This window comes from Schistocerca cancellata, chromosome 12, assembly GCF_023864275.1.
Source record: "Schistocerca cancellata isolate TAMUIC-IGC-003103 chromosome 12, iqSchCanc2.1, whole genome shotgun sequence".
NCBI lineage: Eukaryota > Metazoa > Arthropoda > Insecta > Orthoptera > Acrididae > Schistocerca > Schistocerca cancellata.
The window spans coordinates 26,837,176-26,909,264 of record NC_064637.1 but is presented as its reverse complement, the minus strand read 5'-3'; the positions used below and the strand labels follow the sequence as shown (position 1 = coordinate 26,909,264).

The following is a 72,089-nucleotide window of genomic DNA, read 5'->3' as shown; positions in this document are numbered from 1 at the left end:
CACACAGCCCTCCTCGATCTCAGCCTGAACGGAAGAAGAAACATAAGTCCCGGGACAAAGAGCCTCTGGTGTCACCGGAGGTCCCTTCCCCGACTTCACAACCGGATTCTGACCTGTCGTTCATGGATGTCGCCCCCTCCTTGTCGGTGACGAGTGGGGACCCGGCGGTATGACTGGATTTAAAGTGTTCAACCCCCATTTAAACCATCGTTCTGTGGTTCTCCAATGGAATTGTAATGGATACTATCGCCGCCTTCCGGAATTGAAATCCCTTCTTTCGTCCTACTCTGCAGCTTGTGTGGTTCTCCAGGAATCTCATTTTACTGATGCTCACTCACCGACCCTCCGTGGGTTCCGTGTTTTCTGTCGAAATCGGGTCGGACCTCTGCGGGCTTATGGTGGCGTTTGTACATTGGTCCGTACAGACATTGCTAGCACGTGGATTCCTCTTCAAACTACATTGGAAGCGGTTGCTGTTAGGGTCCACTTCGACTCTGCAATCACAGTTTGCAATCTTTATCTCCCTCCTGACAGGACTCTTACACCTGCTACCTTAACCGCCCTTCTTCAGCAACTTCCTCCTCCTTGGGGATTTTAATGCTCATCATCCTTTGTGGGGCAGTGCCTTTCCATCTAGACAAGGTCTTCTTATAGACCAATTTATTGCAGACCACGACCTGTGCCTTCTTAATGATGGCTCCCCTACTCATTTCAGTGCCGGTCATGGTACCTTTTCTGCCATTGATCTTCCTCTTTCTTCTCCCTCTCTCCTCCCTTCATTACACTGGTCGCCACACGACGACCTTTGTGATAGTGACCATTTCCCGTTGATTATCACGCTCCCTTCCCGCTACCCGATGGACAGGTTGCCTCGTTGGTCTTTCCAACGCGCCGATTGGCCTCTATACACTGCACAGGTCGCGTTTTCTCCCTCTTTGTTGGGTTGTATTGATGACGTCCTACGTGACGTGTCTGACGCGATTGTTCGCGCTGCTAGCCTTGCTGTCCCGCGCTCATCTGGACCATTTCGTCGCCGGCAAGTCCCGTGGTGGAGTACGGCTATTGCCATTGCCATCCGTGATCGCCGTCGAGCTTTGCAACACTTTAAGAGGCACCCATCCGTAGCCAGCCTTACTACCTTTAAACGCCTTCGCGCTAAAGCCCGTTATTTAATCAAACAGAGCAAGCGGATATGTTGGGAACGATTCGTTTCTTCCATAGGTTCTACTGTCCTTCTGTCACGGGTATGGGCTACACTTCGCTCTCTCCAAGGTTGGCATCGGCAGTCCACCCTCGCAGGCCTTCACCTCCCGGATGGCATTTGTATGGACCCATTAGTTCTTGCAGAACATCTAGCGACCCATTTTGCAGTGGCATCAGCGTCAGCCTCCTATCCAGCTGCTTTCCTTAATCAAAAACAGCGGGCTGAAGCTTCCACCTTATGTTTCACCCCTTGTGAGTCAGAATCTTACAACGAACCTATCACTGAATGGGAATTTCTTTCTGCTCTATCATCTTCTAATGATACGACCCCTTGCCCAGATGCCATTCATAACCAACTGCTTCAACATCTCAGTGCTCCACAACAGCAACATCTTCTTCGGGTGTTTAACCGTATCTGGCTCCAGGGTGACTTCCCTTCTCAGTGAAGGGATAGCATTGTGGTTCCTGTCCTTAAGCCTGTCTCCGGCCATCCTGATTTAGGTTTTCCGTGATTTCCCTAAATCGTTTCAGGCAAATGCCGGGATGGTTCCTTTGAAAGGGCACGGCCGATTTCCTTCCCAATCCTTCCCTCACCCGAGCTTGCGCTCCGTCTCTAATGACCTCGTTGTCGACGGGACATTAAACACTAACCACCACCACCCCTCCTTAAGCCTGGTAAGAACCCCCTATCTGTTGACAGCTATCGGCCAATTAGTTTGACCAATGTTGTTTGTAAGTTACTTGAACAGATGGTAGCTCGTCGGCTCAATTGGGTCCTCGAATCTCGGGATCTATTGTCCCCTTACCAGTGTGGCTTTCGAGAGGTTCAAATTGGTTCAAATGGCTCTGAGCACTATGGGACTCAACTTCTGAGGTTATTAGTCCCCTAGAACTAGTTAAACCTAGCTAACCTAAGGACATCACACACATCCATGCCCGAGGCAGGATTCGAACCTGCTACCGTAGCGGCCTCGCGGTTCCAGACTGCAGCGCCTATAACCGCACGGCCACTTTGGCCGGCCTTTCGAGACGGACGGTCTCCAATCGATCATTTACTCCGCTTGGAATCCGCACTCCGGCAGGCTTTTTCCCAGCGCCGCCATTTGGTTGCAGTGTTTTTTGACCTTCGCAAGGCCTATGACACGGCCTGGCGCCATCACATCTTACTTACCCTTCATCAGTGGGGTCTTCAGGGCCCACTCCCGATTTTTATCCGCCAGTTCCTGATCCATCGGTCATTCAGAGTCCGAGTTGGTACTGCTTTTAGTTCTCCACGGACCCAGGAGACGGGCATCCAACAGGGTTCTGTCTTGAGTGTCCTTCTTTTCCTCATTGCTATCGATGGACTTGTGGCCTCTGTCGGTCCCTTGGTCGCCCCTGCCCTGTATGTGGATGATTTCTGCATTTGGGTTAGTTCCTCCTCGATGGCATCTGCAGAACGGCAGCTCCAGGTAGCTATATGGCGTGCCTCTGCATGGACCCTCTCACACGGGTTTCAATTCTCTCCTTTAAAATCGCGAGTGGTCCACTTCTGTCGCCGTACTACGATCCACCCTGATCCAGAGCTCTATCTCGCACAAAGATTGCCTGTGGTCCCACAGTTTCGTTTCTTGGGTCTTCTTTTCGACAACAAGCTCGCTTGGCTGCCCCAAATCAGACTCCTGAAGGTAGGATGTTTCCGTAAACTCAATGTCCTTTGCTTCCTTTCCCACTCCTCTTGGGGTGCAGACTGTTCCCTCCTCCTCCGTCTTTATCGTGCTCTAGTTCTGTCTCGCTTGGACTATGGTTGTTAAGTTTATGGTTCAGCTGCTCCTTCCACACTACACGTGCTGGATCCAGTCCACCATCGTGGTATCCGTTTGGCCACCGGTGCCTTCCCTACTAGCCCTGTTGATAGTCTCCTGGTTGAAGATGGGATTCCCCCCCTTTCTGTTCGGCGGTCCCAGCTTCTGGTGTCTTATGCACTCACTGTCCGTTCCTCTCCCACTCATCCTTCCTATTCTATCCTGTTCCCAGACCATGGACGTCACCCACCCGACTCCCGCCCTCGGGCGGGTTTACCGGTTGGGCTGCGCCTTGCGTCTCTTTGTCGTGATTTGCAGCTTCCTTCTTTGTCCTGTCTTTCTCGCCCCCTCCCCTCTACCCCTCCTTGGTTAGTTCCTCGACCTCGAATTCGGATGGATCTCCGCCGAGGTCCGAAAGATTCCATCCCCCCGGTGGTGTTCCGTTCCTTTTTCCGCCAAATTTTATGGGAGTTTCGGGATGCTGTTGTTTTTTACACTGATGGCTCTAAATCTGCTAATCATGTTGGGTATGCCTTCATGTCCTCTGTTGGAACGGAAAGTTATCTGCTGCCACCTACATGTGGGGTGTTTACTGCTGAATTGATGGCAATTTCCCAGGCCCTTACCTTTATTAATCAGTCCCAACACAACCGCGTTTTGTTATGTACGGACTCGATGAGTGGCCTTCTTGCTATTGACCGGTGTTTTTTGCGCCATTCCTTGGTCTCTGCCATCCATGACCATCTCGCTGATATTCACCGTGCTGCTTGTTCCATTGACTTCCTTTGGGTCCCTGGCCATGTGGGTATCCCGGGTAATGAGCTCGCTGATCGTTTGGCTGGGGGAGCAGTTACTTACCCCCCGTTTTCTGTAACCCCTCCTGCAGCGGATTTACGGCTTCACATCAAATCCCGATTCGCACAGTCATGGCCAATTCTTGGGAGGCTACTCCCCTGTCTAATAAACTTCGTGCAGTTAAGGTGACACCAGGCCCGTGGAGTTCTTCCTTTCGCCTCTCCCGAAAAGACTCGACCACACTGTGTCGTCTCCGCATTGGCCATACCAGACTGACCCATGGTTTTATTTTGCGTGATTAGCCACCCCCACTATGTGGTTGTGGAGCCTTCCAGTCAGTAGCCCACATTTTGGTTGACTGCCCCCTTCTTTTGGCTCTGCGTGCTAAGTACAGACTCCCCCGCACTTTACCTTTGATGTTGGCTGACGATTCCCGGATGGTCTCTCGGATTCTCGGTTTCCTCCGGTAAAGTGGTTTTTATTCTCAGTTTTAAGGTTTTTAATCTCTCTCTGGTGTTGGGGCAGGGCGGTGAGTGTTTGGGTGTCTCCCACTGTAAGCAGTGTTCGGAGATTCCTGATTCCCCTCCCTGACCGAAATCCTCTTTTCTTCCCCTTTTACTCTGTTTTTACCCTCTTTTTTTTAAGGCTTGGTTAGTCTTTCTATTCCCATACGTACTTTCTACATTCTAGCAGTTGTACCTTTTACGTCACAGGTGGTCTTGCCTATGCTGCTTCAGCATAGTGTTGGGTTCGTTCTCTTGCCGACTTCCCTCGTTTTGTTTTTTACCAATGACAACATGACTGCCCTTTTACGTTTTTACCTTTTTCCGTTTTATTTTTCTGACTTTACTGAGATGTCCCATTAGCGGAATGGAGCCTATTTGAAACAAGGGACTGATGACCTTGCTGTTTGGTCCCTTAAACCTCAAACAACCAACCAACCAACTAACCAATTTCCAGCCCCACACTAATACAGAAGTCAGACAGACGCTCCTAACGTTCTAAAGAGAAACGCCTGAAAAACTTTCAGCAACAAATACCTTCTGGAGTCGTGCGCTGGAAGGAAATGACACAAAAATTCACAATATTTCTTACGTAACTAGCGGGATACTTGGGTACTGGAGTAGTGGTAGTTAGTGTAAGAAAAACATGAAACTAACGAAAATTATTATTATTATTATTTCTTTTTTTTTATTTGCAAAAATTGTGAGAAATCACAATGGCACTTTTATTTATGCACTGAACAAGTTATTTCGGGTTCTTTTCGGAATGTGAAGTTACCTCTTAAGGATAGGATTCGCTAATGAAATTTCTATACAAAGTTTAAGATTGTCATTGACTTGGCAGAATGGCTGAGAGCCACGCCTACTCAACTTGAATAATTATCTGTTAGAATGTTGCTAGGTACGGTCGAGGCTGTCACGTGTGAAATGCAGTGAAGTGTACCATTGTGGAGGAAATATGGGGCTCGCAAGAGCTGTAGCGCACAATACCGTAAGCTGCGATGACTGCTGTCTGCGCCACTCGCTGCTGACAAACAAGATAACTCTCGTTCTGTCTGGATTGACCTTCGCCAATCAAACTCTCCCTACGCCTTGATGAAGTCAAGGACTCCTATTCGCCCCTAGTCTAACCATTGGCGTGGTACACCGGTCAGATAACCAGTCCACCTCGATGCCACTCAAAAATTCGCTCGCAGGCGTTTAACTATAACTCTGTCCTTTCACACCGCACAATAAGTGTCGCAGCCAACACAGTGAACGACGCTTAATCGCAAGGACTCGATATAGAGTCGCACTCCGATTCGCTCTCGACAGAGGTGCTCTCCCAGTGAAGTACTGAGGAGAGACTTTTTCTGCGCTCCAAGGGCGACAACGGAACGGCCCCTCTCCACGCCAGATGTGAAGGGGTATATCTTTCAGTCTCTTCCATTACTCCTTCAGCTCAAGACATCAGGAATATCGTCTGCCAATCAGCATTGCTCTTCTAAAACGGGAGAATGACGTTTCGTTTAAGCCGACCAATCCAGAAATCTGTAGCATCGGCGTTTGGCGTTTGCTGTCTCCCTGTGAAAACCTCTGAAACTGTGTGCTATGTTTTTAAAGAATGCGTATGCTGGGTGCTTGCACACAATGCAGCGGAATTTGCTTTTAAGCCGAATGCGGGGTCGTTCTCCCTTTGACTCGGGCAAATGCTGTCTGCTCTACGGGCGGTCGCTGGCTGATGTAGATAGGTTGACTCATCCTCTGAAGGGACCGGCCCCCTGGCGTGCGGTTTGCCTCTCCCGAATTAAAAGCTTTTGTGACCATTGTGTCTTGAATTTGTGTGTGTACGCCAGCCTCGAGCATTTCAACCTCGGTGCGCACTCGCGATTTACCTGTTATTTGCATATCGTTTATATGAATTCATACAACAATGACTTTATCTTATCGAGTTTGGATTCGAATGAAGCGTCTTGATGTGCGGAATGATTGTGAGGGCGGGAGACCACTACGTCTTACAGTGATAGTAATCGATGACATGCTGAGAGCTGCGAACCACCTGCATCCTTTCATGCTCAATGTGTTCCCCGATGGCAACGTCATCTTTCAGCAGTATAACTGTCCGCGTCTCGGCTCCAGAACCGCGCTACAGTGTTTTGAGGAGCATTATAGTGAACTCACGTTTGATGTCTCAGTGACCAAATCCCCTGATGTAAATCCCATGGAACCCATCTGGGTTGTTCTCTGCCTCGTGATGACTGGGCGTTGTGTGATGTCTTTAGGTTAGTTAGGTTTAAGTAGTTCTAAGTTCTAGGGGACTGATGACCATAGCTGTTAAGTCCCATGGTGCTCAGAGGCATTTTGAACCATCTGGGTTGCTATCTGGTGCCATCACCGTGTACGCAAATCAGCGGCCTGTCATTTACGCGAATTGCGTACACATCTAATGTCACATACCTCCACAAAGCTACCAACAAACTGTCGGATCCTTGACACGCAGAATCAGTGATGTATTTCGTTCCAAACATGGACGAACAAGTTATTATGCAGGTGGTCATAATGTTTTGGCTCATCAGTTTACGCTCACTGCGACCCATAAAAAATTGCTCACTCTGCACCGTACCCCTTCAACACAACTGAAAATATTTATTACCGAGTGAGATGGTGCAGCACGGGCACAGCCGACTTCCTTCCCCATTCTTCCCTAACCCGATGACACAGATACTTTGTCCCCCGCCCCACATCAGCAACCAACATATTTATTCAGTCACATATAGATAACTCTGTATTTAATATGGTATGAAGAGACAGTGTCCATGATAATGGCTTACCTTCTCGAAATTTGTTTTCTGGAAGATGAGGAAGTACAAATAATTCAAATCAAATGTGTGTGAAATCTTATGGGACTTAACTGCTAAGGTCAACAGTCCGTAAGCTTACACACTACTTAATCTAAATTATCCTAAGGACCAACACACACCCATGCCCGAGGAAGGACTCGAATCTCCGCCGGGACCAGCCACACATACAAATAATTACTGCAGACGTGTCAAAATTTGCAGAGGGAAGTAGTAAAACACTAGACTCACAATGTCAGTACTCTAGCATCTTTCAGCCATCTAGTTTTCAGTCTTCTAGATGTTAAAAGAGTGTAGGCTACATGTGCAAAAGTATGGCGGTATCCTGACAGTCACAGATTTCATATAATCAATTACTCACTGCGTCCCACTGCTCAGTGTGGCCCAGTCTCCCCTAGGCATAAATGTTTTTGGTGATTGGCAGCCGAGTTTTGGGCATTTAAAAGGCATTAAATGGTCGTTGCTCGACCTAATCCTGCCGATAGCGCACAGAAATTAACAGGTATAAGGCTCACATGACCCTAAAAGAACCAAGTGCTTACCTTCTCGTAGGGTAAATGTTCGTCACAAATAGTGCAACTGTATTTGGGGTAAGATGACACACTTTGCTTTGAAAATGTAGAGGGAACAATGTAATAGTTATTGAAACGAACTGTTGCATGTCCAGTATTTGCTACCGACCACTGTGAAAACTTTCTGAGCCAAATTATCTCATTCAGTGTGCTTTGTCATGATTAGTGGGTCTTACAGAATTGCGATCTCATTCTCACGGTTTGTCCCCATCTACATCACGTACACCACATCTGCACCTTCAGGGTGACAGTTACTGAGCTACATGAAACAAAGTCTTCGTAACTTCTGAACGGTTTGCGTTAGGACGTTCAAACTGCACAGTTGGCCGCGGGGCATGATGGGAATTAATATACGCCTTGTTGTTTGGTTTAGCGACGAAGCCCACTTCCATTTGGATGGGTTCGTCAGTAGGTAAAACTGGTGCGCTATCGAGAAGTCTCTTCGCACTCAACGTATGTCTGTGTGGTGTGCAGTGCCCAGTCAAGGAATAATCGGTGAGATATTCCTCGATGGGTGACTGCCGACTGGTACCTGAAGGTTTTTGAAGATGGTTTCATTCCCATTAACCAAAAAGACCCTGATTTCGACACGTTGTGGTTCATGCAAGACGGAGCTCGACCCCATCGAAGCAGGATAGCGTCTAATGTCCTGGAGAGGCACTTTGGGGACCGTATTCTGGCTCTGGAGTATCCAGAGGCCACTAGTATGGGCCGCCATATTCTCCAGATCTGAACACGTGCGTCTCCTTTTTGTGGGGCTGTATCAAAGACAAGGTGTACAGCAATAACCCCAAAACCACTGCCGAGCTGAAACAGCCATTCACGAGGTCATTGACAGCATCGATGTTCCGACACTTCAGTGGGTCACGCAGAATTTCACTATCCGTCTGCGCCACATGATCGCCAATGATGGCAGGCATATCGCACATGTCATAACGTAGATCCGGATATTTGTAGTGAGGTTTACATGTTGAATAGAGTGTGTGCACGACGTAGTTTGTAATTAATTTACCTTTTTTTCATATTGTTCAATATTTGTTACCCCATACATCTACATCTATATACTGCAAACCACCATGAGGTGCATGGGAGACGCTACGTCCCACTGTACCAGTTATTAGTGTTTCTCCCCATTCCATTCATGTATGGAGTGCGGGAAGAATGATTGTTTGAAGCCTCTATGCGTACAGTAATTACTCAAATCTTGTTCTCGCGACCCCTATGTCAGCGAAACGTAGGGGACTGTAGTATATTCCTAGAGTCATCATTTAAAGCCGTTTCTTGAAACTTCGCTAATAGACACTCTCGGGGTAGCTTATGTCTATCTTCGAGAGTCTTCCAGTTCAGTTCCTCCATTATCTCTGTGACACTCTCCTATGCATTAAACAAACCTGTGACCTTTCGTGTTGGCCGTACACGTTCAGTATCTCCTCTTAACCACGTTTGGTACCAGTCCTGCACACTTGAGTAATTTTCGCTGGCTGTTCGCATAAGTGATATGTAAGCAATCTCCTTTGTGGACTGACTGCATTTCCCCATTATTCTACCAATAACTTTTCGTGCTGCCCTTCTCTGTACGTGTTCAATATCTCCTCTTAGCCTTGTTTGGTACCAGTCCTACACACTTGAGCAATATTCGCAGGCTGGTCGCACAAGTGATGTGTAAGCAATCTCCTTTGTAGACTGACTGCATTTCCACAGTATTCTACCAATAAACCGATGTCTACCATCTGCATCACCCATGACTGAGCCTATGTGATCATACCAGTTCATGTCCGTACAAAGTGTTACACCCAGGTATTTGTGTTGTAAGTAGGCTGTTTATGTTTTCTTATTGGCAACGTTACGTAGCGCTCTGTATGAAAATCACTGGCTGTGCTGTGTGCAGTCTGTGGCTAGTTTGCATTGTTGTCTGCCATTGTAGTGGGCAGCTGGATGTGAACAGTGCGTAGCGTTGCGCAGTTGGAAGTGAGCCGCCAGCAGTGGTGGATGTGGGCAGAGAAATGGCGGAGTTTTGGAATTTGTAAAACTGCTATGTATATTATGATTTTTCAACACTATTAAGGTAAATACATTGTTTGTTCTGTATTAAAATCTTTCATTTGCTAACTATGCCTATCAGTAGTTAGTGCCTTCTGTAGTTTGAATCTTTCATTTAGCTGGCAGTAGTGGCGCTCGCTGTATTGCAGTAGTTCGAGTAACGAAGATTTTTGTGAGGTAAGTGATTTGTGAAAGGTATAGGTTAATGGTAGTCAGGGCCATTCTTTTGTAGGGATTATTCAAAGTCAGATTGCGTTGCGCTAAAAATATTGTGTGTCAGTTTAAGGAAAGTCATGTATAATTGTTCTAAGGGGATGTTTCAGTGTGAGTTGTCCGATACCAACAGTGAGTCTCTAGTATTATAGTCATAGGATATTACGATTTTGTTTTGTGAGGTGCATAATTTTGCGTTTCTGAACATTTAAAGTTACTTTCCAGCCTCTGCAACACATTGAAATCCTATCAATCTGAATATTCATGCAGCTTCTTTCAGATAGCACTTTGTTATACAAAACTGTATCATATGCAAAAAGCCTCATTTTGTCTGCAAGGTCATTAATGTACAACAGGAACAGCAAGGGTCCCAACACTTTCCCCTGAGGAAAACCTGAGGCTTCTACATTTGACGACAACTCTAAATCCCTTCTGAATAACACAAGCATTGCACTATCGCATTTAGCAGCTGATATTGGGCAAGTGACTTTCAAATAAAACGTCTTCTCTTTACGAGTATATACATAACGGATTCACAACTGCAAAGACATTTCATGTATTTCATAACGGCTTAGTCACTGCAGTGCATGTCCGAAGGAACATTGAATCTTAATTCGGAATAACACAGGTGTTGCCCATATCGGGCAGACTACTAGTTCCAAAACTGCTGAGTAATTGGCTATTGCATTAAAGGTAAGATGACTGAATGCAACTGATACATATGTATTCTCGTTGCATAATTTCGGACTGGAGACAATTTCTCTAGAGCTCTCGCAGCCTCTGGGAAATGTTGAGAAAATAGTCTCATGGTTTTATATTTTCCAGGCCATCTCTTCTCCCACATTCGCGATAAATTGGAAGCCTATTTTCAGGGTGTAGTCGATTCTCTAAAAAGAGTTTATGCGTCGTTTACAATGACAACGGCATTCGTGATTTCCGGCACTACATTTGCATTGTTACCCACAAGGTTGAGTTTGTGACTTGATCAAAGAAACTGTGAGGATCGATAATATTTCTTTCTCAAAATGGCCTGTACGCTGCTCTCTCTGCCAGCCATTATAGAACAGCCATCGAAGACAAATCCTACACAATCTCCTGTGATGCGCAGTAACCGTTCCCCAATGAAGTAGACGCTCCGTTCTTTGAAATGACCTGGGTATCACAGATCTTGAGTCGAATCGCGACCAGAACGAAACTTGTTGCACCATTCCACAATGGTACTTTTCGACAGACCTGCTTCCTCATAGACATTCTTCATTCTCTGACTGATGTCTACCGTTGTTTGTCCTTCGGCAGTGAAGAAAAGAATAACAGCACGTAGTTCCTGTTTGGACGCATTTGGTGATAACGTCGTCATAGTTGACGTTTTGGCATTTACTACACGCACGTCGGAAAGACACGAGTGTCACACCAGTCTCTCGCCTGCATGTCGGTGCTTATATACCCGCATTAGAGTTGCGCTACGTTGCATATACGCTGCAGTAAAGCCTTCAAACGGAAACTTTTTGATCGGTCCTTGGATAATGATAATTTTCCGTAGATGTTGGATATTTTGCGTTCTTGTTGATGCTGGCTAACTACAATACAGCACATACTCTGAACATTACAGACAAGAAATCAATGTGAGCCCTTAGTAGGCCGATCACTGCGTTATCGTTTTAACTTGAGGCGCCACTTGATAAACAAATGTCGATTGTGAATGATGTGGATTGCTGAGTGTTCTCTTTTGCCTTTGACACGTTTCCTAATTACTGATAAAAACCCTTTGTCGTGAGACTACTTTTAAAAACCACATACCCGATAGGAATACGTATATCAAGAATGGTCCAGAGCCACGCGAATCATGTGTAAATATTGATTTGTATGTGAATAAACAAAGGGTTTAGCAGAAGATTACAACTTTAATACGCAGATCTGTAACAAAGAAAGAAAACGTAATATTCACGGTTCTTTTGGGTGCACGGTTAGCTATCGGTATGACAAACTGTCTGCTAAATACTTCAGGCTGCAGCGCTAAGTCCATCAAGTTCGAATGTCGGGTAATTTTCAAGAATGATTGCGTATCGAAGTTGGGGTGTGCAATCGATACATATCGAACGTGCGATCGTAAATCGATCATGCAACTCTGGTGGCGGACGTTATGAGTATGTTGGGAGTGTCTCCCGACAGTACGCACTTGGCTGTTTTGACGTTTACTGACCGGAAGTTGGTTTCACGTGACGAGGCATCCTATTCGAAGACGCCATTCATGTTGATGTTTGCCTTGTGCTCCATTTAACTGCTTTCGTTGTTTGTTGCTGCTTCTTGTTATTTCGTTGCTGCTGTTCCATTTTGTTATTGTTTCTTGTTATTGTTTAGTTTGTTTTAGTAAACATGAGTGATTCCCAAGAAACGCTCTATAAGTGTGAGGAATGCAGTTCAGAGTTTAAAATGCGAAAGAACCTCTACGCCCATATGAGGAAAGTTCATGAACTTGATATCCATGTGTCTAAAAAAGGAAAAGGCAGTGAATTGTGTCCCCAGTGCGGAATTGCATTTATGAGATGCAGTTCATTAAAACGTCATCAAATAACTGTGCATGGCATGAAGTCGGAGGAAAACAGTCGGAAATGCCGCATTATTTGCCCACAGTGCTCTCTCTCGTTTCTCACCTATGACACACTGAGAACACATATTCAAGAGAACCATGACGTTAGTTTTGAGTGCCAGGAGATAGAATTTGGTTGTCTTGCAGGTTTGTTTTTTATATTTATTGTGTTAGTCACGTTTTAGTAAATTTTGTTGATCCCAAGTACATAACTTAAAAATACTGCCTTAACATTGTTTTCAGACTTTGAAGAGTGGAAAATTTCTTACGAAAAAGTAAACCATGTTCGTTATGTAATGAATTGTTCGGAGCAGGAGCGACTAGAAAAACGTTTTCGATATTACCACTGCCATCGCTCTTTCAATTTCAATTCTAAAGGAACAGGTGCCAGGTGTGTCAAAAGTATGGGCACGAATAAAATAGGCAGTACTTGTCCATCCAACATGCAAGTGACAATAACAGAGGACAAATGCTGCTTAAAATTTTTTCCAAAACATATGGGACACACCCAAGATGTTGGAAGAACATTTCTGCATAGGAACGAGAGGGCAGAATTGGCAGGTAAAATGGATTATGTTACACTTATGTACATGAAATTATCAAATTTATTTGTGTGAACAGACGTAGGGTCTATCAATGTGCTTCATTTTTATTTCCTTTTTTTTTTCTTTTTTCAGGACGGCTGTCACAGGGTGTTCCTGTTGGACGAGTTTTACAAGATGTCCGAAGTGCACCAATCGCTGCAAGTGTGGAGAGAATCCATCTCCTTGAGAAAAAAGATTTGCATAATATAAAAAGGGATTTTGATATTGGTTATGCAACGAAGAAGCATGAAAATGATGCAGTGAGTGTGAAATTGTGGGTTGAAGAAATGAAGAGACAAAGTGACAACCCAGTACTGTATTTCAAGCAGCAAAAACAAGTGGATCCTAATTTTCAAGATGAAGACTTCATTCTTATTATAATGACAGACTTTCAGGCCGAACAACTTCTAAAGTATGGAGAAGATAAAATATGTGTGGATGGCACTCATGGCATGACTGCATATGATTTTCAACTTTTTACTATTGTTGTTGTTGATAGATATGGTGCTGGAATGCCAGTTGCATTTTGTTTTTCAAATAGGGGAGACATGTGCTTACTGTCTTTTTATTTCAAATGTGTGAGAGAAAGGGTGGGCACTGTAAAGACCAATGTGTTTATGTCTGACGATGCACCAGCATTTTATAATGCATGGTCAGCAGTAATGGGACCTGTGCCAAACCAGTTGCTGTGTTCTTGGCATATACAACGGAACTGGTCTCAGAATTTAAGGAGAATTTCTGGGGGTAGTGAGAAAAAATCAGCAGTGTTTAGTTCACTAAAGCGACTTCAGACGGAACTGGATATAGATGTTTTTAGTTGTAGTCTGGAGAAAGTGGTGGAAGACCTAATAAATGATCCGGATACTGCAGAATTTGGCAGGTACTTTCTTAAGATGTACTGTCAGCGAGTGGAAAAGTGGGCGTATTGTTTTAGGCACCGATTGGGCATCAATACAAACAATTACTTGGAGTCCCTACATAAAGTTATTAAATACAGCTATCTAGAAGGGAAAAAGTGCAGAAGGCTGGATAAGTCATTAAATGCTTTGTTATGTTTAGTGAGAGACAAAGTATATGAGGGCTTAGTGAAGCTCTCAAAACGTAAACAGTGCTCTAGGGCGTCAAGAGTGAAAGCAAGCCACAACGATAGCTCAGCTATAACAAATGGGATGATTTTATGCAGGGGTGAAGGGTTGTGGGAAGTGCTTTCTTCCACTGGTTGTGAAGTGTATGTTGTTGTAAAAAATTCAGAACTGACATGCGAAAGAAAATGTTCACTTAAGTGTAACACCTGCAACATATGTGTGCATTCGTATAAATGCAGCTGTTTAGACAACATTTTAAATTTTAACATATGTAAGCATATACATGCATGTGCCAAATCATTGTCTGGTGCTGTCCAGGAGAGTGAACAGTGTTCCTTGCCCTCTAGTGCAGACAATGAATATGTATCAGCATTGCTTTCTGGCAATTCAGAAAAATCTGCTGACACATTTGAACAGGATGTGATGTCTCACTGTGAAACTATAGTTGCACTCAGCAAAGGAACACAGTGTGGACAGGAGACTAAGGCCAAAGTATTGAAGGATCTGAAGAAGATCATTGGCAATCTTAATAAAGATTTTTCTTTCTCACAAGAAAACACAGTAAATGTGAATGCCAAGATTGAATCTCAGGCTAGATTTTTTTCCACAAAGCAGAGAAGGATTTTGTGAGGGGTGATTAAGTTTATAAAAAAAATATATATATATATTAGGAAAAAAGTAGTTTGCCACTCACTGTAAAGGTGACATGTTGAGTTGCAGACAGACACAATGTAAAGAATGTTACACATTTAGTTTTTGGCCAAAGCCTTCTCCAGAAAACAAAACACAAACAGATTAACACTAGCAAGCACACATGACCAATATCTCCCACTGCAGATAGTGGAGATGTGTGCAGGGAGTGTGCTTGCGTGTGTAAATCTTTTTGTGTTTTCTTTTCTGAAGAAGTCTTTGGCTAAAAGCTAAATGTGTAACAGTCTTTACATTGTGCCTGTTTGCAACTCAACATGTCACCTTTACAGTGAATAGCAAACTATCCTTTTCCTAATATTGTTAATGCACATAAAGGTGGTCTTGTACATTATGGCAATTTGTGTGTGTGTGTGTGTGTGTGTGTGTGTGTGAGAGAGAGAGAGAGAGAGAGAGAGAGATTCCATGTAGTTGAAGGTGAATAAAAATTTAAATTTACTTGTGCATTTTTTGAGTTTTGTTAATCATGGTATACTAAAATAATGCTGTCCCACCATCTTGGCTCATTCAAACTGTATTCTATAATTAAGTGATATCTAATTGTGTAAATAAAACTGAATTGCACAATGAAACGTTATAATTGGTCTGTATCAGTGTTTGGTCAAGGATTTGAGTTAACAAAGAAAGTAATTGAATTTGTCATGATTTTACTACTGTGTTTGAGCACAAAAATCAAGGATTTAGTGTCACACTACAGCAAGTCTTAGTTTCTATGTAAAAGAAAACTGGCTGAAATTCTCAAAAGTGCTTAAATGTCATGTCTGTTATGACAAAATACTTTACCACACACAGAGTTTGCCTGTGTTGCGACATTTTTTGGTCTTCTGTGGATAGCTATAATCAAATTTGGTTTTGATGGTCTGAAATAACTCTTTAAATGCATTAATCACAGCCATTTCTTGTAGTCCCACCTGTGAGTCTACTGCAGATTGCGCTGTTTGAAAAGAGTTTAATGTTTCCTTGTTAATGATCCTTTTTGTGAATACATAATTAGAATGCTAGGAAACAGCTGGTTGAGTATTAGTTCTCTTTGTATAAAGTCCCATGACTAGTGCTCTGTTGCCAGACGTCATTGGGTCAACTAAAGTCATCTCATAGTCCCACGTATTTAGATTTGGGATAACAGTGTCAAGGCAGGCATCACCTCTGGTTGGTAAGTGACATGCTACAAATAGTCCATAAATTGTTAATAGATTCATAAATTTTCCTCCTTAGAACTCTCCTTGCAAAAGCGTACATTGAAATGAACACCCAGTGCAATTTCTGATTTCAAGTGCATAAAATAGCACAGCCAAGATTCTATTTAGATGAGAAAATTTTCAAAGTTGCCATCTGGGGAATGGTATACTAGACAACAATTATTATAATAAGATTTAATAAGTCCAAAGCAGCCAACTCAAAATCTAGGTCCACACAGTAGCTTTTTAAATCAATTTCTTTAACACTAGATTTTCTGTTGGTATATTTAGATACACCACCGAAGGAAGCAGGTGTTCTGCACCATGCACTTATTGAATTTAGGCATTCAATTCAGTTATACTACCCTGCTTCTTGCGCTGATAACCAATGTTTACACACACAGTAAAATTGGCTTCACTTCTATAAAAAGTGATAACACATTAAGTTTAGTTCTAAGATACAGGCATTATGGGAGTAACATTCTGAGCAGTATGTGACCCGTTTACACTTAATTCTTCTTTCTGTTTGTCACAGAAAAGATTATTTCACAGGAATATTGGCGGGAATAAAAAAAAACGATACATCACAATATTTTTGGGCCATGTTGCATCAACAGGACTGGAACTATACTATGGCTACTTAAAAGCCGCTTTTCGTCGTCCAAAATATTAAAAATACTTCATATTCGCCGGTTTGGTCCCCCTACATGTGAATGCGAAATAAACCGGGGTAGCAGACTTATGAGCAGAATAGCCTTGTGTTAACCTTTTAACCACATTTATTTTCCATATTTTACGCACATTTCGTTACAACAACTAAGATCCACAGAAAGAAAGGGGAAAAAAAACTGACACTAATCGGCAGAATATTTCGGCGAATCTGTACGCACATATATCAATTACGTAAATTTCAGTATGGGCCTACTGCGGAACGTTTACACTATTCTGTTTATTGAACATGAAGGACTAAAACATAAGATGGAAATTACTTCGTGCTTAACTAATTCCTTCAGTATTCACGTGTGCAACTCAGTGATCTCCATACACTGATGCAACTGCACTGCACGAAAACCGTCCTCGCAGCAAAGTGTTTACTGAAGGGACAGTCACGTGACTTCCGGCATCCAAACGTCAAAACAGCCAAGTGCGTACTGTCGGGAGACACTCCCTGAGTATGTTTACGATGCTCACTACAGCAACGACATAAGAAGAGCGTTACAAAAATACTTGTAATTGCAAAGGAGACGACTTAGCTTACTCCTTGTCGGCGTTTTCATCATGTGAAAGTCCATTACGGTGCTCTGGATGGATAATTTGGAAGAGTCGAACCGTGTATTCTTCCTGATACTCGTTCGTTTCCCGTACTGTCCGCAATGAAATTGTCACAGTATCTCAGCATTGAAACTGTTCTTACGAAATTTTACACGCTTCGCATGACCACAGTCTACACAGTCCCTTCTTCCCTCGTCTGGTAGTACTCCATATTCGCGACAAAAAGTCAAACAATTTTCTACGCTGGATAAACATGGAATTGGATTTTTCCATCTGAGAGAATCCGCCGAAGAAACGTCAAGAACACCAGACATCCCACTCACTAAAGACATAAATCGTCTGGGATACCCTAGCAACTCACAAGTAATTCGCGGAGGTGTGTAATTTAGAGCAACTAAGGTAACGACGGAAACAGATGAAAATTACGATCATATATAATTGATCACAGCGCCCGCCACAAGAGTCGCATGATCGATTTACGATCGCACGTTCGATGTGTATCTTTTGGAGACCGCAACTTCGATAGGAATCATTCTTGGAAACGACCGAATGTCGAGTCTTCGATCTTCATAAATATTTTCATATCAATGGCTGGAAGCATCTGGGGGATTATTTCTGTAAACATACAGGTTGACAGGGGGCTAGTGGAATCGACGTTACTATTTACAAAACAATACACTGCTCCAGTTTAAATATTTTATTTTTAGCTCATGTCAAAATTCTGTACGACTGATGAGCAAATTTCACTCACGAGATTGTTTTCGCGCCACGTACCATTTACTCTCTGTTTTCCCGCGACGAGTAACTGCTCTTTGAACGGCGTACGTATACAAGCAGTCGTGCCTTGGCCGCACTTGTCTTGTTTGGTCTGTCTTCGACAGTTACATACGAGGCGGATTCGGAGCGAGTTCTATAACAGAAGCTTTTATTTTCGGTTTCCAGCGTCCAGCAGAAGGTTCTCTTGGCGATAAGGTAAGAGATAATCAACTTTTGTAGCGCAGAATGAGACTGAGGCGTAATCAGTAGCGATTGTTCTCATAGACAGTTACGAAAATGTGTGATGTCTGTGTTCTTCGAAGATGTTACGGTGGTTGTGTTGTTATTGGACGTGTCAACATATATGAAAAACATACGTGGTCGAATTGCATGCAGTTTCTCGTGCTCTGCAGCTTCAGAGATACTCATTTCCTTCACGATCATCCCATAGGCAAAATACCTACGGTATTGAAATGCTGTTTCTTCCGGTTGTCAGTGGCTTGGAATAGATGACAAACTAGCTGCGGGTGTTGTTAATGTCACTGCTCCATAGTTTTACGCACATAATGTACTGTCTGACAAGCTAATGGTCGTAACTTGCAAACATTCTGTTAATGGTGCTAACTGCCTTGTACGTTTAGCACCGCTCAACTGGTGCAATAGTTCCGTGAAGCGTTTTCTCTAGAATGAGTTTACTCAGTCCTGGCATCATGTGCAGTACATGCAAATTATTCGTTAGCAGGGTGTGTAAAAGTTTCATGTGTTCATTTTTGACAGCGCATATGAACGCGCAAGCTCGCGCATGCGAACACGTACACACGCTCGCATGTGTGTGTGTGTGTGTGTGTGTGTGTGTGTGTGTGTGTGTGTGTGTGTGTGTTTCTCAAGATCGAAATATATTAATTTTGCTCTCTCACACCCGACCCCTTTTCAGGGTGTAAGATTAGTTTCAACTCCAATTAAATAAAAAATTCGGATACCACTGTTGCAAATTTGAACTCACATATGTAACGCAGGTTCCATCAGTTAGGTAGTTTCGCGCCATAATATAATAAATAGTAGTTGTCTTATGTTTAGTGATCATTTCTGAGACTCTAAATGTTAATGTGTGGTTGCAATTGTCTGGTTGTAGATTACATCGTGAAAATTATTGACCTACAAATTCTGCTTTACTTCCATCCAAACTGCCTGATCTGTCTGCTCTGTTTAGTCATTTTGATTTAGTGACCGCTTTTTCTCAGCAGTTGTTCACTGATCCATACAACCATCCGGCACAGGTATTCAAATACTCCCAATCTCTGCCGAAAGCGCGATAGAATCTTTCAATATATATACAGCAGAGTTGATATCTCGGCAATAAGTGCAGATCGCGCCTGTAGCTCACAGTTACAACACAATGCAAACAGTCCCTCTGCAATATTTGTTGATCATAACCGTTATCTTTCGTGTGACCTGATGAACGTAGAAGAACTTGTTCTTAATAATTGTAAACTGCAGGTTATCAGAAACCTTAGGTGCTCCTGTATTTACAGCAAACGCGGCAGGGCATGTGAAAAACCGGCAAGAAAATCGAAATCGCAGAAAAGAATGAGGCGGCGTAAGAAGCAGCGGTCTTTCAGGTACGAATACGTCATCTTGGAAGTATAGTCGAAGAACATTCGCCGTTATGTAACTTTCTGCAACTGTAAAATCTAGTTTACTTTGCAAGGAATAATTGTCTGAAACAGGGTTGCGGCGACTGTCCCAGCTGCTCGGTGGGCTCCAACCACTTCTGAGGAGACGGCTGTGCGACGCCTCGGTGCGTGAAGTTCGCCGCCTTCGGTGCGTGACCTTCGTTTGATAGTCGAACATTTGCGTCGTGTAGGTCAATGTGAAATACCCACACTATTGCGTCTTTGTGCTACAACAGTCACCGTGGGGCGAAACGTCTCTACACCATATATGTGTATGCATTCCAAATCACAAAGTTCCTGTGTTCATACGTGAACATCATATACTCGTTTTCTGCTCAACTAAGAGAACCCAGAAGGCAGTACCAGAATCTACGCAGATTTTGAGCAGTCTGTCAGGATCATTTAATATGAGTAACGTCGGGATCACTAAACACGATCATCGTCCTGCTGAGAAAGGGAAAATTTGTGACGGGGATTAATTAACCTTAAACGGCAGCATTTCAGAACGGAAGTGAGATGTATTTATCAACTTAATCCACTAATACACTACTGGCCATTAAAATTGCTACACCACGAAGATGACGTGTTACAGACACAAAATTTAACCGAAACGAAGAAGATGCAGTGATATGAAAATGATTAGCTTTACACAGCATTCACACACGGTTGGCGCCGATGGCGACACCTGCAACGTGCTGACATGAGGAAAGTTTCCAACCGATTTCTCATACACAAACAGCAGTTGACCGGCGTTGCCTGGTGAAACGTTGTTGTGATGCTTCGTGTAAGGAGGAGAAATGTGTACCATCACGTTTCCGACTTTGATAAAGGTCGGATTGTAGCCTATCCCGATTGCGGTTTCTCCTATCGCGACATTGCTGCTCGCGTTGGTAGAGATCCAATGATTGTTAGCAGAATATGAAATCGACGGGTTCAGGAGGGTAATACGGAACGCCGTGCTGGATCTCAACGGCCTCGTATCACTAGCAGTCGAGATGACAGGCATCTTATCCGCACGGCTGCAACGGATCGTGCAGCAACGTCTCGATCCCTGAGTCAACAGATGGGGACGTTTGCAAGACGACAACCATCTGCACGAGCAGTTCGACGACGTTTGCAGCAGCGTGGACTATGAGCTCGGAGACCGTGGCTGCGGTTACCCTTGACGCTGCATCAGAGACAGGAGCGCATGCGATGGTGTATTCGACGACGAACCTGGATGCACGAATGGCAAAGCGTCATTTTTTCGGATGAATCCAGGTTCTGTTTAGAGCATCATGATGGTCGCATCCGTGTTTGGCGACATCGCGGTGAACGCACATTGGAAGCGTGTATTCGTCATCGCCATTCTGGCGTATCACCCGGCGTGATGGTATGGGGTGCCATTGGTTACACGTCTCGGTCACCTCTTGTTCGCATTGACGGGACTTTGAACAGTGGATATTACATTTCAGATGTGTTACGACCCGTGGCTCTACCGTTCATTCGATCCCTGCGAAACCCTACATTACAGCAGGATAATGCTCGACCGCGTATCGCAGGTCCTGTACGGGCCTTTCTGGATACAGAAAATGTTCAACTGCTGCCCTGACCAGCACATTCTCTAGATCTCTCATGAATTGAAAACGTCTGGTCAATGGTGGCCGAGCAACTGGTTCGTCACAATACGCCAGTCACTACTCTTGATGAACTGTGGTATCGTGTTGAAGCTCCATGGGCAGCTGTAGCTGTACACGCCATCCAAGCTCTGTTTGACTCAATGCCCAGGCGTTTCAAGGCCGTTATTACGGCCAGAGGTGGTTGTTCTGGGTACTGATTTCTCAGGATCTATGCACCCAAATTTCGTGAAAATGTAATCACATGTCAGTTGCAGTATAATATATTTGTCCAATGAATACCCGTTTATCATCTGCATTTCTACTTGGTGTAGCAATTTTAATGGCCAGTAGTGTATAATTCAGTAATGATATTCCAACAGAATTTCTGAGGTGATCAAACCTACATCAGCCAAAGTCATAAACTATCTTTTTCTGTTCTGTGCAGCTACTCCTCTTTACTCAAGTCTGCGTAATCAATCAATACATGACCGAAATTACAGAATTACTGTATCACAAACTTCAAATCGCTAAACACACCGACGGAAAAAAAAATCGCAACCAAGATGGAGTTGTGTGACATAAACGATTGTCGGTAGGCGTGTTTCTATATCTGAAAAATGACATCTACTCCAATTCCATGCCAGTCGTCTAAGAGTGGCGATAATAACGCCACAGTGAGAGAGCAAATTAGCTTTTCTTTAAATACGAGCTGTAACGGTCGTGAGCGTTTGTAACGTTTGAGACTGGACGCGATGAGTTGATGTTAGTCGAGACTGACTTTAAGGCAACAAAGATGCCATTATCAACACCTCACGTCACTGAATTTGAACTAGGTTGTGTAATTGGGCTTTGAGAAGTTGGATGTTACTTCTACGACACTGCAGAAATACTTGGCCGGAATGTAGGCACTGCGCACGACTGCTAACAGCGTTGATGACGAGAATGTAAGCCGGCCGCTGTGGCCGAGCGGCTCTAGGCGCCTCAGTCTGGAACCGGGCGACCGCTACCGTCGCAGGTTCGAATCCTGCCTCGGGCATGCATGTGTGTGATGTCCTTAGGTTAGTTAGGTTTAAGTAGATCTAAGTTCTAGGGGACTGATGACCTCAGATGTTAAGTTCCATAGTGCTCACAGGTATCTGAACCTTTTTTTTTTTTTTTTTCCTCTCAATGAAAATGTAAGGTGCCAATGCGACCGTGCTCCAGTCGGCCACGTGGCACTACCGAGAACGAAGACCATCGTGTTCAGTGTATGGTTTCGGTGCGTCATGCTGCATCCGCAGCAGCAATCTGAGCACCAGTTGGCACCTCAGTGACGCAACGAACTGTTACAAAGAGGTTACTTTCAGGACAGGTCCGAGCCAGACGCGCTGTGTAGTTTATTCCACTGACCCCAAACCACCGCCATTTTCGACTTCAGTGGTGTCAACCGAGAGCTCATTGGAGGCCAGAGTGGAGGTGTATTGTGTTCGTCAAGGAAAGCCGGTTCTGCCTCGGTGCAAGTGACGGCCGTGTGTTGGACAGAAGGGAGCCAGTTGAGTCCTGCAACCGAGCCATTTACGTGCTACACGCACTGGACCTTCACCTGGCGCTATGATCTTGGCTGCGATTTCGTACGACAGCAGGAACACTTTCGTGGTTATCTAACGCACTCTGACAACAAATCTGCATGCCAGTCTGATGATTCGACCTGTTGTACTGCCAGTCTTGAACAGCATTGCAGGTATTTTCCAATAGGATAACGCTCGCCAGCATACCGTTATTGTAAACCGAGGTGGTCGTCTACATGTTGCCTTGGCCTGCTCAATCACCAGATCAGTCTGTAATGACACCATCGGACAACAATTTCAGCGTTACCTGCAAATAGCATTAATTGTCTCTGTACTGACCGACAAAGTGCAACAGGCATGGATAGAAATCTACCTCACAAACTGACATCCGGCACCTGCACAAAATACTGCAGGTGAGTGTGCAGTTTTGCATGCAATATTCTGGCGCATATACTGGTTGTTAATGTACTAGCATTTCACATTTGCAATGGCTCATCTCGCACTTACATTACCCCAGCTTCGGTACACCGCTCACGCTTTGTCAAACTTCGTTCGCAGTTCACTAATACGATCTTCATTTATACAGATGGCTCTAAGACCGATGACGGTGTCGGGTGTTCTTTTATTCTCGGGGCACACAGTTTCAAATACCGGCTCCGTGGCCATTATTCTGTCTTCACAGCTCAGCTATTTGCCCTCTACCAGGCTGTTCTTTACATCTGCCACCGCCGACATTCTGCTTATGTCATCTGCTCCGATTCCCTGAGCGCCATCCAGAGCCTCAGTGATCCGTATCCGATTCACCCTTTCGTGCACCGGATCCGACGCTCTCTTCGGCAGCTGGCGCACGACGGTTCTCCGGTTACCTTTATGTGGGTTGCCGGCCGTGTCGGTATCCCTGGGAACGAAGCTGCAGATGCCGCGGCCGAAGCTGCGGTCCTCCAGCCTCGGACAGCTTCTTGTTGTGTGCCTTCATCAGATTTTAGCAGAGTCATTTGTCAGCGCATTTTATCGCTGTGGCCGATTGGTCTACATTCACTGAAAACAAGCTTCGGGCCTCGAAGCCTCTCCCCGCGGCTCGGACGACCTCTTCACGCCCTTCTCGGCGGGAGGAGGTCGTTTTTGCCCGGTTACGGATCGGACACTGCCGGTTCAGCCACCGCCACCTGCTGACGGCTGCGCCGGCGCCGTTCTGCCCGTGTGGGCAACTGCTGACGGTTAGACACATTTTAACGTCCTGTCCGAATTTTAATAGACTGCGCATTGATCTTGGCCTGTCACGTACTCCAGATGACATTTTAGCGGATGAACCAGGAGCAGCTGCTCGCGTTCTTCATTTTATCCACTTGACAAACCTGTCTAAGGACATTTGATTATGCTATTTTCTTTTAATCCCTTGCCTGTTAATGTGCCTTTTATAGTGTTGTCCTTTTTAGCTGCTGTTTTAACATTGTGCCTCGCAGTGCATTCATAACTTAGTCTGGGCTCTAATGACCACTGTAGTTGTGCGCCCTAAAATCACAAAAAAACCTTACATTACCATGTGAGCTTGCAAATCACTTACATATGTTATGAAGACAAATGTATTCCCGAAATTTCATTACTCTACATAAATTATTTTTTGGTGTTGCATTTTTTTTTCGTCAGTGTGTTTTCAGTAGCCTGATGTAGTAGCCTGATGTACCTAAGCACTACATTGCAACACTGTCCGACACAAATTCCGAATTACATATCATGTTTATAGGAACAACAGTTCAGTGACATAAATATCATTAAGCCAGTATGGAATAAATCGAATATAAGGAACCTGGCACCTTAGCGTTACAAGTCTTTTAATGTCATCACTCATTTTATGCTGCTGAAAACGCTTTCCAAAACTTGGGAAAACCACCATAAAACATCACTGTATAGATATCTGCACTATTAAAAATACTGATAGCAAGGAGTTGTGCTTTGTCAGACTCCTTTGTCCAGCATAACGATGTGTCTCAGGGTTCCATCCTGAGCGTCGTTCTTTTTGCTGACACCGTTAAGGGGGGTAGGACGTCAAACGGTCCGACTTGGAGCAGGAGAGGCACCACAGGACATTTCAATTTCCACTGTCTCTACTTCTACAAATAAATTTATTAAACTTTGTCAGCATGACCAGGAAGGATTCAGAATTCACACTCTTAGCAGTGGATGTTCGAAAACATAACGAAATAATTTTTTTACTTGCGAAATTTCATCATTTGTTGCTATAGGTACACTTTTCTTCATAAGTAAGAGAGATTCTTCGATGAATTTTGCACAGCATGCAAACAATACTTAAAGGTGTATGAAACTCTAGAATTTTCCAAATATATTAAAAACTATGGTAAAATTTGAGGTAATTAACTATAAAATTTGTGTTTTTTCTAAACATGATGTTTAAAATACAACGGCTCATTCGTTTTTTCATAAATTTAATAAATGCTAGAGTTTCATACACCTGCAAGTATGGTATATATGCTGTGGAAAATTCATCGAAGAATCTCTCTAACTCATGAAGAAAAGTGTACCTATAGCAACAAATGCAGCCATTAGTAAGTGTAAAAAATGATGAAATTTCACAAGTAAAAAAAAAAATTTGTTATGTTTTCGAACTTCCACTGCAATGAGTGTGAATCTTGAATCCTTCCTGGTGATGCTGAGAAAGTCTTACGAATTTATTTGTAAAAGTATAGACACTGGAAATTAAAATGTTCTGTGATGCCTTTCCTGCTCCAAGTCGGCCCGTTTGACGTCCTACCCCCCTTAATTCTATAATGGCATCTCCGGCTTCCTTTTCGTTGAAAATTTTGCCATTTATTGGATTTCTCCACGGACCTGTCTCATTGAGCGGTGTCTTCAGCGCTGTCTCGATCGTCTTTACTCATGGAGCATCGACAATGGCTTTCGTTTTTCCACATACAAAACCGTTTGTATAAATTTTTGGGGGCGCAATTGGTTTCTTCCACTCTCTTCAGATCTTGGGCCTGTTGATCTTCCGTTCGTTGAAACTACGAAATGAATGGGACTCATTCTCGATAGGACACTTTCTTGGTCCTCCCACATGCCTTACCTGGCAGCCCACTGTATGCAGTCCCTCAACGTCCTTCGTGTCCTCAGTGGTATTTCCTGGGGAGCAGATTGAGCCACCCTCCCCCCTTTGGACTGGTCCCTTATCCGCTCGAAACTAGAGTATGGGTGTTTTGTTCATGCATCTGCAGGTCCGTCCTTCTTATGTCCTCTCAATACTGCCCACAATCGTGGAGTGCGCTTGGCCATGGTCACCTTTTACACATCTAAATCTACATTTATACTCCGCAAGCCACCCAACGGTGTGTGGCGGTGGGCGCTTTACGTGCCACTGTCATTACGTCCCTTTCCCGTTCCAGTCGCGTATGGTTCGCGGGAAGAACGACTGCCGGAAAGCCTCCGTGCGCGCTCCAATCTCTCTGATTTCACATTCGTGATCTCCTCGGGAGGTATAAGTAGGGGGAAGCAATATATTCCATACCTAATCCAGAAACGCACCCTCTCGAAACCTGGACAGCAAGCTACACCGCGATGCAGAGCCTCTCTCTTGCAGAGTCTGCCACTCGAGTTTGCTAAACATCTCCGTAACGCTATAACGCTTACCAAATAACCCTGTGACGAAACGCGCCGCTCTTCTTTGGATCTTTTGCACCTCCTCCGTCAACCCGATCCGGTACGGATCCCACACTGATGAGCAATACTCAAGTATAGGTCGAACGAGTGTTTTGTAAGCCACCTGCTTTGTTGATGGACTACATTTCCGAAGGACTCTCCCAATGAATCCCAACCTGGTACCCGTCTTACCAACAATTAATTTTATATGATCATTCCACTTCAAATCGTTCCGCACGCATACTCCCAGATATTTTACAGAAGTAACTGCTACCAGTGTTTGTTCCGCTATCGTATAATCATACAATAAAGGATCCTTCTTTCTATGTATTCGAAATACATTACATTTGTCTATGTTAAAGGTCAGTTGCCACTCCCTGCACCAAGTGCCTATCTGCTGCAGATCTTCCTACATTTCGCTACAATTTCCTAATGCTGCAAGTTCTCTGTATACTACAGCATCATCCGCGAAAAGCCGCATGGAACTTCCGACACTATCTACTAGGTCATTTATATACATTGTGAAAAGCAATGGTCCCATCACACTCCGCTGTGGCACGCCAGAGGTTACTTTAACGCCTGTAGACGTCTCTCCATTGAGAACAACAAGCTGTGTTCTGTTTGCTAAAAACTCTTCAATCCGGCCACACAGCTGATCTGATATTCCGTAGGCTCTTACTTTGTTTATCAGGCTACAGTGCGGAACTGTATCGAACGCCTTCCGGAAGTCAAGGAAAATAGCATCTACCTGGGAGCCTGTATCTAATATTTTCTGGGTCTCATGAACAAACAAAGCGAGTTGGGTCTCACACGATCGCTGTTTCCGGAATCCATGTTGATTCCTACAGAGTAGATTCTGGGTTTCCAGAAACGACATGATACGCGAGCAAAAAACATGTTCTAAAATTATACAACAGATCGACGTCAGAGATATACGTCTATAGTTTTGCGCATCTGCTAGACGACCCTTCTTGAAGACCGGGACTACCTGTGCTCTTTTCCAATCATTTGGAACCTTCCGTTCCTCTAGAGACTTGCGGTGCACGGCTGTTAGAAGGGGGCAAGTTCTTTCTCGTACTCTGAGTAGAATCGAATTGGTATTCCGTCAGGTCCAGTAGACTTTCCTCTCTTTAGTGATTCCAGTTGCTTTTCTATTCCTTGGACACTTATTTCGATGTCAGCCATTTTTTCGTTTGTGCGAGGATTCAGGCCCAGCCCAGCCCAGTGGCGAGTCTGTATGCTGAAGCTGCTGAACTACCACTGTCCTACCACCATAACTTCCTCCTCAGCAGATACCTGTGACATCTGTCTGCCATGTGTGGCCGCCCATCCTAGGCCTCCTTCTTCGATGACTCCTTTGATCACCAGTATTGGGCACATCCCTCTTCTGGAGTTCGATTTCGGCTCTTGCTCCAGTAGCTTAATATAGAGTACACCTGCACTGTATCGAGTGGATGGACGTGTATGGGTATGGAGACGACCTCATGAATCCATAGACCCTGCATGTCAACAGGGGACTATTCAAGCTGGTGGAGGCTCTGTAATGGTATGGGGCGTGTACAGTTGGAGTGCTATGGGGCCTCTGATACGTCTAGATACGACTCTGGCAGGTGACACGCACGTAAGCATCCTGCCTGATCACCTGCATGCATTCATGTCCTCTGTGCATTCTGACGGACTTCGCCAATTCCAGCAGGACAATGCGACACCCCACACGTCCAGAATTGCTACAGAGCGGCTCCAGGAACACTCTTCTGACTTTAAACACTTCCGCTGGCCACCAAACTCTCCAGTCATGAACATTATTAAGCGTTTCTGGCTGTTCAGAAGAGATCTCCATCCTCTCGTACTCTTACGGACTTATGGACAGCCCTGCAGGATTCATGGTGTCAATTTCCTCCGTCACTACTTCAGACATTTGTCGAGTCCACGCCACGTCGTGTTGCGGCACTTCTGCATTCTCGCGGGGTCCTACACAATATTAGGCATGTGTATCAGCTTCTTTCGATCTTCGGTGTGTATTAGACGAGGTACCGCCGGAAGTAAGGGTGTGAGGATGTTTTTCTCGGCGGAATTGCCCCGGACACTACAGCCTATTTACGCTCCTATTATGACCGGTGTACAGTTCCTTTAATTATACGGCGATAATTGTCTACATACCCTCTTGCAGTAAACAACAGCAATCGCGACGTGACGCAATTTTCAACAATACAGGGGTCTCTTCGACGTCCCGTGTCGTTTCTTAGCAACAGTTTGATTCGAGTCGAATGGCGAGCAACGTGAATGGTCCTGTCCACATTCAGCAGAACCTTAAGAAATCGTGAAATGAAGTACGGGCACGGGCAACGGCGGCGTTCTCTGGTAAGTCATTAACCAGCATGTGATTTCCGCCTATCCCTGGCAGCCGTAACACAGGCGTTAAACCGATTGCACCTTTCTGCTGACGCATAACATTAATTCTCACGTCACGTATGTTGAATGAATATGGAGATCTTCAACGCAGCAGTTATATTCGAGGTAATTTAATTTTGCAAATCACGGTTTGTCCAAAGCATCTTGTGTTGGAGAACCATTAACTCCACAAATTTTGTAATAAGAGTAAGATCGGAATACTACAAATTATACACGGTCCTGCAAAGATGTCCATGCCAATTACTTGTTGTATTCGCTCGTGTAGATAACATTCGACAAGTTTAGTACATCGTTGTGCTGGCGTGAAACACACGTTTTCCGTGGCCCTATCGTATGATATAATATGTTTTATAATACTTTCTAACGTATTTTAGATGAATCTCAGGCATTAAGTTCTATTTTTAGTCAAATCTAGTGTCCGATTCCCGATCGAAGGACGCCATGAGTTTACGATGCGAAGGATAGAAGTGGCTGTCATTAAATTTTATCTGTGGTTATGTTCGTAACTGACGTAAACGATGCTGTTTATTACAAAAATATATCGCGATTTCTCAGGTTGTTGTTAGGCAGGAAGCTAAGTGCAAAGCTTAAGTTGCTGCTCGTGAATCAAGTAGCAATTGTATTTATAATTTTATTTCTCGTAAATATATGTGACTACTTTTTTCCGGATATGGCACCATTTCCGAGTGCAGGGTTGGCCAGATACTTACGAGCACAGCTGACATTTCTGTGTGTGAGACTCTCTGCAATTATCGGTACATATAATCTTGCTTCTCACATATATTTGGCTGTTTTTTCCCGAATGTGCCACGATTGCCGAGTGTGAGATTAGGCAGCAACTTAAGAGGACAGTTATACAGGTCAATTCTAATTCTTCATATCACGGTTCGTTTTTATTCGTGATTTTTCATTCTTTGTTGTTATTTTATTTAGGATTATTTACTTTTTGCCTCTATATACCGTAGGTCAAGTCTAGTTGTCGATTCGAACGTTAGTTATGTTTCTCGTTCTTCCAGAAGCATAGCGAGTAATACGAAAAAGTTAAATCTTTGACGAAATAATTAACAGTCAATAAAAATCATGAACTATAACGGTACACGGAATCAACAATTAGAGTGATACCATACAGGGCAATTCTCTAAGAATGCACAGCACACAGCTACAGCAACAACAGTAGCATAGAAAGTAACACCAAAACAGAAATCATATAACGAAACACTGCATAATCCTACAGTGCATTCTTTTAGAATTTTCATGTGTGGTACCGCTCAAATTGTCGACTTCCCGTTCCTTTATTACGTCATTTTCATTAGGCGTGGGCCCCTAATCCCTTTAGGATTTACCTGTATGGTATCGCTTCCTATACTACTGCAGAGACGCCATAAATAGCAAACATTGGAATCGACAACTAGAATTGACCTATACAACTCACATCTGGTTATCGATTCCAAGATTTGTTATTTTTTCGTTACTTGTGTAGAGACTTTTCTTTTAGAAATTTTGTGTTGCTTTCTCCCATTTCCCGCTAATGTCCGGCTTACGTTTCCTATGAGTTACCATTTCTTTCATTTTGCGGTTGTTGTGTTAGATTTTGTGGCCGAGCGTTTCTAGGCGCTTCAGTCTGGCACTGCGCGACCGCTACGGTCACAGGTTCGAATCCTGCCTCGGGCATGGATGTGTGTGATGTCCTTAGGTTAGTTAGGTTTAAGTAGTTCTAAGTTCCAGGGGACTGATGACCTCAGCTCTTAAGTTCCATAGTGCTCAGAGCCATTTGGACCATTTTGTTAGATTTTAGTTTGTGCCCTTTCAAAACCCGCCCCTCCCCCCCCCTCCAAGATTCAATACTTGTTATTAAGAACTGTCGCTATTCCATAATACCATGTGTTTACTATGCGTGATGCTGCAGTCAACTGTAAAGGTAGTCTGTGGTTCTTTCACTTACTAGCGTTAACTATGACAATAATTCAGGCACTGAAAACCAGAAGGGGCCAAAGCACGTATGCAAAGTTTAGGGGAAAACAGATATTTGTGAAAATCAAATTTGTAGGGAAACCACTAGTCTCATAGGTGTAATTTTTTTAACATCCCATATATCCTATTAAAATAGTTTAATATTTTTCATTATTATTATTATTACACATTTCACAGGCCTTTATCTGACCACGCGAAGCATGTGTGACTAATAGTTCCTCCTGTTCTTCCAGTATTTTTCCATTCGTTCGCTAAAGGCCCTCTTCCTTTCTTCGGTCCACTTCGGTCTTGCGGGTTTAGGCGCTGTCTTCTCTGACATTACTTCGCAATTGTGTATTGTGTGTCTACAGACGCTTTTGTCTGTGATGTCCGCTGAATCTACCTGTGCTTCTTCCAGATCAATTTTTTTGTAGTGGTTTTGAGCCTCTGTTGTATCTTGAGTATTCTGTTGGTGCGTCTGGTCTGTGGGAGTCTGCTGACGTGGCCGTGGAAATTTAGTCGCCTTTCTCTGATGTCCGCTGCGAGGTTGAAAGCCACTTCCTTTCGGCTGCTAATAAAGTACACTCCTGGAAATGGAAAAAAGAACACATTGACACCGGTGTGTCAGACCCACCATACTTGCTCCGGACACTGCGAGAGGGCTGTACAAGCAATGATCACACGCACGGCACAGCGGACACACCAGGAACCGCAGTGTTGGCCGTCGAATGGCGCTAGCTGCGCAGCATTTGTGCACCGCCGCCGTCAGTGTCAGCCAGTTTGCCGTGGCATACGGAGCTCCATCGCAGTCTTTAACACTGGTAGCATGCCGCGACAGCGTGGACGTGAACCGCATGCGCAGTTGACGGACTTTGAGCGAGGGCGTATTGTGGGCATGCGGGAGGCCGGGTGGACGTACCGCCGAATTGCTCAACACGTGGGGCGTGAGGTCTCCACAGAACATCGATGTTGTCGCCAGTGGTCGGCGGAAGGTGCACGTGCCCGTCGACCTGGGACCGGACCGCAGCGACGCACGGATGCACGCCAAGACCGTAGGATCCTACGCAGTGCCGTAGGGGACCGCACCGCCACTTCCCAGCAAATTAGGGACACTGTTGCTCCTGGGGTATCGGCGAGGACCATTCGCAACCGTCTCCATGAAGCTGGGCTACGGTCCCGCACACCGTTAGGCCGTCTTCTGCTCACGCCCCAACATCGTGCAGCCCGCCTCCAGTGGTGTCGCGACAGGCGTGAATTGAGGGACGAATGGAGACGTGTCGTCTTCAGCGATGAGAGTCGCTTCTGCCTTGGTGCCAATGATGGTCGTATGCGTGTTTGGCGCCGTGCAGGTGAGCGCCACAATCAGGACTGCATACGACCGAGGCACACAGGGCCAACACCCGGCATCATGGTGTGGGGAGCGATCTCCTACACTGGCCGTACACCACTGGTGATCGTCGAGGGGACACTGAATAGTGCACGGTACATCCAAACCGTCATCGAACCCATTGTTCTACCATTCCTAGACCGGCAAGGGAACTTGCTGTTCCAACAGGACAATGCACGTCCGCATGTATCCCGTGCCACCCAACGTGCTCTAGAAGGTGTAAGTCAACTACCCTGGCCAGCAAGATCTCCGGATCTGTCCCCCATTGAGCATGTTTGGGACTGGATGAAGCGTCGTCTCACGCGGTCTGCACGTCCAGCACGAACGCTGGTCCAACTGAGGCGCCAGGTGGAAATGGCATGGCAAGCCGTTCCACAGGACTACAACCAGCATCTCTACGATCGTCTCCATGGGAGAATAGCAGCGTGCATTGCTGCGAAAGGTGGATATACACTGTACTAGTGCCGACATTGTGCATGCTCTGTTGCCTGTGTCTATGTGCCTGTGGTTCTGTCAGTGTGATCATGTGATGTATCTGACCCCAGGAATGTGTCAATAAAGTTCCCCCTTCCTGGGACAATGAATTCACGGTGTTCTTATTTCAATTTCCAGGAGTGTAGTTAGGCAGCATCAACTGTAATTATAGGACCCTTCCTTACACCTCGCTGTTGCAAATGGACGTTGTGCCATTATACAGACATAAATTTGAATAAGGTGAGCAGCTTAACAAAAAAAGTTTGTGTCCGGTGGGGGGGGGGGAGGGGGGAGGAGCGAGGGGGGGGGGGAGCGGAGGGGGGGCGGAGGGTGTTTGACATCATGTCGTCCTTTTTTATCTCATTTTGTCCGTTATTATTCGTTCCATTTGTATAGAGTGAATGTCCCATGACACCCATTGTCGATACATTCACATAGCCATTTTTATTGCACAGGGCAGCTAACCCTCTAACCGAACACGCTGAACTACCGTGCCGACTTTAACCACGAGGCGATTGCTCGTCCACGCTCCTTTGTGTTGCACTTGTTAAGCTTGGACCATTTATTGTGTCTGGCCACGATGCCCAGGAAGCTGTTTACTCTGATCGCTAGACAACAATTCAAGGAAAACGTAGTAATGGAGTTTATACAGTAAGTTAAATTGACAATAGTTTGCGTATTTACAAAGGTGTGTCGCAAGCAAATGACGACATGCAAATAATCAATGTCCTTTGGTATATATAATTTCAATGCGAGCAAATCAAAACACTAGCATTTGTATGACGCCCCATCTTCCACTCCACCGCGGCTAGGCGGCGCGGCACTCACATCCTCTCCGTACAGAGTATGAAACATCCCCTTAGAAAAATTTATTAATTACTGTACTGGTTAACCCCTTAAGTTATTTGATTTTCAAACAGATGAGCAAAACTGAACGTACTCAGACATTTATCTCTTTACTTATTCTGATCATCACTAAACTCACATACAATATATTTTAGCGCAACGCAATCTGACTTTCAATAATCCCTACAAAAAATGGCCCTGACTAACAATAACCTATATCTTTCATGAATCACTTACCTCACAAAAATCTTCGTTACTCGAACTACTGCAATACAGCGAGCGCCAATACTGCCAGCTAAATAAAAGATTCAAACTACTGAAGGCACTAACTACTGATAGGCATACTTAGCAAATGGAAGATTTTGATAGAGAACAAACAATGTATTTACCTTAATAATGTTCAAAAGTCATCACACACACACACACACACACACACACACACACACACATATATATATATATATATATATATATATATATATACACTCCTGGAAATTGAAATAAGAACACCGTGAATTCATTGTCCCAGGAAGGGGAAACTTTATTGACACATACCTGGGGTCAGATACGTCACATGATCACACTGACAGAACCACAGGCACATAGACACAGGCAACAGAGCATGCACAATGTCGGCACTAGTACAGTGTATATCCACGTTTCGCAGCAATGCAGGCTGCTATTCTCCCATGGAGACGATCGTAGAGATGCTGGATGTAGTCCTGTGGAACGGCTTGCCATGCCATTTCCACCTGGCGCCTCAGTTGGACCAGCGTTCGTGCTGGACGTGCAGACCGCGTGAGACGACGCTTCATCCAGTCCCAAACATGCTCAATGGGGGACAGATCCGGAGATCTTGCTGGCCAGGGTAGTTGACTTACACCTTCTAGAGCACGTTGGGTGGCACGGGATACATGCGGATGTGCATTGTCCTGTTGGAGCAGCAAGTTCCCTTGCCGGTCTAGGAATGGTAGAACGATGGGTTCGATGACGGTTTGGATGTACCGTGCACTATTCAGTGTCCCCTCGACAATCACCAGTGGTGTACGGCCAGTGTAGGAGATCGCTCCCCACACCATGATGCCAGGTGTTGGCCTTGTGTGCCTCGGTCGTATGCAGTCCTGATTGTGGCGCTCACCTGCACGGCGCCAAACACGCATACGACCATCATTGGCACCAAGGCAGAAGCGACTCTCATCGCTGAAGACGACACGTCTCCATTCGTCCCTCAATTCACGCCTGTCGCGACACCACTGGAGGCGGGCTGCACGATGTTGGGGCGTGAGCGGAAGACGGCCTAACGGTGTGCGGGACCGTAGCCCAGCTTCATGGAGACGGTTGCGAATGGTCCTCGCCGATACCCCAGGAGCAACAGTGTCCCTAATTTGCTGGGAAGTGGCGGTGCGGTCCCCTACGGCACTGCGTAGGATCCTACGGTCTTGGCGTGCATCCGTGCGTCGCTGCGGTCCGGTCCCAGGTCGACGGGCACGTGCACCTTCCGCCGACCACTGGCGACAACATCGATGTACTGTGGAGACCTCACGCCCCACGTGTTGAGCAATTCGGCGGTACGTCCGCCCGGCCTCCCGCATGCCCACTATACGCCCTCGCTCAAAGTCCGTCAACTGCACATACGGTTCACGTCCACGCTGTCGCGGCATGCTACCAGTGTTAAAGACTGCGATGGAGCTCCGTATGCCACGGCAAACTGGCTGACACTGACGGCGGCGGTGCACAAATGCTGCGCAGCTAGCGCCATTCGACGGCCAACACCGCGGTTCCTGGTGTGTCCGCTGTGCCGTGCGTGTGATCATTGCTTGTACAGCCCTCTCGCAGTGTCCGGAGCAAGTATGGTGGGTCTGACACTCCGGTGTCAATGTGTTCTTTTTTCCATTTCCAGGAGTGTATATATATATATAATCAGTTCATGATATCCAGTATTATAAATTTACTCTTTCTGATGGACACACGTCCAGATCGTCCGCTCTCAAAATTCTGCCATCTCTCCCCCCACATCCACCAATGCTGGCGGCTCACCTCCAACTGCGCAACGCTACGCACTGTTCACATTCAACTGCCCAACACTACAATAGCAAATATTCCAACAATGGAAACCAGCCACAGACTGCACAGAGCACAGTCAGTGATTTTCATACAGAGCGTTACGTGGCGTTACCAACATAAAAACCTAAACACCCTACTTACAAGAGGCCGGTGCTGTCTCAGTGTCGTCCTAGAGATACGTTCGTCTGCGTTCTATTGGCTGACGTCCTCTCACAGCCCTCTCTGCTCCTCCGTTCTCGATAGTCGTGGCAACGCTTGTCGTTACGCTGGAACACCATCCACTGTTTCTGTTTCGCTTCTTGTTTCTCACAGTTCAGTAAATTTTCTTCCTGTTTTCATACTCCATGTGTGTCCAGTTTTGAACGGGCTGTGCACTGGGCCCTCTTACCACTAGATCTGAGGGGGATGTGACGGGGAGGTTCCCTGGTTAAGTAGCTACTTTGACTTAGGTATGACGTCATTCCTCGAAGCTGACAGGTGAACTCGGAAGCGAGAATTTATCGTCTGTTAACGACAGAACGCTAATTTTCTTTTTAAATCATAGCTGCCTAATTCAGGGAACGAAATGCCTTTCGAAGTGGTTTTTTCTGCTTACGTATCGTTAAATAAGGTGGGCGTGCCTTATCGCCTTTGTGCCACTCCAGTTCGTTTCCTTAATACCAGTACAGTGCTGCCACATTTCCTCGGTTTCTGGTAGCTATAGCTAGAAGACGAGCTGGTGATATGTGATTCCTTTTGCATTCAGATCATACTGTGCGCCATAGGTCAGATGCCATAGTCGGCATTGCTCAATGATGTATTTCATTTCGGTTATACGTAGTTTATAACAGTGAGCATCACTTATACCTGACCTCTTACGCTGTAGATCTAACACAACAAGATGTTTCCTCAGCGATGAGTCCATTAAGCGACCCACACACGAGAGATACATCACCGGCAATGTCGCGGGCAATTTTCGCCTACAATCGGTCACACAACACGATGTACCTAGCAGTTTCAACGAGTATTTCGAACGCCACTATGTCAGGAAGTCCTCTTATCTAAATTTATCTGCCATGATACGCAAAACTCAGTATGTCGATTAATTCTGGAAAACAAAGCGCTGAAATCTGTTAAAACTGCTTTGAAATGTTCCAGGTTGGAAACTGTAAAATATCAACTACGATGGTGTCCAAATTTCAACTGTCTCCCCTTCACCTTTTTCCTGACGAGTATCCCGTACCTTCATATTCTCTGGATCTGAAAACACGCGACTCCTTTTTGTGGGGCTATATTAAAGACAAGGTGTACAGCAATAACTCCAAAACCACAGCCATTCAGCAGGTCATCGACAGAATCGATGTTCTGACACTTTAGTGGGTCATGCAGAATTTTCGATATTCGTCTGCGCCACACCATCGCCAATCATGGCAGGCATATCGAACATGTCGTAGCGTAAATCATTTTACGTGTTGAATAAAGTTTGTCCACGCCGTAGTTTGCAACTAATTTACGTTTTTTTCATATAGTTCAATAATTGTTTCCCTATACATCTACATCTATACTCTTCAAACCACCGTGAGTTGCAGAGGGTATGCCCCATTGCACCAGTTACTAGGCTTTCTTCCTGTTCCATTTACGTATGAAGTGCGGGAAGAATGACTGTTTGAATGCCTCTGTGTGTGCAGTAATTACTCTAATCTTATCTTCCCGATCCCTATGTCAGCGAAGCGTAGGGGACTGTAGTATATTCCTAGAGTCATCATTTAAAGCCGTCTCTTGAAAGTTTGTTAATAGGCACTCTCGGGGTAGTTTATGTCTATTTTCGAGAGTCTTCCAGTTCATTCCTTCAGTATCTCTGTGACACTCTCCCATGGTTAAACAAACCTGTGATGTTTCGTGCTGCCCTTCTCTGTGTACGTTCAATATCCACTCTTAGCCCGTTTGGAACGAATCCCACAAGCATGGGCAATATTCGCAGGCCAGTCGCACGAGTGATGTGTAAGCAATCTCCTTTATAGACTGATTGTACTTCCCTAGTATTCTACCCATAAACTGAACTTTACCATCTGCTTTACCCACGACTGAGTCTATGCGATCATTCCAGTTCATGTCCCTACAAAGTGTTACGTCCAGGTATTTGTATGAGTTGACTGATTCCAAGAGTGACTCACTGATATTACAGTCATAGGATACTACGTTTTTTTTTTTAATGTTTTGTGTGGTGCACAATTTTACATTTCTGAACATTTAAAGCAAGTTGCCAATCTCTGCACCACGTTGAAATCTTATCAAGATCTGACTGAATATTCATGCAGCTTCTTTCAGATAGTATTTTGTTATACAAAACTGCATCATCTGCAAAAAGCTCCGTGTTACCATTAATATTATATGCAAGGTCATTAATACACAACATGAGCAGCAAGTGTCCCAACTCACTCCCCTAGGGCACACCCGAAAATACGTCTACGTCTGACGATGACTCTCCGCCTATTCTGAGTAACACAGGCCCCGCAGTATAGTTGTCCGCTGATCCTGGGCAAACACCTTTCAAGTAAAATGTCTTCCCTGTACGGAACTATACATAATGGATGTACGAGTAGATGTTGTAGACAGACGGTTGGTGACATGGAAGTTTGGGCCTGGCTGTGAGTCTTGCACAGATAGGCAAATGGTACAGCCGGTACGGTAGCTCAGCGTGTTCGGTCAGAGCGCTGGTTGGCCTTTGTAATAAAACACTGAGCGAGTGAAAGGATCAACAACGAACTTGAACGGATGTCATGCGACGTCCGCAACGACCAAACACAACGATCAACTACGAACAACAAGAAAAAAAAAAAAAAAAAAAACATTGAGGTGAGGCCACCGCTCGCGTTCATAGGGAAATCCGGGTTCGAGTCCCGGTACAGCACAAATTTTCATGGTCATCATTCCATTATACAGCTGATGGTTACCCATATTCACAAATGCGACTACATTCTACGTATTTCATAACTTCTGTAGTCGCTGCAGTGCATGTCCGAAGGAACATTGAATCGTAATTCAGAATAATTTAGGAGCTGCAATATCGAATGAACTACTACACTACAGGCCATTAAAATTGCTACACCACGAAGATGACGTGCTACAGACGCGAAATTTAACCGTCACGAAGAAGATGCTGTGATATGCAAATCATTAGCTATTCAGAGCATTCACATAAGGTTGGCGCCGGTGGCGACACCTACAACGTGCTGACTTGAGGAAAGTTTCCAACCGATTTCTCATACACAAACAGCAGTTGACCGGCGTTGCCTCGTGAAACGTTGTTGTGATGCCTCGTCTAAGGAGGAGAAATGCATTCCATCACCTTTCCGATTTTGATAAAGGTCGGATTGTAGCCTATCGCGATTGCGGTTTATCGTATCGCGACATTGTTGCTCGTGTTGGTCGAGATCCAATGACTGTTAGCAGAATATGGAATCGGTGGGTTCAGGAGCGTAATACGGGACGCCGTGCTGGATCCCAACGGCCTCGTATCACTAGCAGTCGAATTGACAGGCATCTTATCCGCATGGCTGTAACGGATCGTGCAGCTACGTCTCGATCCCTGAGTCAGCAGATGGGGACGTTTGCAATACGACAACCATCTGCACGAACAGTTCGACGACGTTTGCAGCAGCACGGACTATCAGCTCGGAGACAGTGGTTGCGGTTACCCTTGACGCTGCATCACAGACAGGAGCGCATGCGATGGTGTATTCAACGACGAACGTGGGTGCACGAATGGCCAAAAGTCATTTTTTCGGATGAATCCAGGTTCTGTTTACAGCATCATGATGGTCGCGTCCGTGTTTGGCGACATCGCGGTGAATGCACATTGGAAGCGTGTATTCTTCATCGCCATACTGGCGTATCACCCGGCGTGATGGTATGGGGTGCCATCAGTTACACGTTTCGGTCAGCTCTTGTTCCCACTGACGGCACTTTGAACAGTGGACGTTACATTTCAGATGTGTTACGTCCCGTGGCTCTACCCTTCATTCGGTCCCTGCAAAACCCTACATTTCAGGAGGATAATGCACGACCGCATGTTGCAGGTCCTGTACGGGCCTTTCTGGCTATAGAAAATGTTCGACTGCTGCCCTAGCCAGCACATTCTCCATCTTCTCTCACCAATTGAAAACGTATGGAGAATGGTGACCGAGCAACTGGCTCGTCACAATACGCGTCACTACTCTTGATGAACTGTGGTTTCGTGTTGAAGATGCATGGGCAGCTGTACCTGTACACGCCATCCAAGCTCTGTTTCACTCAATGCCCAGGCGTATTAAGGCCGTTATTACGGCCAGAGGTGGTTGTTCTGGGTACTGATTTCTCAGGATCTATGCACCCAAATTGTGTGGAAATTTAATCACATGTCAGTTCTAGTATAATGTATTTGTCCAATGTATACCCGTTTATCATCTGCATTTCTTCCTGTTGTAGCAATTTTTATGGCCTGTCGTGTAGTTTCAAAACTGCTGAGTTCTTGGTTATTGTATGTAAAGGTAAGATGAGCACTGGTTTTGAATTCAACTGATACGTAGATATTCTCGTTGCATAAATTTCTGTCTGTAGACAATTTCTGTAGAGCTCTCGCAGCATCTGGGAAATGATGAGAAAATAGTTTGATGGTTTTATATTTTTCAGATCATCTCGTCTCACAAATTCGTGATAAATTGGAAGAACATTTCCAGCGCGTAGTCGATTTTCTAAAAAGAATTTGGAGCGTCGTTTACAATGACAACAGTGTTCGTAATTTCTGGCACTGCGTTTGCATCTTTTCCCACAAGGTTGAGTTTGTGGCTTGGATCGATAATATTTCTTTCTGAAAATGGCCTGTACACTGCTCTCTCTGCCTGCCATTGCAGAACAGCCAAACGGAGACAAATCGTACCCAATGTAATGCGCAGTTACCGGTTCCCCGTCAAGTAGACGCCCCGTTCCTTGAAATGAGTCCGGCCTCGCAGATCGACCGTTATCTTGCGTCGAATCGCGACCCGCATGGAACTTGTACCATTCGACAACAGTAGTTTTCGATAGATGTGCTTTCCCATAGATTTTTTTCATTCCCCGATGGATGTCTACCGTTGATTGTCCTTCGGTAACGAAGAAAAGAATAACAGCACATTGTTCCTGTTTGGACGCATTTGATGATAACGACGTCATATTACACGTTTCGGCATTTACCACACGCACGTCGGTAAGACACGAATATCACCCCAGTCCCTCGCCTGCATGTCGGTGCTTATATACCCGCATCGGAGTTGCGCTACGTTGTATATACGCTGCAGTAACCCCTACAAACGTAAACTTTTTGATCGGACCTTGCATAAATACAACTTTCCGTAGAGGTGGGATATTTGTCGTTCTCGTTGATGTTGGCTAACTACAACACAGCCCATGCTCTGAACATTGTAGACAAGAAATTAAGCCGGCCGGAGTGGCCGAGCGGTTCTAGGCGCTACATCTGGAACCGCGCAACCGCTACGGTCTCAGGTTGGTATCCTGTCTCGGACATGGATGTGTGTGATGTCCTTAGGTTAGTTAGGTTTAAGTAGTTCTAAGTTCTAGGGGACTGATGACCTCAGATATTAAGTCCCATAATGCTCAGAGCCATTTGAATCGTTTGAACCAAGAAATTAATGTGAGCCCTTAGTAAGACGTTCACTGCGTTATTTAAACTTATTGAGGTCCCACTCGATAAACAAATGCCGATTATGAATGATATGGACTGCTGAGTGCTCTCTTTTGTCTTTGACACATTTTCTAATTCCTGATAAAAACTCTTGTCGTGAGACTACTTTTAAAAACCACATACCAAATAGGAATAAATCATGAATGTTCCAGATCCACACGAACCACGTGTAAATATTGATTTTTATGCGAATAAGCAAACAGAAGTTTATTTCTTTAATACGCAGATCTGTAACGAAGAAAGAAAAAGTAACATTCACGATTCTTTTGCCAGCATGTTTAGCTATCTGTATGACAAACTGTCGGCTAAAAACTTCAGGCTGCAGCGCTGAGTCCCACAAGTTTGAATGTCGAACCTTTGACCTTTATAAATAGTGTCATATCATTGGCTGGAAAAATTTGGGTGATTATTTCTGTAAAGATACATTTTGACAGAGGGCTAGGGCAATCGACTTTGCTATTTGTAAAACAGTACATTACTTCAGTTAATAAATTTTATTTTTAGTTTATGTCAAAATTCTGTACGCCTGATGCGCAACTTTCAGTCGCGTTCGCTACGAGATTGTTTTTCCCGCCACGTATTATTTACTCTCTGAGCGTTTTCCCGCGACGAATAATTGTGCTTTGAACGGCCTATGTATACGAGAACCTGTACCTTCGCGACACTTGTGTTGTCTGCTCTGTCTCCGACAGTTACATACGAGGCGAATCTGAAGCTTCCAGTATTCTATACCAGAGTTCTACGAGAGAAGCTTTTATTTTGGGTTTCGAGCGTCCAGCGAAAAATTATCTCGGCGAAAAGGTAAGAGATACTCAACTTCTGTAACTGAATCGTGATTACTAGCGATGTGCTCATAGGTAGTTGGGAAAATGTGTCATGTTTGCGTTCTTTGAGGTCGTTAAGGTTCTTCTGTTTTTATTAGACATGTCAGCATATATGAACTGCTCGCAGTTTCTCGTGTTTTGCAGTTTCTGCGACAGTCATTTCGTTCACAACCACCCGTAGTCAAAATCCCTACGGTAACTGAAACGGTTTTTCTTTCGGTTGTCAGTGGCTTGGAATAGACAACAAACTAGCAGCGTGCTTCTTTAATGTCGCCGCTCCATAGTATGTTTCTGGTTGATTTTACGTTCATAATCTATTCTCACAAGATAATGATCGTAACTTGAAAACATTCTGTTGATGGCACTGACTACCTTCTACGTTTAGTACTACACAACTGGTGCAATAGTTCGCTGGAATGCGTTTAGTCAATTCTGGCACTATGTGCAATAAATGTAAATTATTTGTTAGCAGGTTGCGCAAACGTTTCATGTGTTCATTTTTGACAGTGTATACTGCGTGTGTGTGTGTTTTTCTCGGGATCGAAATCCCCCATCGCCCTCTCTTCACGGTCTAAGATTAGCTTCGAATCCAACGGTATTTAAATAAAAAAATCGGATTCCTGTGTTACAACTTTCAATTCACAAATATGACGCAGGTTTCTAACAGTTCATCTACATCAACATCTACATCATACTCCGCAACCCACTTAATGGTGTGTGGCGGAGGCTACTTTCGGTACCACTATCTGATCCCTCCACTCGTGGGAAGAATGATTGTCGGTAAGCCTCTGTATTGACTCTAATTTCTCGAATTCCCGCGTGGTCAATACGCGAGATGTATGTGGGGGGAAGTAATAAGTTGTCAGACTCCTCCTGTCCCGAAATTTCTATGTGAGTATGTTTAGTATCTTCGTAACGGTCTCTCGCCAGCTAAACGATGCCGTGACGAAACGCGCCGCTCTTCGTTGGATCTTGTCTACCTCCTCTGTCAGTCCTACCTTACAGGGATCCTAGATAGATGAACAATACTCAAGAATCGGGTGAACAAGCGCCTTATAAACCACTTCTTTCCCGAATGAGCTATATTTCCTTAAGATTCTTCCGATGAATCTGACTCTGTTGTCTGCTTTCCCCACTATCTGTTTTATATTATCACCCACTTAAGGTCGTTCTGAACAGTTACGCCTAGGTATTTTATGGCAGACGCTGTCTCCAGCTGTTTGTCTCAATAGTGTAATTGTACAGTAGTGGATTTCTTTTCCTATATATGCACAATATGTTACATTTATTTACGTTCAGGATCAACTGCTATAGCCTGCATCATTCATCAGTTCTCTGCAGGTCGTTCTGAAAATTCTATTACCATTTGGCGCTGCTACTTTGGTATAGACAACGGCATTATCTGGGAATAGGGTATTTTCCAAGAATGATTGCCTATGGAAGCCGCTGGGCCGAAACGATACATATCGAACGTGCTATCGTAAATCGATCATGCGATTCCTGTGGCGGGCGTTGTGATCAATCATTTGTGAACGTCATTTTTATCTGTTTCCCGTTGTTCCAGTAGTTGCTCTGAATGACATACCTCCGCGAATTATTTGTGAGTTGCTAATGAAACCCAGACGATTTACGTCGTTAGTGAGTGGGATGTCTGGTGTTCTTGACGTTTCTTCGGCGGGTTCTCTCACATGGAAAAATCTAATTCCATGTTTATCCAGCGAGAAAAATTGTTTGTCTTTTTGTTGCGGCCGGCCGCAGTGGCCGAGCGGTTCTAGGCTCTTCAGTCTGGAACCGCGCGACCGCCTTGGTCGCAGATTCGAATCCTGCCTCGGGCATAGATGTGTGTGATGTCCTTAGGTTAGTTAGGTTTAAGTAGATCTAAGTTGTAGGGGACTGATGACCTCAGAAGTTAAGTCCATAGTGCTCAGAGCTATTTTTTTTTTTTTTTGTCGCGAATATGGAGTACTACCACAGTCTATTATATATACAGTCGCGACACTCACTGCTGTAAAAGTTGTTACCATTTCACAGTTCAAGTGACACTAGCGCCCCTAGTGGCCAGAAAGCTCGCCTTCCTCTGACGCAGATGCGACGTAAAAATAATGTTTGTTTTTAATTCGTTTTGTGCGTAATTTACAAAATAGTTAATACATTTTTACGTCACAAGTGTTAGGAGAGCAGTGAGAGACATAAATAATCGTGAAATATAAGTAAACAGGGCACAAACTATTGAATGAAGTGACATAAGCTGCAACATATTCTTGAAGAAATAATTAAGAAGTAGCATACAATCGCACTTACTCCACTGAAAGTAAGAGAATACACACTGTATATCCCACATATGAAGTATATAGATGCTCTTCCTTGTGTAAAAGTGAAGCGACTTATCACTTTTCATTAGGCCTAAGTTCTGTTTTGCAGGAAGCCTGCTTCCAAAAATACAATTCCCGTCTTATTCTTTGTGGTATCAGGTTTTCTCAATAAAAAGCATGACTGTTTTAAAACTTTATTATATCCCATTGATACATTTACGGAAAATAAAATTAAACGAACGAGTCAGTCCTAACACTTTAGCAACCCAAATAAGCCAGCCTCATCACTTTTTTATTTCTTCTCTTGCTCCTACAGACTAAGTCTTGATTCCTGAATTTAATCTACATCTACATCTACATACATACTCCGCAAGCCACCTGACGGTGTGTGGCGGAGGGTACCCTGAGTACCTCTATCGGTTCTTATTCCAGTCTCGTATTGTTCGTGGAAAGAAACATTGCCTGTATGCTTCTGTGTGGGCTCTAATCTCTCTGATTTTACACTCTTCGATAGATATACGTAGGAGGGAGCAATATACTGCTTGACTCTTCGGTGAAGGTATGTTCTCGAAACTTTAACAAAAGCCCGTACCGAGATAGTGAGTGTCTCTCCTGCAGAGTCTTCCACTGGAGTTTATCTGTCATCTCCGTAACGCTTTCGCGATTACTAAATGTTCCTGTAACGAAGCGCGCTGCTCTCCGTTGGATCTTCTCTATCTCTTCCATCAACCCTATTTGGTACGGATCCCACACTGCTGAGCAGTATTCAAGCAGTGGGCGAACAAGTGTACTGTAACCTACTTCCTTTGTTTTCGGATTGAATTTCCTTAGGATTCTTCCAGTGAATCTCAGTCTGGCATCTGCTTTACCGACGATCAACTTTATATGATCATTCCATTTTAAATCACTCCTAATGACTACTCCCAAATAATTTATGGAATTAACTGCTTCCAGTTGCTGACCTGCTATTTTGTAGCTAAATGATAAGGGATCTATCTTTCTATGTATTCGCAGCACATTACACTTGTCTACATTAAGATTCAATTGCCATTCCCTGCACCATGCGTCAATTCGCTGCAGATCCTCCTGCATTTCAGTACAATTTTCCATTGTTACAACCTCTCGATACACCACAGCATCATCTGAAAAAAGCCTCAGTGAACTTCCGATGTCATCCACAAGGTCATTTATGTATATTGTGAATAGCAACGGTCCTACGACGTTCCCCTGCGGCACACCTGAAATCACTCTTACTTCGGAAGACTTCTCTCCATTGAGAATGACATGCTGCGTTCTGTTATCTAGGAACTCTTGAATCCAATCACACAATTGGTCTGATAGTCCATATGCTCTTACTTTGTTCATTAAACGACTGTGGGGAACTGTATCGAACGCCTTGCGCAAGTCAAGAAACACGGCATCTACCTGTGAACCTGTGTCTATGGCCCTCTGAGTCTCGTGGACGAATAGCGCGAGCTGGGTTTCACACGACCGTGTTTTTCGAAACCCATGCTGATTCCTACAGAGTAGATTTCTAGTCTCCAGAAAAGACATATATACTCGAACATAATACGTGTTTCAAAATTCTACAACTGATCGACGTTCGAGATATAGGTGTATAGTTCTGCACATCTGTTCGACGTCCCTTCTTGAAAACGGGGCTGACCTGTGCCCTTTTCTAATCCTTTGGAACGCTACGCTCTTCTAGAGACCTACGGTACCCCGCTGCAAGAAGGGGGGCAAGTTCCTTCGCGTACTCTGTGTAAAATCGAACTGGTATCCCCTCAGGTCCAGCGGCCTTTCCTCTTTTGAGCGATTTTAGTTGTTTCTCTATCCCTCTGTCGTCTGTTTCGATATCTACCATTTTGTCATCTGTGCGACAATCTGGAGAAGGAACTAGAGTGCAGTCTTCCTCTGTGAAACAGCTTTGGAAAAAGACATTTAGTATTTAGTATTTCGGCCTTTAGTCTGTCATCCTCTGTTTCAGTACCATTTTGGTCACAGAGTGTCCGCACATTTTGTTTTGATCCACCTACCGCTTTGACATAAGACCAAAATTTCTTAGGATTTTCTGCCAAGTCAGTACATAGAACTTTACCTTCGAATTCATTGAACGCCTCTCGCATAGCCCTCCTCACACTACATTTCGCTTCGCGTACTTTTTGTCTGCAAGGCTTTGGCTATGTTTATGTTTGCTGTGAAGTTCCCTTTGCTTCCGCAGCATTTTTCTAACTCGGTTGTTGTACCAAGGTGGCTCTTTTCCATCTCTTACGATGTTGCTTGACACATACTCATCTAACGCATGTTGTACGATGGTTTTGAACTTTGTCCACTGATCCTCAACACTATCTGTACTTGAGACAAAACTTTTGTGTTGAGCCGTCAGGTACTCTGTAATCTGCTTTTTGTCACTTTTGCTAAACAGAAAAATCTTCCTACCTTTTTTAATATTTCTATTTACGGCTGAAATCATCGATGCAGTAACCGCTTTATGATCGCTGATTCCCTGTTATGTGTTAACTGTTTCAAATAGTTCGGGTCTGTTTGTCACCAGAAGGTCTAATATGTTATCGCCACGAGTCGGTTCTCTGTTTAACTGCTCAAGGTAGTTTTCAGATAAAGCACTTAAAAAAATTTCACTGGATTCTTTGTCCCTGCCACCCGTTATGAACGTTTGAGTCTCCTAGTCTATATCCGGCAAATTAAAATCTCCACCCACAACTGTAACATGGTGTGGAAATAGACTCGGAATATTTTCCAAATTTCCCTTCAGGTGTTCTGCCACACCAGCTGCTGAGCCAGGGGGCCTATAGAGACATCCAGTTACCATGTCTGAGCCTGCTTTAACCGCGACCTTCACCCAAATCATTTCACATTTCGGATCTCCGTCAATTTCCTTCGATACTATTGCACTTCTTATCGCTATAGACACACCTCCCCCTTCACTGTCCAGCCTGTCTCTGCGGTATACATTCCAATCTGAGTTTAGGATTTCATTACTGTTTACGTCTGGTTTCAGCCAACTTTCTGTCCCTAGTACTATATGGGCGTTGTGACCGTTTATTAATGAGAGCAGTTCTGGGACCTTTCTATAGACGCTCTTGCAGTTTACTATTAGCACATTAATATTGTTATTCCCTGTTGCATTTTGCCTACTCCTACCTTGCCGCGTCTCAGGAGGCGTCTTGTCGGGCCTAGGGAGGAAATTCTCTAACCTAAAAAACCCACATGTGCACTCCACACGTACTCCGCTACCCTTGTAGCCGCTTCCGGCGTGTATTGCACACCTGAGCAATTCAGGGAGACCCTACATTTCTCCACCCGATAGCGGAGGTCGAGAAATATGCACCCAGATCGTCGCAGAATCGTCTGAGCCTCTGGTTTAAGCCTTCCACTCGGCTCCAAACCAGAGGACCGCGATCGGTTCTGGGAACGATACTACAAATAGTTATCTCTGATTCCACCCCGCGAGCGAGGCCTTCCGCCTTCACCGATTCCGCCAACCGCCTGTACGAACTGAGGATGACCTCTGAACCCAGACGGCAGGAGTCACTGGTGCCGACATGAGCAACAATTTGCAGTCGGGTGCACCCAGTGCTCTCTATCACCGCCGGCAGGGCCTCCTCCACATCTCGGATGAGACTCCCCGGCAAGCAAACAGAGTGAACACTGGCCTTCTTCCCAGACCTTTCCGCTATTTCCCTAAGGGGCTCTTTCACCCGCCTAACGTTGGAGCTACCAATAACTAATAAACCCCTCCCCCCGCGTGCCTGCTCGGACCTTGCTGAAGGAGCGGCCACATGTCCACTCACAGGCAGAGCGGGCGATGCCACACGGCCTGCCTCCACATTTACCCTCCGCCTCGTGCGCCGCGAACGCCGCTGAACCCGCCACTCCCCTTGGGGAGAGGGTGGCCCAACGGCGCCCGGTACCCGCGAAGATGTCTCGACATCAGGGACAGTGGGTGAAGCATGTAACACCTGGGGTGTACCTTGCGACGCACCAGACTCCCCACTGCCGCTACACTCCGAGGCAGCAGCCTGAAGACGGCTGACCGCGGCCATCAACACGTTCAGCTGTTCGCGAACAGTGGCCAGCTCCTCCTGCGTCCGTGCACAGCAGTCACACATCCTATCCATTCTAAGAAGTCAATTTACTGTAGAGAGTTAATCAACTTTTAACTAGACTGCTAATTCACTAAAGGCGGCTGATAGTTGACTAAACTGTGATGTAAAAGAGCCTCACTTTCACAAACAGTCTTATTAACAGCAGCTTGGTTTCAGCACAGCACCCAGGTGGAAAATTGAGGATGTCCATCAACATGTTCACAAAGAAAGCACCACAATTACTTATGTGAGCATATTCATCAAAAGTAGAAGTCATCTTAGTCGCACAATGAGTTAAAAATTCTTTGACACCTTCTGTACAAATAAATAGACTTCCAAAGTTGCCTTCATAACTTTTAAAATGACAATAAACTTTTTCATTTTCATCTAAGTCTTGGCTGACATCTACAAGTACTGTCCTACATTTATAACAGTCATGAATTGTAAGCAGTTTCTGTAATACATAACCAAACACGTATCTTATGCTGTTTGCCTCTCCGAGGTCTGTTTGGACTTCCACATTTGGTAGTCTGATCACTGAACTCGTTTCACTGATGTCCAACAGTGGTGAAACAAGTAATTTGGGCGCTGTTTTCATATCCACTATACATTAGACTGTGGTACTACCAGACAAGGGAAGAAGGGGCTGTGTAGAGTGTGGTGGTGCTAAGTGTGTAAGACTTCGTAAGAACAGTTTGAAACTTGAAATACTGTTACAATTTCATTGTGGACAGGGCGGGAAACGAACGAGTATCAGGAAGAATACATGTTTCGACTCTTCCAAATTATCCATTCAGACCACCATAATGGACTGTAACATGACGACAACACCGACGACGAGTAAGGAAAAACGTCTCCCTTGTAATTGCAAGTATTTTTGTAACGCTCCTCTTTTGCCGTTGCTGTAGTGAGCATCGTAAACATACTCATAACGCCCGCCACCAGAGTTGCATGATCGATTTACGATCGAACGTTCGATATGTAGCGTTTCGATCCAGCGACTTCGATAGGCAACCGTTCTTGGAAATTACCGCGAATAGCCTTAAAGAGCATCCGATGCTTTCTACTAGATATATATTTTGAACAGCAACTGTCCTGTCACATTTCCCTGTGGTACTCCGGATATTACCTTTACATCTGTCTATTTTGTTCCGTTAAGAGAGACATGTTGTGTTCTATCTGCAAGAAAGTCTTAAATCCAATCGCAAGTCTGCTCCGATACTCCGTAAGCTGGTATTTTTTTCGTTAAACGGCAATGCGGGACGGTGTCAAATGCCTCACTGGAATCAAGGAACACGGCATCAATCTGAGCGCTGTGGATCTCATGGAGGAACAGAACGAGCTGAGTTTCGCGGAATCTCAGTTTGCGAAATCCATGTCGATTTTCATAGACTTACGTAGTTTCTTGTCAAATTGGTTCAAATGGCTCTGAGCACTATGGGACTTAACTTCTGAGGTCATCAGTCCCCGAGAACGTAGAACTACCTAAACCTAACTAACCTAAGGACATCACACACATCCGTGCCCGAGGCAGGATTCGAACCTGCGACCGTAGCGGTCTTGCGGTTCCAGATTGTAGCGCCTAGAACCGCTCGGGCACTCCGGCCGGCTAGTTTCTTGTCATAAAATAGTAAATAGTAGATGTCTCATGTTTAGTGATCATTTACGAGATTTTAAATGTTAATATGTGGTTGCACTTGAGTTGTTTGCGTCCAGTTGTAGATTACATAGTGAGAATTATTGGCCCACAAATTCTGCTTTACCTCCATCCAAACTGCTTACTCTGTTTAGTCATTTTGATTTAGTAACCGTTTCTTCTCAGCAGTTGTCCACTGATCCATACAACCATTCCGAACAGATATTCAAATACACCCGATCATTGCTGAAAGCCCGACGGAATCTTTCAATACAGACACAGCAGAGTTGGTGCCTCGGCATTAAGTGCAGAGCGCGCCTCTAGCTCACACAACACAATGTCAACCGTCCCTCTGGAGTATTTGCTGATCACAGTCGTAGCGAAACCTTCTTTCGTGTGACCTGATGATCATAGAACAGCTTCTTCTTCATAATTCTAAACTGCAGATTATCAGATACCTTAGGAGCTCCCTTATTTACAGCTGGCGCGGTAGGGCATGTGAAAAATCAGGCAAGAAAATCGAGATCGCAAAAAAGAATGAGGCGGCGTTTTTCAGTAGCAATCTTTCAGGTACGAATACGTCCTCTTGGAAGTAGAGTCAAAGAACATTCGCTGTTACGTAACTTCCTGCAATTGTAAAATCTAATTTACTATACAAGAAATAATTGTTAGAAACAGGGTTGCAGCAGATGTCCCAGATGATCAATGGCCTCCATCCACTTTTGAGGATATGGGTGTGCGATCCCTTCGGTGAGTGAACTTTGTTTGATAATTGAACACCTGGACAGTGTAGGTCGTTATGAAATACCCGCACTATTGCGTCTTTGTGTTACAACAGTCACCGTGGGACGGAAACATCTCTACATCATTTATCTGTATGCGTTCCAAGTCACAAAATTCCTGACTTCATACTTAAACATCATACATACACTTGTTTGTTCCTCGACTAAGTGGTTGTGACACAGTTTCCGGCGCGTGCCTCGCTAGCACCGTGGGAAGTTCGAGGCGGGGAGGGGAGAGTAGCCCGGCCATATGCTCACATCGGAACGGCGCATGTCAGCTGTGGTAGGATTGCCCATACGATAAATTTTGCCTTACTGTGTACTAAATTTTATTGCCTTTGGGTAGTGTTTCGTTTTTCGCCATTTCAACGCTCCATCTTTCTTCTTTAGTACATTATACTTTTCTGTTATTTATATCTGTATAGTTTTGTTTTGTTTTGTTGTATTTTTCTTCTGTCAAGAAAAATGCATACTTCAGTAACTGATGAGCCATTGGCCGCTGGAATTGTATCATATGCCTCCGCGGTGTTTTCAGATCGCTAGAAGGGACAGAGGGTAGTGAATAAGGAAGCAAGGAATATTATAAAATCACGTGATTAAGAAGCAAGGCAGGAAAGTAAAACAAGGGTATCTTCTCGCTGGCTAGTATGCTGGCGTATCTGTACGATCTGTTACAAAAATTTAGAAAGGGATAATCTCCACAGTCGTGATCCCTTTGTGCTCCTGGTAAAAAGCGTCCAAGATCTGAAGTATGGAAGTCTCACTGTGATTACTCTGATATGGATATAATAATGTAATACGACACACTGTACTACATGCATGTGAACATCACATTTCCGCTGCAAGCTAGAAACAGTCGAAAAGCAGTCACAAATAACAATCCAGAATGGAAGTTTGGAAGGTAGGAGACGAGATACTGGCAGAAGTAAAGCTGTGAGTACCGGGTGTGAGTCGTGCTTCGGTAGCTCAGATGGTAGAGCACTTGCCCGCGAAAGGCAAAGGTCCCGAGTTCGAGTCTCAGTCGGGCACACAGTTTTAATCTGCCAGGAATTTTCACAAATAACAATGTTTTAATTGGTTCGCCGTAATGAGAAAAAGCATTTCAATTGCTGCATGCACATTATCAGCATTAATAAAGTAATTGTACAACAGGCTACACAAATGAAGGAAATGGTCGGTATTATTACGAAAGTAGGAATATCCCAAAAGAGTGTTAGGATTAGATATATTTAATTTGTTGAAATGTACAGGTGACAAAGGCAGATGTACTTTCATGACAATGTTTTTCGAACTCCAACTCGCAAGGCACACATGGCTAGCTTGTGCATTCCTGTCGCGTGCATTATGCTCCGCTGCTGACAATACACTGACCATTGTGTTGTACGACAGATCAGTTGTTTATTTTTCTCAATAACAACTATTTTATTCGCCATCACACATTGTCAGTTTGTCAAGCCGTAGTTGAGTAACCAGTATCTGGCATGTGCCTATCATTCCCCCTGAAGGAACGCTCGTCATTGTTTTCATACTGCTCAGATCAAGAGAAGGAATAAAATCCTTCGGTAAGTTTGCATTCCAGTCGCTCAGTGTTAAAAAACGATGGGTTACGGGGATTCCACCAAAATTCCAACAGAATGGGCAATATATTTTTGTGTGAGTTGTTAACCTTTCCTCATTCGAAGAAGCATCACCGTTTGTGAGTAACAGCCACATTTCTCTTGGTGACTGGTTCGATTGTACTTCCTTTGTCACAGTGTGAGTTTCCAAACTCATCTCACAGCAGCTATTGAGACAGAATTCCGAAACGGAGTGCCTCATTAAACAAGCAATTGGGAATCACAGAGCTCAATAGCTTACGAAAAACCTCATAGTGTCGGTTTGCAGTAACATAAAAGAAGAAATTTCATGTTTATTTTCATACTAGGAAGCTCTTGTTTCACTAGCTGTCGATAACTCTCAGAAAATTTCAGTCACTGGAGTGAAATAAACAGAGATGGAAGTATAAGTACTGATGTATTGCCATAGATAAGAAAGTTCCGTGTGTTTAAGAATTGGCAAAACACTCTCCTCCTTGTGTGCTATAATTCGCCAAACTTTCGTTTCGATGTCTCGAACGGTTTAGGAGATACGAGAGACGTTGCGAGTATTTCATTCTCGCGGGCGTGAGATCGAAGTGAGCGCGCTACATGGGATCAATTTTCTCGAGATCGGACGCAGATAGAGACCTCCTCCCAAGTCTAAATAAAAATTCAACATGTTAGCTAAATTTCATACACAGCAACATATGGTGTAATACGCACCAAACGCAAAATCATAGCGACCCCTAATTTTCGTTGCAAACTTTTTGAGTTTTGCGCATTGTCTTACTAAAATGTGCACATCACAATAAGAATGGTCATTAGCGAGATGATGGGCACTTCACCACGAAGCTGACATATAACGCTACAAGTAAGGCAAAAATTGTTGTGTTGGCAGAAGAGCCAACACCGTGTTACCAGTGGAGGCCGAAATGCACGCGTTTTAGCTCACGCAGGCTGGCGTGAGGAGGGAAGAACTATACTGACGTGAGGTCTGCAACATGACGAGGAATTAGAATTCAGAAAGCGGACGGAATTAGTTTGATACTTAACTTTAATCCATTAATGATGAACGTCGCTCTTCACGGTACATGATTCACAATATTATCTGTTCAGAATACATTCTTGAAGATAGGAATTATAGTAACTAAATATAGCGCCTTGCTAGGTCGTAGCGAATGACGTAGCTGAAGGCTATGCTAAACTGTCGTCTCTGCAAATGGCGCATGTAGACAGTGAACCATCGCTAGCAAAGTCGGCTGAACAACTGGGGCGAGTGCTAGGGAGTCTCTCTAGACTAGACCTGCCCTGTGGCGGCGCTCGGTCTGCAATCACTGATAGTGGCGACACGCGGGCCCGACGTATACTAACGGACCGCGGCCGATTTAAAGGCTACCACCTAGCAAGTGTGGTGTCTGGCGGTGACACCACAAAAATCAAATATTTTCAGTGAATAGTTTCTGTAAAATCGTTTGTGCGCGCTTCGGTTCTGTCAGCGCAGAGCGTCGCCAGTCGGCGCGTGCGAAGTATGGTGTTCGCGTCGTGTCACGTCACACATGTTACACGCATCTCAGTTTGCGCCTAGCCTAAGACAACCCAGAAGACAGTACCAGAATCAACGCAGATTTTGAGCAGTCTGTCGGGATCATTTAATACGAGTAACGTCAGGATCACTAAACACGATCTTCATTCTACTGAGAAAGGGAAAATTTGTGACAGGGACTAATTAACCTTAAACGGCAGCATTTCAGACGAAAGTGACACGTGTTTATCAATTTAATCCGCTAATATAATTCAATAATAATATTGCAACAAAATTTCTGTGGTGATCAAACGCACATCAGATAAGGTCATAAACCCTCATTTTCTCTTCTGTGCAGCTACTCCACTTTACTTAATGTCTGCGTAATCAATGAATACGTGATCGAAATTACAGAACTGCGATATCACAAACTTCAACTCACTAAACACACTGACGGGAAAAAATTGCAACACCAAGAAGGAGTTGTGCGACATAAAAGATTCTTGGTAGGCGTGTTTCTACAGTTGAAAAATGATGTCTATTCCAGTTTCTTGCCAGGCGCAGAAGAGATGCGGTAGTAGTGCCACTATCACTACGTTTACATGCGACACATCTTCTCAAAGACATAAACCGAATTTCGGAAACCGTTTTTGGCTGTTGTGTTTAAATTTTAATGTCTGAAGCGGATTTGCTAGCGCAGTTAAATGACTCCTGGAAAACAGCTGTTTACTGTTTATGATTTAGTCAGCACAATCGCTGCTTCTATTCAGTTAGACGAGGCGTAAACAGCTTCAGGGTAAATTTTCTACTTATCCTTCACTGCACGAAAATCCACTTCTTTCGTATTGGCTGAAAATTTTCAGAAACAATACGAAACATGACAGCCCAAGTACATTTCAAATCCGGTTGCGTTTACATGGCAGCGAAAATCGACTGCGGAATCGGAAAACGGGCAATGACAAGCGGATTGGAAAATTCTACTGAAATGCAGGAGGATCTGCAACGAATTGACACATGGTGCAGGGAATGGCAATTGATTCTCAATGTAGACAAGTGTAATGTGCTGCGAATGAAAGATCCTTTATGATTTAGCTACAATATAGCAGGTCAGCAACTGGAAGCAGTTAATTCCATGAATTATCTGGAAGTAGAACTTAGAACTAATTAAACCTAACTATTCTAAGGACATCACACACATCCATGCCCGAGGCAGGATTCGAACCTGCGACCGTAGCGGTCGCTCGGCTCCAGACTGTAACGCCTAGAACCGCACGGCCACTCCGGGCGGCTGCCAGACTGATATTCATTGGGAGAATCCTAAGGAAATGCAGTCCGAAAACAAAGGAAGTAGGCTACAGTACCTACACTTGTTCGCCCACTGCTTGAATACTGCTCACTGGTGTGGGATCCGTACCAGATAGGGTTGATAGAAGACATAGAGAAGATCCAACGGAGAGTAGCGCGCTTTGTTACAGGATCATTTAGTAATCGCGAAAGCGTTACGGAGATGAAGGATAAACTCCAGTGGAAGACTCTGCAAGAGAGACGCTCAGTAGCTCGGTACGGGCTTTTGTTGAAGTTTCGAGAACATACCTTCACCGAAGAGTCAAGCAGTATATTGCTCCCTCCTACGTATATCTCGCGGAGAGGCCATGAGGATAAAATCAGAGAGATTAGAGCCCACACATAAGCACACCGACAATCCTGTCCAAGAACAATACGGTACTGGAATAGAAGGGAGAACCGATAGAGGTACTCAAGGTAACCTCCGCCACACACCATCAGGTGGCTTGCGGAGTATGGATGTAGATGTAGATTTCCAGAATCGACTTTGAAGCGTGTACATGACCACCCAAAATCGTTATTGGGAAATCGATGTACGAAATTAGGTTTTGGGCGTCCCATGTAAACGGGATGTAGGAGAGTGAAAATCAGGTTCGCTTGAAATACGCACTGCAATGGTCGGGAGCGTTAGTTAGCTTTGAGATGGGACGTGAAGAGTTCTTGCTAGTAAAAAATGTCTTTAAGGTGACAAAGATTCCATCACCAACACCTTACCGAATTTGAACGCGGTCGTGGAATTGGACTACGAGAAGCTGGATGTTCCTTATACGATATTGCAGAAATACTTGGTAGGAATGTAGGCGTTGTACGTGATTGCTGGCAGCGTTGGTCACGAGACTGTACGTTCGCAAAAAGACCGGGCTCCAGATGGCCTTTCATTACCGAGAGCAGAGGCCATCATGATCAGCACACGGCTCTAGCGAATCGTATTGCTTCTGTAGCGGCAATCTGAGGAGCAGTTGCCACCACAGTGACACAATGAACTGTTACAAATCTGTTACTCCAAGGACAGCTCCGAGCCAGGCGCCCTGTACCGTGTATTCCACTGACCCCAAAACACCCCCATTTTCGGTCTGGAGGGCAGGGTGCAGGTCTGTTGTGTTTTCTGATGAAAAGTGATTCTGCCTCGATGCCAGTGATGGCCGTGTGTGGGATAGAAGAGTGTCAGTTGAGGGCCTGCATCCAACCCGTCTACATGCTAGACACACTGGAGCTATGATCTCGGGTGCGATGTCGTACGACAGCAGGAACACTTTCGTGGTTATCTCACGCACTCTGCCTACAAATCTGGATGCCAGTCTGATGATTCGAACTGTTCTACTGCCATTCTTGAACAGCATTGCAGATATTTTCCAACAGGATAACGCTCGCCAGCGTAGCGCTGTTGTAACCCAACAAACTAGTCGACGTGTTGCCTTGGCCTGTTCAATCACCGCATCTGTCTTTAATGACATCGTCAGGCAACAACTTCAGCGTTATCTGTAAATAGCGTTAACAGTCCCTGTACTGACCGACCAAGTGCAACAGGCACGGATATCATTCCCACAGACTGAGATCCAGCACCTGTGCAACACAGTGCGTCCACGTTTGCATGCAACATTCTGTCTCTTATGGTTATTATTCATACACTAGCATTTCACATATGCTGTGGCTCATCTCACGCTCTCAAAAACTTAAGATCTTACAATGTTAATCACTTACGTATGTCACCTAGACAAACAAATTTGCGAAATTTCGTTGTTGTTGTTGTAGCTGTTGTTGTTGTGGTCTTCAGTCCTGAGACTGGTTTGATGCAGCTCTCCATGCTACTCTATCCTGTGCAAGCTTCTTCATCTCCCAGTACTTACTGCAACCTACATTCTTCTGAATCTGCTTAGTTTATTCATCTCTTGGTCTCCCTCTACAATTTTTACCCTCCACACTGCCCTCCAATGCTAAATTTGTAATCCATTGATGCTTCAGAACGTGTCCTACCAACCGGTCCCTTCTTCTTGTCAAGCTGTGCCACAAACTCCTCTTCTCCCCAATTCTATTCAATACCTCCTCATTAGTTATGTGATCTACCCATCTAATCTTCAGCATTCTTCTGTAGCACCACATTTCGAAAGGTTCTATTCTCTTCTTGGCTAACCTATTTATCGTCCACGTTTCACTTCCATACATGGCTACACTCCATACAAATACTTCCAGAAACCACTTCCTGACATTTAAATCTGTACTGGATGTTAACAAATTTTTCTTCTTTAGAAACGCTTTCTTTGCCATTGCCAGTATACATTTTATATCCTCTCTACTTCAACCATCATCAGTTAGTTTGCTCCCCAAATAGCAAAACTCCTTTACTACTTCAAGTGTCTGATTTCCTAATCTAATGCTGAGGGACAGCATCACCCGACTTAATTCGACTACATTCCATTATCCTCATTTTGCGTTTGTTGATGTTCATCTTATATCCTCCTTTCAAGACACTGTCAATTCCGTTCAACTGCTCTTCCAAGTCCTTTGCTGTCTCTGACAGAATTACAATGTCATCGGCGAACCTCAAAGTTTTTATTTCTTCTCCATGGAATTTAATACCTACTCCAAACTTTTCTTTTGTTTCCTTTACTGCTTGCTCAATATACAGAAATTAGACAAATCCATGCCACGTCATGTTGGGACACATCTGCGTGCTCGCGTGTGCTCTACACAATGTTAGGCAGGTGTCCAACATTCTAAGCATCTTCAGTGTATAATATAAAGTACACCTGTATCAATGACCTCGTCTGAAGCATCTGGTAACCAAACTATTATCAGACATTAACCAAAAGATGTTACGAGAAGTGCAGCAACCAATTTGATAGAAGCCTGAGAGCATTATGTTGTCAGTAAGGAAGCAGTAACTAAATAGTGGCTCAAAAAAAAATCCATGACTAACATTGTTGACTAATCATTATGTGTCACGTGAATAACAAATGAATGTATGGTAAGTACTCAACAATTATAATTTTTAAAAGTTAGCTACAACAACTTCATATAAGTAAGAAGTATTTGATATCCAAAATGGAGTAAATTTTTATTTCCTCACATCAGAATGTTCTTGATACAAGGCTGCAATGTTTCTTAGCCCATCGACTGCAATTTTGAAGGAAATGACACACCAGCAGCAGCATGATGTCCATGAGGGGGGGGGAAATCCGACAAGTTTTCTTTTTATTTCTATGTATTCAAACTTTAGAGTGTTTTAAAGATTGTTTTTTCAAGTTCATATAAGAACGTAGTATTTTGTTTCCAAAATGTAGTAAATCTTTGTTTCCTCATAGCAGGGTGTACGCGTTGTAAGGCTGCAATTTTTATTTGCCCATCAACTAGGTTTTTGGTGAAAATGTCACACCACCAGCAGCAAGACGTCCACGAGAGGGGCGAGGGGAGGAGGGGGGGGGGGGCGAACGGGAAGAGGACAAGTTGTTATTTTATTGGTATGTACTGACACTTTATAGTGTTTTAAAGATTGATCGTTCAAGTTCATATTAGAATGTAGCATTATATTTCCAAAGTGTAGTAAATCTTTGCTTTCTCACAGCAGGGTGTTCGCATTACAAGGCTGCAATTTTTATTTGCCCATCAACTGGGCTTTTGGTGGAAATGACACACCTCCAGCAGCAAGATGTCCACGAGAGGGGCGAGGGGGGAATGGGTACGGGAAGACGACAAGTTGTTATTCTATTGGTATGTACTGACGCTTTATAGTGTTTTAATGATTGTTCGTTCAAGCTCATATTAGAATGTAACACTTTATTTCCAATGTGTAGTAAATCTTTGCTTTCTCACAGCAGAGTGTTCGCATTACAAGGCTGAAACAATTTTTATTTGCCCATCAACTGGGCTTTTGTTGGAAATGACACACTTCCAGCAGCATGATGTCCACACAAGGGTGGCAAGGGCAGGGGAATGGGAAGACGACAAGTTGTAATTCTGTTGGTATGTACTGGCGCTTTATAGTGTTTTAGAGATTGTTCTTTCAAGTTCATATTAGGACATAGCATTTTATTTCCAATGTGTAGTAAATCTTTGCCTTCTCACAGCAGAGTGTTCGCATTACAAGGCTGAAACAATTTTTATTTGCCCATCAACTGGGCTTTTGTTGGAAATGACACACCACCAGCAGCATGATGTCAACGAGAGGGGCGAGCTGGGCGGGGAACGGGAAGACGACAAGTTGTTATTGTAATGGTATATACCGACGCTTTATAGTGTTGTAACGATTGTTCGTTCAAGTTCACATTAGAACATAACATTTTATTTCCAAAGTGTAGTAAATATTTCCTTTCTCACAGCAGGGTGTTTGCATTAAAAAGCTGCAATTTTTATTTTGCACATCAACGTGGCTTTTGGTGGAAATGTAATACCCGCAGCAGCATTCTGTCCGCAAGGGCTTTGAGGGGGGTGGGGTGGGGGGCGGAGGGGTGGGGGGGGGGTGGGGGCATGTGGGACGGGAAGACGAGAAGTTGTTTTTTTCTTGGTATGTTCTGACGCTTTATTGTGTTTTAAAGATTGTTCTTCCAAGTTAATATTAGAATGTATCATTTTACTTCCAAAGTGTGGTAAACCTTTCTTTCTCACAGCAGGGTGTTCGCAATACAAGGATGCAATTTTTATTTGCCCATCAACTGGGCTTTTGGTGGAAATGACACACCACCAGCAGCATGACATCCCTGCGAATTGTGAGTAGGAGTGAGGACGGGAAGAGGACAAGTTGTTATTCTATTGGAATGTACTGAAGGTTTATAGCGTTTTAAAGATAGTTCGTTCAAGTTCATATTAGAACATAGCATTTTATTTCCAAAGTGTAGTAAATCTATGCTTTCTCACAGCAGTGCGTTCGCATTACAAGGCTGCAATTTTTATTTGCCCATCAACTGGGTTTTTGGTGGAAATGACACACCACCAGCAGCATGATGTCCTCAAGAGTGTCATCGGGGGCTGGGGGGGGGGGGGGGGGGGCGGTGAACAAGAAGACGACAAGTTGTTATTCTATTGGTATGTACTGTCTCTTTATAGTATTTTATAGATTGTTCTTTCAAGTTCATCTTAGAACGTAGCATTTTATTTTTAATGTGTAGGAAACCTTTTGCTTTCTCACAGCAGGGTGTTCACATTACAAGGCTGCAATTTTTATTTGCCCGTCAACTGGCCTTTTGGTGGAAATGACACACCATCAGCAGCATGATGTCCATGAGATTGGCACAGCGTGAAGAGGGGGGATGGAGAGCCGGGGAACGGGAAGACGACACGTTGTTATTCTATTGGTATGTACGGTCTTTTTATAGTATTTTAAAGATTGTTCTCTCAAGTTCATCTTAGAAAGTAGCATTTTATTTCCAAAGTGTAGTAAATCTTTGCTTTCTCACAGCAGGGTGTTCACATTACAAGGCTGCAATTTTTATTTGCCCATCAACAGGGGCTTTTGGTGGAAATGACACACCACCAGCAGCATGATGTCCTCGAGAGTCGCAAAGAGGGGGTGTGGGGTGGGAACAAGAAGACGACAAGTTGCTATTCTATTGGTATGTACTATCTCTTTATAGTGTTTTAAAGATTGTTCTTTCAAGTTCATCTTAGAACGTAGCATTTTATTTCCAAAGTGTAGCAAATCTTTGCTTTCTCACAGCAGGATGTTCACATTACAAGGCTGCAATTTTTATTTGCCCATCAACTGGGCTTTTGGTGGAAATGACACACCACCAGCAGCATGATGTCCACGAGATTGGCACGGAGGTTGGGAGGGGGGGGGGGGAGGCGGGGAACGGGAAGACAACAAGTTGTTATTCTATTGGTATGTACGGTCTCTTTAGTGTTTTAAAGATTGTTCTTTCAAGTTCATCTTGGAACGTCACATTTTATTGCCAATGTGTAGTAAATATTTGCTTTCTTACAGCAGGGTGTTCACATTACAAGGCTGCAATTTTTATTTGCCCATCAACTGGGCTTTTGGTGGAAATGACACACCACAAGCAGCATGATGTCCATGAGAGTGGCAAGGTGAAAAGGGGGAGGGGGGGGGGGGGGGAACAAGAAGACGACAAGTTGTTATTCTATTGGTATGTATTGTCTCTTTATAGTTTTTTGAAGATGTTTCTTCAAGTTCATCTTAGAAAGCAGCATTTTATTTCCAAAGTGTACTAAATCGTTGCTTTCTCACAGCAGTGTCTTCGCTTTACAAGGCAGCAATTTTTATTTGCCCGTCAACTGGGCTTTTGGTGGAATTGACACACCACCAGCAGCATGATGTCCACGAGAGTGGCAAGGAGCAGCGGGGGTGGGAACAAAAAGTCGAGAAGTTGTTATTCTATTGGTATGTACTGTCTCTTTATAGTGTTTTAAAGATTGTTGTTTCAAGTTCACCTTAGAACGTAGCATTTTATTTCAAAGTGTAGTAAATCTTTGCTTTCTCACAGCAGTGTGTTCACAATTCAAGGCTGCAATTTTTATTTGCCCGTCAACTGCCCTTTTGGTGGAATTGAAACACCACCAGCACCATGATGTCCCTGAGAGAGGCAAGGAGGACGGGGGGTGGGAACATGAAGACGAGAAGTTGTTATTCTATTGATATGTACGGTCTCTTTATAGTGTTTTAAAGAGTGTTGTTTCAAATTCATCTTAGAATGTAGCATTTTATTTCCAAAGTGTGATAAATCATTGCTTTCTCACAGCAGGGTGTTCACATTACAAGGCTGCAATTTTTATTTGCCCATCAACTGGGCTTTTGGTGGAATTGACACACCACCAGCAGCATGACGTCCTCAAGAGTGTCAACGTTGGGTTGGGGGGGGCCGGGGAACTAGAAGACGACAAGTTGTTATTCTATTGGTATGTACTGTCTCTTTATAGTGTTTTAAAGATTGTTCTCTCAAGTTCATCTTAGAACGTAGCATTTAATTTCCAACGTGTAGTAAATCTTTGCTTTCTCACAGCAGGGTGTTCACAATACAAGGCTGCAATTTTTATTTGCCCATCAACTGGGCTTTTGGTGGAAATGACACAGCACCAGCAGAATGATGTCCACAAGGGTGTCAATGAGGGGGGGGGGGGGGGAACGGGGAACAACAAGACGAAAAGTTGTTATTGTATTGGTATGTACTGTCTCTTTATAGTGTATTCAAGATTGTTCCTTCAAGTTCATCTTAGAACGTAGCATTTAATTTCCAACGTGTAGTAAATCTTTGCTTTCTCACAGCAGGGTGTTCACAATACAAGGCTGCAATTTTTATTTGCCCATCAACTGGGCTTTTGGTGGAAATGACACACCACCAGCAGCATGATGTCCACAAGAGTGTCAACGAGGGGGTGGGGGGTGGGGGGGCAAGGGAACAACAAGACGACAAGTTGTTATTCTATTGGTATGTACTGTCTCTTTATAGTGTTTTAAAGATTGTTCTCTCAAGTTCATCTTAGAACGTACCTTTTAAATTCCAACGTGTAGTAAATCTTTGCTTTCTCACAGCAGGGTCTTCACAATACAAGGCTGCAATTTTTATTTGCCCATCAACTGGGCTTTTGGTGGAAATGACACACCACCAGCAGCATGATGTCCACAAGAGTGTCAACGAGGGGGTGGGGGGGCCGGGGAACAAGAAGACGACAAGTTGTTATTCTATTGGTATGTACCGTCTCTTTATAGTGTTTTAAAGATTGTTCTCTCCAGTTCGTCTTAGTACGTAGCATTTAATTTCCAACGTGTAGTAAATCATTGCTTTCTCACAGCAGGGTGTTCACATTACACGGCTGCAATTTTTATATGCCCATCAACTGGGCTTTTGGTGGAAATGACACACCTCCAGCAGCATGATGTCCACAAGAGAGTCAACGAGGGGTTGGGGGGGGGGGGGGCGGGAAACAAGAAGACGACAAGTTGTTATTGTATTGGTATGTACTGTCTCTTTATAGTGTTTTGAAGATTGTTCTCTCAAGTTCATCTTAGAACGTAGCATTTAATTTCCAACGTGTAGTAAATCTTTGCTTTCTCACAGCAGTGTGGTCACATTACAAGGCTGCAATTTTTATATGCCCATCAACTGGGCTTTTGGTGGAAATGACACACCACCAGCAGCATGATGTCCTCAAGAGTGTCAACGAGGGGCTGGGGGGGCCCGGGAAACAAGAAGACGACAAGTTGTTATTCTATTGGTATGTACTGTCTATTTATAGTGTTTTAAAGATTGTTCTCCCAAGTTCATCTTAGTACGTAGCATTTAATTTCCAACGTGTAGTAAATCTTTGCTTTCTCACAGAAGGGTGTTCACATTACAAGGCTGCAATTTTTATTTGCCCATCAACTGGGCTTTTGGTGGAAATGACACACCACCTGCAGCATGATGTCCTCAAGAGTGTCAACGAGGTTGTGGGGAGGGGGGCCGTGGAACAAGAAGACGACAAGTTGTTATTCTATTGGTATGTACTGTCTCTTTATAGTGTTTTAAAGATTGTTCTTCCAATTTCATCTTAGAACGTAGCATTTAATTTCCAACGTGTAGCAAATCTTTGCTCTCTCACAGCAGGGTGTTCACATTACAAGGCTGCAATTTTTATATGCCCATCAACTGGGCGTTTGGTGGAAATGACACACCACCAGCAGCATGATGTCCTCAAAAGTGTCAACGAGGAGTTGGGGGGGGGCCGGGGAACAAGAAGACGACAAGTTGTTATTCTATTGGTATGTACTGTCTCTTTATAGTGTTTTAAAGATTGTTCTCTCTAGTTCATCTTAGAACGTAGCATTTTATTTCCAACGTGTAGTAAATCTTTACTTTCTCACAGCAGGGTGTTCACATTACAAGGCTGCAATTTTTATATGCCCATCAACTGGGCTTTTGTTGGAAATGACACACCACCAGCAGCATGATGTCCTCAAGAGTGACAACGAGGGGGTGGGGGGGGGCCGGGAAACAAGAAGACGACAAGTTGTTATTCTATTGGTATGTACTGTCTATTTATAGTGTTTTAATGATTGTTCTCCCAAGTTCATCTTAGTACGTAGCATTGAATTTCCAACGTGTAGTAAATCTTTGCTTTCTCACAGAAGGGTGTTAACATTACAAGGCTGCAATTTTTATTTGCCCATCAACTGGGCTTTTGGTGGAAATGACACACCACCAGCAGCATGATGTCCTCAAGAGTGTCAACGAGGTTGTGGGGAGGGGGGCCGTGGAACAAGAAGACGACAAGTTGTTATTCTATTGGTATGTACTGTCTCTTTATAGTGTTTTAAAGATTGTTCTTCCAATTTCATCTTAGAACGTAGCATTTAATTTCCAACGTGTAGCAAATCTTTGCTCTCTCACAGCAGGTTGTTCACATTACAAGGCTGCAATTTTTATATGCCCATCAACTGGGCGTTTGGTGGAAATGACACACCACCAGCAGCATGATGTCCGCAAAAGTGTCAACGAGCAGTTGGGGGGGGGGGGCCGGGGAACAAGAAGACGACAAGTTGTTATTCTATTGGTATGTACTGTCTCTTTATAGTGTTTTAAAGATTGTTCTCTCAAGTTCATCTTAGAACGTAGCATTTTATTTCCAACGTGTAGTAAATCTTTGCTTTCTCACAGCAGGGTGTTCACATTACAAGGCTGCAATTTTTATATGCCCATCAACTGGGCTTTTGGTGGAAATGACACACCACCAGCAGCATGATGTCTTCAAGAGTGTCAACGAGGGGGTTGGGGGGGGGGGGGGGGGGGCGGGGAACAAGAAGACGACAAGTTGTTATTCTATTGGTATGTACTGTCTCTTTATATTGTTTTAAAGATTGTTCTCTCAAGTTTGTCTTAGTACTTAGCATTTAATTTCCAACCTGTAGTAAATCATTGCTTTCTCACAGCAGGGTGTTCACATTACAAGGCTGCAATTTTTATATGCCCATCGACTGGACTTTTGGTGGAAATGACACACCACCAGCAGCATGATGTCCACAAGAGTGTCAACGAGGGGTTGGGGGGGGGGGGGGCGGGAAACAAGAAGACGACAAGTTGTTATTCTATTGGTATGTACTGTCTATTTATAGTGTTTTAAAAATTGTTCTCCCAAGTTCATCTTAGTACGTAGCATTTAATTTCCAACGTGTAGTCAATCTTTGCTTTCTCACAGAAGGGTGTTCACATTACAAGGCTGCAATTTTTATTTGCCCATCAACTGGGCTTTTGGTGGAAATGACACACCACCAGCATCATGATGTCCTCATGAGTGTCAACGAGGTTGTGGGGAGGGGGGCCGTGGAACACGAAGACGACAAGTTGTTATTCTATTGGTATGTACTGTCTCTTTATAGTGTTTTAAAGATTGTTCTTCCAATTTCATCTTAGAACGTAGCATTTAATTTCCAACGTGTAGCAAATCTTTGCTTTCTCACAGCAGGGTGTTCACATTAGAAGGCTGCAATTTTTATATGCCCATCAACTGGGCGTTTGGTGGAAATGACACACCACCAGCAGCATGATGTCTACAAGAGTGTCAACGAGGGGGGGGGGGGGGCCGGGAAACAAGAAGACGACAAGTTGTTATTCTATTGGTATGTACTGTCTCTTTATAGTGTTTTAAAGATTGTTCTCTCAAGTTCGTCTTAGTACGTAGCACTTAATTTCCAACGTGTAGTAAATCATTGCTTTCTCACAGCAGGGTGTTCACAATACAAGGCTGCAATTTTTATATGCCCATCAACTGGGCTTTTGGTGGAAATGACACACCACCAGCAGCATGATGTCCTCAAGAGTGTCAACGAGGTTGTGGGGAGGGGGGCCGTGGAACAAGAAGACGACAAGTTGTTATTCTATTGGTATGTACTGTCTCTTTATAGTGTTTTAAAGATTGTTCTTCCAATTTCATCTTAGAACGTAGCATTTAATTTCCAACGTGTAGCAAATCTTTGCTTTCTCACAGCAGGGTGTTCACATTAGAAGATTGCAATTTTTATATGCCCATCAACTGGGCGTTTGGTGGAAATGACACACCACCAGCAGCATGATGTCCTCAAAAGCGTCAACAAGGAGTTGGGGGGGGCCGGGGAACAAGAAGACGACAAGTTGTTATTCTATTGGTATGTACTGGCTCTTTATAGTGTTTTAAAGATTGTTCTCTCAAGTTCATCTTAGAACGTAGCATTTAATTTCCAACGTGTAGTAAATCTTTGCTTTCTCACAGCAGGGTGTTCACATTACAAGGCTGCAATTTTTATATGCCCATCAACTGGGCTTTTGGTGGAAATGACACACCACCAGCAGCATGATGTCCTCAAAAGAGTCAACGAGGAGTTGGGGGGGGGGGCAGGGAACAAGAAGACGACAAGTTGTTATTCTATTGGTATGTACTGTCTCTTTATAGTGTTTTAAAGATTGTTCTTTCAAGTTCATCTTAGAATGTAGCATTTAATTTCCAATGTGTAGTAAATCATTGCTTTCTCACAGCTGGGTGTTCACAATACAAGGCTGCAATTTTTATTTGCCCATCAACTGGGCTTTTGGTGGAAATGACGCACCACCAGCAGCATGATGTCCACAGGAGTGTCAACGAGGGGTTGGTGGGTGGGGGGGTGGGGGGCAGGGAACAAGAAGACGACAAGTTGTTATTCTATTGGTATGTACTGTCTCTTTATAGTGTTTTAAAGATTGTTCTTCCAATTTCATCGTAGAACGTAGCATTTAATTTCCAACGTATAGCAAATCTTTGCTTTCTCACAGCAGGGTGTTCACAATAAAAGGCTGCAATTTTTATTTGCCCATCAACTGGGCTTTTGTTGGAAATGACACACCACCAGCAGCATGATGTCCACAAGAGTGTCAACGAGGGGGGGGGGGGGGCGGGGAACAAGAAGACGAGAAGTTGTTATGTTATTGGTATGTACGGTCTCTTTATAGTGTTTTAAAGATTGTTCTTTCAAGTTCATCTTAGAACGTAGCATTTAATTTCCAACGTGTAGTAAATCTTTGCTTTCTCACAGCAGGGTGTTCACATTACAAGGCTGCAATTTTTATATGCTGATCAACTGGGCTTTTTGTGGAAATGACACACCACCAGCAACAGATGTCCTCAAGAATGTCATCGAGGGGTTGGGGGGGTCCGGGGAACAAGAAGACGACAAGTTGTTATTCTATTGGTAAGTACTGTCTCTTTATAGTGTTTTAAAGATTGTTCTCTCAAGTTCATCTTAGAACGTAGCATTTAATTTCCAACGTCTAGAAAATCTTTGATTTCTCACAGCAGGGTGTTCACAATACAAGGCTGCAATTTTTATTTGCCCATCAACTGGGCTTTTGGTGGAAATGACACACCACCAGCAGCATGATGTCCTCAAGAGTGTCAACGAGGTTGTGGGGGGGGGGGGGGGGAACAAGAATACGACAAGTGGTTATTCTATTGGTATGTACTGTCTCTTTATAGTGTTTTAAAGATTGTTCTTCCAATTTCATCTTAGAATGTAGCATTTAATTTCCAACGTGTAGCAAATCTTTGCTTTCTCACAGCAGGGTGTTCACATTACAAGGCTGCAATTTTTATATGCCCATCAACTGGGCGTTTGGTGGAAATGACACACCACCAGCAGCATGATGTCCTCAAAAGTGTCAACGAGGAGTTGGGGGGGGGGGGGGGGCGGGGAACAAGAAGACGACAAGTTGTTATTCTATTGGTATGTACTGTCTCTTTATAGTGTTTTAAAGATTGTTCTCTCAAGTTCATCTTAGAACGTAGCATTTAATTTCCAACGTGTAGTAAATCTTTGCTTTCTCACAGCAGGGTGTTCACATTACAAGGCTGCAATTTTTATATGCCCATCAACTGGGCTTTTGGTGGAAATGACACACCACCAGCAGCATGATGTCCTCAAGAGTGTCAACGAGGGGGGGGGGGGGGGCGGGGAACAAGAAGACGACAAGTTGTTATTCTATAGGTATGTACTGTCTCTTTATAGTGTTTTAAAGATTGTTCTCTCAAGTTCATCTTAGATCCTAGCATTTAATTTCCAACGTGTAGTAAATCTTTGCTTTCTCACAGCAGGGTGTTCACAATACAAAGCTGCAATTTTTATATGCCCATTAACTGGGCTTTTGTTGGAAATGACACACCACCAGCAGCATGATGTCCACAAGAGTGTCAACGAGGGGGTGGGGGGGCCGGGGACAAGAAGACGACAAGTTGTTATTCTATTGGTATGTACTGTCTCTTTATAGTGTTTTAAAGATTGTTCTCTCAAGTTCATCTTAGAACATAGCTTTTAATTTCCAACGTGTAGTAAATCTTTGCTTTCTCACAGCAGGGTGTTCACAATACAAGGCTGCAATTTTTATATGCCCATCAACTGGGCTTTTGTTGGAAATGACACACCACCAGCAGCATGATGTCCTCAAGAGTGTCAACGAGGGGGTGGGGGGGCCGGGGAACAAGAAGACGACAAGTTGTTATTCTATTGGTATGTACTGTCTCTTTATAGTGTTTTAAAGATTGTTCTCTCAAGTTCATCTTAGAACATAGCTTTTAATTTCCAACGTGTAGTAAATCTTTGCTTTCTCACAGCAGGGTGTTCACATTACAAGGCTGCAATTTTTATATGCCCATTAACTGGGCTTTTGTTGGAAATGACACACCACCAGCAGAATGATGTCTACAAGACTGTCAACGAGGGGGGGGCCGGGGAACAAGAAGACGACAAGTTGTTATTCTATTGGTATGTACTGTCTCTTTATAGTGTTTTAAAGATTGTTCTCTCAAGTTCATCTTAGAACATAGCTTTTAATTTCCAACGTGTAGTAAATCTTTGCTTTCTCACAGCAGGGTGTTCACAATACAAGGCTGCAATTTTTATATGCCCATTAACTGGGCTTTTGTTGGAAATGACACACCACCAGCAGCATGATGTCCACAAGAGTGTCAACGAGGGGGTGGGGGGGGGCCGGGGAACAAGAAGACGACAAGTTGTTATTCTATTGGTATGTACTGTCTCTTTATAGTGTTTTAAAGATTATTCTCTCAAGTTCATCTTAGAACATAGCTTTTAATTTCCAACGTGTAGTAAATCTTTGCTTTCTCACAGCAGGGTGTTCACATTACAAGGCTGCAATTTTTATATGCCCATTAACTGGGCTTTTGTTGGAAATGACACACCACCAGCAGAATGATGTCTACAAGAGTGTCAACGAGGGGGGGGGGGGGGGGCGGGGAACAAGAAGACGACAAGTTGTTATTCTATTGGTATGTACTGTCTCTTTATACTGTTTTAAAGATTGTTCTCTCAAGTTCATCTTAGAACATAGCTTTTAATTTCCAACGTGTAGTAAATCTTTGCTTTCTCACAGCAGGGTGTTCACAATACAAGGCTGCAATTTTTATATGCCCATTAACTGGGCTTTTGTTGGAAATGACACACCACCAGCAGCATGATGTCCACAAGAGTGTCAACGAGGGGGTGGGGGGGCCGGGGACAAGAAGACGACAAGTTGTTATTCTATTGGTATGTACTGTCTCTTTATAGTGTTTTAAAGATTGTTCTCTCAAGTTCATCTTAGAACATAGCTTTTAATTTCCAACGTGTAGTAAATCTTTGCTTTCTCACAGCAGGGTGTTCACATTACAAGGCTGCAATTTTTATATGCCCATTAACTGGGCTTTTGTTGGAAATGACACACCACCAGCAGAATGATGTCTACAAGAGTGTCAACGAGGGGGGGGCCGGGGAACAAGAAGACGACAAGTTGTTATTCTATTGGTATGTACTGTCTCTTTATAGTGTTTTAAAGATTGTTCTCTCAAGTTCATCTTAGAACATAGCTTTTAATTTCCAACGTGTAGTAAATCTTTGCTTTCTCACAGCAGGGTGTTCACAATACAAGGCTGCAATTTTTATATGCCCATTAACTGGGCTTTTGTTGGAAATGACACACCACCAGCAGCATGATGTCCACAAGAGTGTCAACGAGGGGGTGGGGGGGCCGGGGACAAGAAGACGACAAGTTGTTATTCTATTGGTATGTACTGTCTCTTTATAGTGTTTTAAAGATTGTTCTCTCAAGTTCATCTTAGAACATAGCTTTTAATTTCCAACGTGTAGTAAATCTTTGCTTTCTCACAGCAGGGTGTTCACAATACAAGGCTGCAATTTTTATATGCCCATCAACTGCGCTTTTGTTGGAAATGACACACCACCAGCAGCATGATGTCCACAAGAGTGTCAACGAGGGGGTGGGGGGGCCGGGAACAAGAAGACGACAAGTTGTTATTCTATTGGTATGTACTGTCTCTTTATAGTGTTTTAAAGATTGTTCTCTCAAGTTCATCTTAGAACATAGCTTTTAATTTCCAACTTGTAGTAAATCTTTGCTTTCTCACAGCAGGGTATTCACAATACAAGGCTGCAATTTTTATATGCCCATTAACTGGGCTTTTGTTGGAAATGACACACCACCAGCAGCATGATGTCCACAAGAGTGTCAACGAGGGAGTGGGGGGGCCGGGGAATAAGAAGACAACAAGTTGTTATTCTATTGGTATGTACTGTCTCTTTATAGTGTTTTAAAGATTGTTCTCTCAAGTTCATCTTAGAACATAGCTTTTAATTTCCAACGTGTAGTAAATCTTTGCTTTCTCACAGCAGGGTGTTCACATTACAAGGCTGCAATTTTTATATGCCCATTAACTGGGCTTTTGTTGGAAATGACACACCACCAGCAGAATGATGTCTACAAGAGTGTCAACAAGGGGGTGGGGGGGCGGGGAACAAGAAGACGACAAGTTGTTATTCTATTGGTATGTACTGTCTCTTTATAGTGTTTTAAAGATTGTTCTCTCAAGTTCATCTTAGAACATAGCTTTTAATTTCCAACGTGTATTAAATCTTTGCTTTCTCACAGCAGGGTGTTAACATTACTAGGCTGCAATTTTTATATGCCCATCAACTGGGCTTTTGTTGGAAATGACACACCACCAGCAGCATGATGTCCACAAGAGTGTCCACGAGGGGGTGGGGGTGCCGGGGAACAAGAAGACGACAAGTTGTTATTCTATTGGTATGTACTGTCTCTTTATAGTGTTTTAAAGATTGTTCTCTCAAGTTCATCTTAGAACATAGCTTTTAATTTCCAACGTGTAGTAAATCTTTGCTTTCTCACAGCAGGGTGTTCACAATACAAGGCTGCAATTTTTATATGCCCATCAACTGGGCTTTTGTTGGAAATGACACACCACCAGCAGCATGATGTCCACAAGAGTGTCAACGAGGGGGTGGGGGGGCCGGGGAACAAGAAGACGACAAGTTGTTATTCTATTGGTATGTACTGTCTCTTTATAGTGTTTTAAAGATTGTTCTCTCAAGTTCATCTTAGAACATAGCTTTTAATTTCCAACGTGTAGTAAATCTTTGCTTTCTCACAGCAGGGTGTTCACAATACAAGGTTGCAATTTTTATATGCCCATTAACTGGGCTTTTGTTGGAAATGACACACCACCAGCAGCATGATGTCCACAAGAGTGTCAACGAGGGGGTGGGGGGGCTGGGGAACAAGAAGACGACAAGTTGTTATTCTATTGGTATGTACTGTCTCTTTATAG

The 72,089-nt window shown here is 44.0% G+C and overlaps 1 protein-coding gene across 1 annotated transcript; it reads left to right on the top strand.

The window, feature by feature from the left end:
* The first annotated feature begins 12,124 nt into the window (after positions 1-12,124).
* Positions 12,125-68,367, top strand: LOC126109842 (uncharacterized). Its single transcript, XM_049914900.1, has 9 exons — positions 12,125-12,681; positions 12,778-13,095; positions 13,212-13,998; positions 14,551-14,794; positions 60,961-61,066; positions 63,007-63,159; positions 63,530-63,686; positions 67,495-67,647; positions 68,286-68,367. Exons 1-9 carry the CDS (start codon positions 12,321-12,323, stop codon positions 68,365-68,367), a joined length of 2,361 nt encoding a protein of 786 aa, XP_049770857.1. The 5' UTR covers positions 12,125-12,320.
* Positions 68,368-72,089: the final 3,722 nt, after the last annotated feature.

Bases quoted from the DNA above. Each gene is read 5' to 3' on its own strand.
- LOC126109842 (XM_049914900.1), top strand. From the start codon at position 12,321: ATGAGTGATTCCCAAGAAACGCTCTATAAGTGTGAGGAATGCAGTTCA. The intron at 13,096-13,211 runs GTAAAATGGATT...TTCTTTTTTCAG, and splicing joins CGAGAGGGCAGAATTGGCAG to GACGGCTGTCACAGGGTGTT. The intron at 61,067-63,006 runs GTATGTACTATC...TTCTCACAGCAG, and splicing joins GACAAGTTGCTATTCTATTG to GGTCTTCACAATACAAGGCT.